The sequence below is a fragment of the Anolis sagrei genome, chromosome 1, assembly GCF_037176765.1.
Source record: "Anolis sagrei isolate rAnoSag1 chromosome 1, rAnoSag1.mat, whole genome shotgun sequence".
In the NCBI taxonomy this organism is placed as follows: Eukaryota; Metazoa; Chordata; class Lepidosauria; order Squamata; family Dactyloidae; genus Anolis; species Anolis sagrei.
In genome coordinates, this window is record NC_090021.1 from 157465025 (window position 1) to 157537113 (window position 72089).

Sequence of the window (72089 nt, forward strand, 5' to 3'; positions counted from 1 at the left end):
ACTTATTTCATCATTTCTACATGCTGCCAGAGTAAGGATGGAACTGGTGAATGATTTCAGTTTAATTCAAATAGCAAAAATTAGTTCTAGCTACATACATTTCCTAAGAAGATTATTATGGATTAAACCTGGCGCCATTCCATTTTATTAGCACTTTTTGTTTGAGAAAAACAATGCTTTCCTTGAATACTGTATATTGTCTTATATAAGACAACTGGGCGTATAAGACGACCCCAACTTTTCCTGTTAAAATATATAGTTTGGGATATACCCGCCGTATAAGACTACCCCTCTTCCAACGCACACCAAATAAAATTTTTAAAAGCATCAGATTTGATTTTAATATGGTAATTTTCCAATTACTGTACCTCCTTCTCTGCCTCTCAGATCTCGCACATGTGCACTTGCACCACTTCACTGCAGTCTTCAGGAGCGAGATCTGAGAGGCAGAGGAAGAGGTATGGTAATAGGATACAAGGGCGGCCAGACAGGTAAAAGAGGTGTGTTTTTCTGGACCCAGAGCCACTCTATCTCTTTTTTCCATACCCTGGATGCCCTGGATGCATGCAGCTTGCTCCGCCCTTCACTTACACCTTCCTTGTGAGGCGCCTGTGCTGGTACGGCTGTACCAGGAGCTCCAACTTTATTTTCTTTCTGTTATCTGTTTTGCAGTCATAGGACAGGCCTCCTGTCCATCATAATTAAGCTTTGGTTCCGCCCCTTGTTCTGGGCTCTGGGAGGGAAAGGAGCCATTTTTGGGCAGTCTCATACAAGGTAGCTAAGCTATAGAACATAGACCAGCTCGTCCCATAGAAAAGCTTCCTTTCTCAATAACCATCCAGGGAAAAGGAACATCCGGGGAAGCAGAAGCAGAAATTCCAGGAGAAAGGTCCCAAAAGCTCTGGTTGAGAGCTCACAGCCTCACAGCATCAGAGGGAACAGCCCTGAATTTTCTAAGAATTCTCGAAGGGAGAACAGCATTACAGATGCATGGAACTCCAGCTGAAATATCTTCAAGCCTTGGCTGATAGGTCTACTCGATACCCAGACGCATTTGGAGACGGTAGTAGGTCCCACACCGATGAGGCATAGGTAGAAAGCAGCCTGGGAGAGGTTAAAAAGGGGTTTTTCCTACAGAGAAAGTTTAGTTAATCAATGTCGGGTACCAGTCCATTGAGGACTAGACTAAGAAAGCCTTGAAGTGTTGTTTAAACCATTGAAGATTTGTTGTTTGTTCCATAATAAAGACTTTGTTGCATCATTAAAGACTCTAAAGACCATCACTTCAGAAAAATCCCTGGGAACCTCTCTTTGAGGCGTCCCTGGCTTCCCGCTTTTTGTCCTATAAAAAAGTACAGCTGTTACAGGCCCAGCACGCGACAGAACCCTTCACCTCACCATTGGGACCGCATTAAGTCCACAAATCCTGATGAATGGATTTTCTTCTACTGTACTTGTACAGCATCACCCTTAATGCTTTCATACAGTCGCTGCATATGGCCATTTTTGAGCTTCCCCCACAATATGCAGCAACCACAGATTCTCTAGTCCGGATTGGAAGTTTCAGCAGCCGCTCCTTAAGACGACTCCTGGCATATAAGACTACTCTCGCATATAAGACGACTCCCATGCATAAGACAAGTCCTGTGTATAAGACAAGTCCCGTGTATAAGACAGCTCCCACATATAAGACTACTCCCACGTATAAGACTACCCTTGACTTTTGAGAAGATTTTCTTGGCTTAAAAAGTAGTCTTATACACCAGAATATATGTTATAACTGCTGTCTTTACCTCAATCTTCCACAGGGTTTTGATCTCTAGCCGAGTGTCTTGTTCTCTTTTTTAAATGAACAGCAGTAATGAAAGAATATGGCTGTGCTTTGTAAAAGATGATATGATTTGGTGTTTGGTTTTACCAGTTTAATCCATAATTTCAGGATTACAATTCTTTATTATTTCTTCTATATAACTTACATCCACACATTTGTACATTGAGTTTTCCCTTAATATAGGCTGGCCATGTCCTGTTCCCAAGGCATTAGGGAAGAATTGATAATCAGATAATAATGAACTTTGTTGTTGTTCATTCATTCACGGTCATTTCCAACTCTTCGTGACCTCATGGACCAGCCCACACCAGAGCTTCCTGTTGGCCGTCACCACCCCCAGCTCCTTCAAGAGTTTTATTGAACTAATATTGAAGTAGATGGACAATATCTTTTTCCTGGAATAAGACAAATGTATTAGGGCTGGGGAGCTACTGCATTAGTCCATAATGCTGCCAATAAAGGATGGATTTCATTTGTAAAATCACAGCAGGAATTCAGGAAAGCCACTTCTCTGATAAATTTGTAGAAGAAAAGAACACCTTCTTTAGACATTACAGCAAATTGGACTTCAAAGAAACTCTGCTGAGGATGCAGCCTAATATAAAAATAGCTGCGCTTTAAGCTTTCCATCAATTTTTATTGGTGTGGATTATATTAATATCAGACTCTACATTTTCACAGAACATTATTGCTAGAGAAGTCACTGGAGATTGTAATTATCTGGTTTGAGTTATAAAATTGATGAAATGGGTAATGCTTTGATATATTTCAACTTCAGTGTCATCCTTCCCCTGCCTGTCACTTCTTCTTCCGTTCTGAATATAAAATAAGGTTCTGCACTTATGCATTAGCATTCAGTTGTTGTTTTGTAGGTCTCTGTTCAAAGACTGCTTGTCCTCAAATATTTGTTGATCACTGCAGGATTATATAGTAAAAGATAAAAGACAGTTTCTTTAGAAGAACAGGAAGTCAACATTCTTTAATATTAATATCTTTTCTGAATGAAACTCTTGTGGCTTGCTGTGGACTGTACAACTAGAGCAAGCCAGGCTTTCATTCAGTAGGTCTTGCTCTCGCTTTCTCTCTCACACACATGCAACATTTATTCCTCTGCAAGAAAAAAAAAGTGATTTTGTCCCAGGTGGCCACTGTCATAGCTTATCTTACTCTGTATCCTGCTTTCATCAGAGCAGGATACAGAGTTGAGACTGCTACAGTCACCTTAGTGGATGATCTCCACTAAGGACTCAACTCCTTCAGGGGAAGTGTGTCCCTGTTGGTGCTTCTAGACCTCTCAGCCATTTTCAGTCCCATTGACCTGAAGGAATGCCTGAAGGGCTAGGAATTAGAAGCACTGTGTTGCAGTGGTTCCAGTCATAGCTCTGAGGCAGATTCCAGATGCTTGGGAATAGTGGCTCCTTAAAAAAAAATAGTTCAGTTGAAACTTTTTTGGACATCCATTCTTGGTTTTGTTTTTTTTTAGACTTCTCTTAATTTTTTCTCCCTGTTGGCATTGTTTGCATTTGTACCTTCAATGATCAAAAGGTCGCAGGTTCGAATCCGGGGAGTGGCGTGAGGCCCAGCTTGTGCCAACCTAGCAGTTCGAAAACATGCAAAATGTGAGTAGATCAATAGGTACTGCTCCAGTGGGAAGGTAACAGCACTCCATGCAGTCATGCCAGCCACATAACCTAGGATGTGTCTATGGACAATGACAGCTCTTTGGCTTAGAAATGGAGATGAGCACCAACCTGCAGAGTCAGACACGACTGGACTGAATGTCAGGAGAAAGCCTTTACCTTTACCTACCTTCATCATCTCACTTTTAAGAAACTCACATCCATTATTAACTCAGTTCCCTTTTAGCATTCCTTTCCAGGGGATCGCACCATGGGATAAGCACCATAGTAGCAACTGAAGATCATGCTAGGCCCTGACATTTCTAGGCAGAGTTTAGGAAGTTTCTGTGGATCCATTTATTTATTTATTTATTCATTTTATTTGACTTGTATACCGCCACTCCCAATTTGACTCGGAGCAGTTTACAGCAGTAGATTAAAACAATACAACCAACTTTAAAATACAATAAAAACGAGAACAGACATAATCCCGAGTTATTCACCCATCGAAAGCTTGTCGGAAGAGAAAGGTTTTACAGGCTTTCCGAAAAGCAAGTAGCTCTCGGATGGATCGGGTTTCAACTGGCAAGGCATTCCATAAATAAGGGGCCATAATCGAGAAGGCTCTCTGCCTAGTAGAGGACAGATAAAAAGTCCAGATGTTGGGGACTTCAAGCAAATTTTGGTTTTCGGACCAAAGTAATCTCTGGGGTTGGTAGGGGGATAAGCGGGCCCTCAGGTACGCCGGCCCCAGACCATATAAGGCCTTAAAGGTTAGTACCAGCACCTTGAAAGTAATCCGGTACTCAATCAGAAGCCAGTGCAGCTGTTGTAGAATTGGGGTGATACGACACCTCGCCGGCACCTCGGCGAGAAGACGAGCCGCCGCATTTTGCACCAGCTTCAGTTTCCAGATCACTGACAAAGGAAGGCCAATGCAGAGGGCGTTACAGTAGTCAAGCCTCGAGATGACCATCACCTGGATCACCGTAGCCAGGTTGTTCCTAGATAGGAAGGGAGCCAGTCGCCTAGCCTGACGTAGGTGGAAAAACGCAGATCTGCTCACAGCAGAGACCTGGGCCTCCATTGTGAGCAGAGGGTCCAATAAGACACCAAGGCTTTTTACAGAAGGTGATGGACGTAGTGTCTCGCCATCCAGGGTAGGCAGCTGGACCTCCCACCCGGACGGCCCAGCCAAAGGATCTCCGTCTTTGCTGGATTCACCCTCAATCTGCTGGCACACAACCATCCAGTAACGGCCTCAAGGCACTGATGGAAATTTTTGGATACAGAGTCCAGCCGGCCCTCCATCCTCAGATGAGCTGAGTGTCATCAGTGTACTGGTGGTACTCAAGCCCAAAGCTCCGCACCAGTCAGGCAAGCAGTCGCATATAATGTTAAATAATAGAGGAGAGAGAATAGCTCCCTGTGGGACCCTGCAAGTTAGCGGAGATCTCTCAGAAACCATCCCCTCACCACATGCTGTCCCTGATTCTGGAGGAAGGAGGACACCCATTTAAGGGGTATCCCCCTAACCCCAGTCATGGCTAGGCAGTGGGTCAATAGACTGTGATAGACCGTATCAAATGCTGCTGTGAGGTCCAATAACACAATCCTTAGCCAGTCATTAAAGACTTTTATTAAAACTTGGCACTGGACTTAATGTGCACCAAGTTCTTCTCTCACTGCTTGGGTCATAATGCTTTTGTCTGTTCCAAGAATTTTCCTTAGGAAACAGCTCTGTGTCTGTTCCAGAAGGGGAACTTTTATTTGGCCCCACAGTTTTGCCCCATAAGATAATATAGGCATGATTTTGGCTTCGTATACTTTTGGAATAGAAGATATGCTGGTACAGTGGTTGTAACTTATCACTTATAGAGTACACTGGAATTGGCTATAGCTCTTGTGTTTCTACTGAGGTGGTTTGACCATGTCCCTGTATTTGAGAAAAGATATAAGTAGGAATTAACTTACTCAATTCGGACTCCATCCAAGTACCAATTATATTGTTTGTACCTTTTCCCGAATACTACCACCTTGGACTTCTCCTTGTTAATGACTAGTGGGTTAAAGTAACTAGATTCTGTAAAGTCAAGAACAATAGAAGAAATGACCACAAACTTTGCCACTCTGTCATCAAGAGCAGGGGCAAGTCTGGTGGGAAATTTGGAATTATCTTCCAGCACAACCTTAGAGTAGACCATATGGATCCCCAGGAAGGTCTGGTTGACTCTCACAGATGCTTGATATTTATTAGTTATTTTATAGCTCTTGCAACTTCTGCTCACAACGCATTCCTGGGGTCTACTGCCAATTGCCAGCAAGCATATTTCCACACAAGCATCTGCCAAGTGTCTCTGAGTCTTTATGGAAGTAAACACTCATTTAAACCCCATTAATAATACATTTCTTTACCCTTTCCTACAAGAATTTCCCATGGGCAAGGAGAGCATATCTTGACTTTGCTAAACTCAGTAGGAGAAGTTTGAGGCAAGAATCTGATTAAAGCTCTCAGAGCACCAGCAACAAAACACTAGACTCTACTCCAGTTCCCTTGATAAAGTTTTATTTACATATAGCTTCTCAGCCTTAGACTGTCATAGTGACATGCCAAAAGGTTAACAATATAAATAGAAACCTGGTTAAATATAATTACAAAACTAGCAAATTGTGAGCCTTAAAAATACATGGCATATAATGTGTGTGTTTTAGTTGAAAATACAAAAAAAAACCCTAAAGTTATCTAAAATTATAATTATAGACATATTGAGCTATCATCTGAGCACTGATGCTGAACTCTCAATGTCACATCTCTTCTGAGGGCAAAACTACATGCTTCATTAAATGTTTGGGGTTTTTTTTAACTGATTATTCCAGCGAAACCCAATGAGAGAGTGTTCTGGTACAGCCGTACCAAGAGCTCCAATTTTATTTGCTTTGTATTAAATGTTTGTTTGCAGTCCTATGTTTCAGGGACTCTGCAGGAAGGTGGCTTCCTTTGGTTGCAGTCATAGGGCAAGTCACCTGTCCATCATCGTTAAGTTTTGGTCCCACCCCTTGCTCAGGGCAATTGGGAAGGGAAGGGAGCCATTTTTAGTTAGTCTCAGCAAGGAAAGCTAATGTACAGGATGTGTGCAAGCTTCCCCTGTTCAAAAGCTTCAACCCTTAAGACTTTCCGGGGAGAAACAGTCTTAAGAGCATCTAAGACTTTCCGGGGGGGAAACAGTCTTAAGAGTCTCCAAAGATTTCCAGGAAAACAGCTCTAAAGACCGAAGAACTCCAGCTGGAGAGTCTACTGCCTTACTGGTAGGTCCACTCGGCGTTCGAGACGCAGTTCGACCCGGTAGCGGAGCCCACATCAGTAAGGGTTAGATTACAGTCAGCCTGGGAGAAGTTAAAAGGGGTTTTTTCATTTAAAGTAAAGAAGAAGTTATTGAAGACAGTTGCCTGTCCTTCGTGGGCAACATTAGGAATTCACCAGTTGCCTAAAAGCCTGGAATCATTTGTTTAACTTTACTGAAGACAAGAGAAGTTTCTGTTTGATTGTTCATTAATAAAGAGCTTTGTTATACTTCACAAGCCATCTAAAGATCATTTGTGGTGGAAAACCTCTAAGAACTTCTCTTAGGGCCCCCTGGCTTCCCGCTGGGCAAAGGTTGCATGTCCTGTTCTAAAGGAAATCTTTTACAGGCCCAGCACGCGACAGAACAGAGAGTTGTATTGTCGAAGGCTTTCATGGCCGGAATCACTGGGTTGTTGTAGGTTTTTTGGGCTATATGGCCATGGTCTAGAGGCATTCTCTCCTGACGTTTCGCCTGCAGCTGTGACAAGCATCCTCAGAGGTAGTGAGGTCTGTTGGAACTAGGAAAAGGGGTTTATATATCTGTGGAATGACCAGGGTGAGACAAAGGGCTCTTGACTGCTGGAGCTAGATGTGAATGTTTCAACTGACCACCTTGGTTAGCATTTGACTGCCTGACTGTGCCTAGAGCAAACTTTTGTTGAGAGGTGATTAGATGTCCTTGTTTGTTTCCTCTCTGTTGTTGTGCTGTTGTAATTTTAGAGGTTTTTTTTTAATACTGGTAGATTTTGTTCATTTTCATGGTCTCCTCCTTTCTGTTGAAATTGTCCACATGCTTGTGGATTTCAATGGCTTCTCTGTGTAGTCCGACATGGTGGTTGTGAGAGTGGTCCAGCATTTCTGTGTTCTCAAATAAAATGCTGTGTCCAGATTGGTTCATCAGGTGCTCTGCTATTTGAGAGCTATTTGGAATAGAAAATTGATGGTGTTGGCTACATTTTCTCTATCTCGATTGTATTACCGTCACAACTGCTTTTCCATTCTGAGGTTCCAGCTTTCCAAAACATTATGCTTTTCCATATTACGGCCTGACAATGGCCTTCCAATTGTATGTTACATATCAGGACAACCAAATGTTATATTATACCCAATTTGTTTAGAGTAAACCATAATTTCTAATGATTCCAATGAAAGGCTTAGCTATCATCATCTACAAATCGCATTTTGTATTTCTTCTAAAGTTATTTAATGCATTATATTTTCCCATTTCTATTTGCGAGATGATTCCTACTAGTGTCCTTTCTTTTTTGTGAACTCAATTTAGAAAACTGGCATTTCTTAGAATCATAGAATCATAGAGCTGGAAGAGAACTCATGGGCCATCCAGTCCAACGCCATGCCAAGAAGCAGGAAAATTGCATTCAAAGCATTCCCGACAGATGGCCATCCAGCCTCTATTTAAAAGTTTTCAAAGAAGGAGTTTTCACCACACTCCGGGGCAGAGAGTTCCAGTGATGAACAGCTCTCACAGCGAGGAAGTTCTTTCTAATGTTCAGATAGAATCTTTCTTGTAGTTTGAAGCCATTGCTCCACATCCTAGTCTCCAGGGCAGCAGAAAACAAGCTTGTTCCTTCCTCCCTATGAGTTCCTCTCACATATTTATACATGGCTATAGTTGCCTGAAATAGATGTCTGCAATGAACAAACTGTCCATTATTATCACTATGTTCTGTTTTCATTTGTGTTCATTTTCATCCTGCACTCCAGCACAGACCATTTATGAATATAAACTTGGATTGTGATGTTTTCTTGAATGGCTTATAAATATCATTCAGTTTGGTTTGGTATAATAGCTTCTGACTGATTTTGCTGTATCTCATCTTTCTATTAATGTCACCTCACTTCTTAGATTTCCATGTGATTGAAAATGTCCCATTCTTGTTTAGCACGCTTGCACCAAGCACTGCTTATATTTCTTGTTTTATGATTTCCAGCTACCCCTGATTCATGCTCATCACATTTCATATTTCTTTTTATGAGTTGTGTAGCTTCAGACTTTTCTTTCACATTTGAGCATACCTGAGCTGAATGAGCTTTTGGCTAGAGTCCAGCAGTGTCATCAACTGGATCAATATCCATGCTTCTTGGTATCTACTGTTCCCTGAAGCCAGTTGATTGTCTTTGGTCCTATGGGTCTTATCCATGCTTCAATATCCATGCTTCTTGGTATCTACTGTTCCCTGAAGCCAGTTGATTTGTCTTTGGTCCTATGGGTCTTATCCATGCTTCAATATCCATGCTTCTTGGTATCTACTGTTCCCTGAAGCCAGTTGATTGTCTTTGGTTCTATGGGTCTTATCTTCCGGCACTATCCTTTATATCATATTGGATTGTCTAACAGAATTTTGTGGTTGAGGAGTGTCCTTTTGTGAAATACTAGCAACGATTAGTTAAAATGGCACTGTTATTGTCTCAAAAAAAAAATCATTTGCTAGTGTTAACCCAACACTACTGCTGCTGCCCAGTAGCTATTTAACTCATTTGGGCTGGCTCCTCAGCAAAAGCCTGTTTGATGTGGAAGACCTTACCAACAGTAGCGTTACCGGGTTGTTGTAAGTTTCTTCGGGCTATATGGCCATGTTCTAGAGGCATTTCTCTTGACATTTCGCCTGCATCTATGGCAAGCATCCTCAGAGGTAGTGAGGTCTGTTGGAACTAGGAAAAAGGGTTTATATATCTGTGGAATTACCAGGGTGGGACAAAAAAACTCTTGTCTGCTGGAGCTAGGTGTGAATGTTTCAACATACCACCTTGATTAGCATTTGATTGCCTTGCAGTGCCTGGAGCAATCTTTTGTTGAGAGGTGATTAGATGTGCTTGTTTGTTTCCTCTCTGTTGTTGTGCTGTTCTAATTTTAGAGTTTTTAGGCAGGCCCCAACATTGGAGTCTTTAGAAGGAGCTTGAAAACGTGGCTGTTCCAGTGTGCCTTCCCAGAATAAGGAATCCTAAGCAATATGTCCTTAATGCACTTTATGAGAGATTTAGAATTGTCTGCACATCCACCTATTCCAAAACATTCCTCCTATCCCCCTTTGAACTTCCCAGCTATTAATTTTTAAATCTTCACATTAGGCCCTGCTCATGTTTTTAAAATGTGTCGTGTTGTTATTGTATTGTTTTGCTTTTTTGAGTTATTTATTGTTTTGCTGTTGTTGTTTCATGATGTATTGGGCTTGGCCTCTTATAAGCCGCACCGAGTCCTGCGGGAGATGGTAGCGGGGTATAGGAACAATAAATAAATAAATACTGGTAGCCAGATTTTGTTCATTTTCATGGTTGAAAATGAACAAAATCTGGCAACCAGTATTAAAAAGTTCTAAAATTAGAACAGCATGAAAACCATGAAAATGAACAAAATCTGGCTACCAGTATTACAAAACTCTAAAATTAGAACAGCACAACAACAGAGAGGAAACAAACAAGGACATCTAATCACCTTTCAACAAAAGATCGTTCCAGGCACTGCCAGGCAATCAAATGCTAATCAAGGTAGTCTGTTGAAACAGTCACATCTAGCTCCAGCAGACAAGAGTCCTTTGTCTCACCCTGGTCATTCCACAGATATATAAACCCTTTTTCCTAGTTCCAACAGACCTCACTACCTCTGAGGATGCTTGCCATAGATACAGGTGAAACACCAGGAGAAATGCCTCTAGAACATGGCCATATAGCCCGAAAAAAACCTACAACAACCCAGTGATTCCGGCCATGAAAGCCTTCGACAATACATAGTAACGTTACCATCATCATGGCATCTGGGAGCAAGCAGTTGCCACTGTGGAAAAGTAGTACCAAGGTGTGTCCAGATAAATGGAATAAGTCTGGAATAAGATGCATGTACAGGGAAGGCGTAAGAGAAATCTTATATTCTCCCCTTTGGAAATCCTTTTGCTGGATTTCACAGTGACACACTTACTACTCATTGAAGTCTGAACCACACAGCTTGATCTGTGTGAAGGTGGACTAAATGTCTTGCAGCTGATGCAGCTAGAAACTGAACTACACATCAGAAAGTCTTTAGTTTGAACCTCAGTTCATCTGGGAACTTACTTGGGGGTCTTGTACAAATCTCAGTCTCTCTCTACCTAATAACCCTCTTCTCTTCCTCTGTCTGTGTCAGCTTTAGTGCACTCATAAAAATGAGGTAATAGTAATGGTCATTTCTTTTACAGGATTGTGGTAAGTATTATGGCATAGGAGGCATTTTGAACCCTTGAGAAGTACCCTCTGTGTGTGTGTGTGTGTGTGTGTGTGTTGTTACATCTGTCTTATTTGTTTCAGATCATAATCAAATGTAGAAACTATGTATCTGTTACTTAATCACATTGATTACTTGAAGGGACAAGAATATTTTGTTTTGTTGCCTTTCTAACCAATAGTCTCAACCTAGTAGTCAGCTCAAGTACATTCTCCGATTTACCCCAGCCAGCATAGCCATCTGAAGTTCAAAAAGTCATTGCTCTGTGTTGCAAACATTATTTTTGAGCTCTAAAACATCAAATGCTCCTAGCTGTCAGTCAACAGTCTTGTTTGCTTCCATTAATAAAATTGATTTCTGTATTATTATTATTATTATTATTATTATTATTATTATTATTACAAATTCCCTTTGGAAAATAGTGTAGGCTTTGAATTTCATTGCTGGATTCTGCACTTCCATAAGCTTCTATAATTGTACATTGTAACATTAGTAAGTAAAAAAGAGTAACAGCACTGCTCTTAGTCTTTTTAAAAAATTAGACATCTTCATTCTTGCATTCTAATCTACACAATTAATCCATCCAATTAATGCATTTGGAATTATTCTGATAGTTACGCCAGTTTTTGTAAAGGGCTGCCTAAAGTGCAAAATTTATACACATTATAAGCTTTAGTGGCATATTAAGTATGAAAAGCTTCACAGATGGATCTGTTTTTTAAAAGTCTAAGAAGCCATTAGTAGATTCTAAAATGTAATCACAGTCTGTACTTCTATATCAAAAGCACCAGGTATCAAAAGGCCCAAGAAGTCAGATAACTTAAGCAAAAACCTTCTCCTGATTAAATATAATAATAGAAACAGAGAGTTGGAAGAGCCTTTTCTGGGTTGTTTTCTTCCTTCCTTCCTTCCTTCCTTCCTTCCTTCCTTCCTTCCTTCCTTCCTTCCTTCCTTCCTTCCTTCCTCTAAAAAGATTTATTAGTAACTAGCTGTACCGGCCACGAGTTGCTGTGGCCAACCTTCCCTCCCTCTTTCTCTCCTTCCTTCCCTCTTTCCTTCCTTTCCTCTTTTTCTTTCCCTGACTCTCTTCTTTCTTTCATCTCTACCTGTTTCTTTTCTCCCTTTCTTTGCTCTTTGGTTACATACTTCCTTCCTTCCCAATCTTTTGTTCCTTCTCTCCTTCCTTTCCTCTCTTTTTCCTTTTACTTTTTTATTTCCTTCTCTCCTTCCTTGCTTCTCTATCTTTCCTTCTTTCCCTCCCTGCTTCTCTCCTTCCTTCCTTCCCTCTTTCCCTCCTTCTCTCATTACTTCTTGACTGTCCCTTCCATTTAATATTGTATTTGTATCTTACATAGAAAGAATGAAAGGAAGAAGAAAGGAAGGAGGGACAGGAAGGAAGGAAAAGAAAAAAAGGAGGGACAGGGAGGGAGGAGAAGGAAGGAAGGAGGGAGGAAGGAGGGAAAGAAAGGAGGGAGGGAAGGAAATGAAGGGGAAGGAAATGAAAGGGAAAGAAGAAGGAAAGGGAGGGAGGGAGGAAAAGAAGGAAAGAGGGACAGGAAGGAAGGGAAGGAGGGAAAGAAGGAAAGGAAGGAGAAGGAAAGAAGAAAAGGAAAGGAAAGGAAAGGAAAGGAAAGGAAGGGAAGGGAAGGGAAGGGAAGGGAAGGGAAGGGAAGGGAAGGGAAGGGAAGGGAAGGGAAAGGAGAGAAGGAAGGTCCTTCATTCAAGCACCCTGGATCTTCCTTGCTGCATCCTCCTTTTCAAAGCTTCTCTCACTGTTTTGGTTATGTCTGCCATGTCAGCAGTGATTTTCTCCATCTCTTCCTGGAGAGGTGTTTTCTTTTTGGCAAGGTCAGCTTGCAATTTAAGTTTTTAATTGTTTTATATAGTCCACTATCTGTGTCCTGCCATGCATTGCTGTGGCCCAGTCTGGTGATCTGGAAAATAATATATGTAATGCAGGGGTCCTCAAACTAAGGCCCGGGGGCCGGATGTGGCCCTCCAAGGTCATTTACCCGGCCCTCGCTCAGGGTCAACCTAAGTCTGAAACGACTTCAAAGCACACAACAACAACAACAATCTTATCTCATCAGTCAAAAGCAGACCCACACTTCTCATTGAAATACTAATAGATTTATATTTGTTAATTCTTTTCTTCATTTTAATTATTATATTGTTTTAAGTGTCTTTTGCACTACAAATAAGACATGTGCAGTGTGCATAGGAATTCATTTATGTTTTTTTTTTCAAATTATAATCTGGCCCTCCAACAGTTTAAGTGACTGTGACCTGGCCATCTGTTTAAAAGGTTTGAAGACCCCTGATGTAATGTCTTTATGCTTGTGGGTAAACAGTATTTCTTGCTGTTTCTTTGTCAGTGTTGGTGTGGAGTTTGTCTGGTTTGCCCACTCTGGAACATGCAACATATCATTGACCTTCTTTAGGGGGTTCCTTTCAAATCTATGATACTATATCTGTGTATGTGAGAATCATATATTTCTATCTATATCTATGGCGAGATGGCTCTTTGTCAGGAGGGCTTTGATTGCATTTTCTTGTCCTCATGAAGGGAGTTGGATGGCCTTAAGTATTTTCTGTTGGTCATGAGGGTTCTGTGTGGAAAGTTTGCCCCAATTCTATCGTTCGAGGGGTTCAGCATGCTCTTTTATTGTAGGTGAAGTATAAATCCCAGTAACTACAACCCCCAAATGTCAAGGTCTATTTCCCCCAAACTCCATTTGTGTTAATATTTAGGCATATGGAATATTCGTGCCAAGTTTGGTCCAGTTCCATCATAGTTTGGGTCCACAGTGCTCTCTGGATGTAGGTGAACTACAACTCCCAAACTCAAGGTCAATGCCCACCAAACCCTTCTAGTGTTTTCTGTTGATCATGGGAGTCCTATGTGTCACGTTTGGTTCAGTTCCATCTTTGGTGGAGTTCAGAATGCTCTTTGATTGTAGGTTAACTATAAATCCCAGCAACTACAACTCCCAAATGACAAAACCAATTTTTTGAGTGATGGTCACTCGTTGGGTTAATAGGTGTGTTGTGTCCAAATTTGGTGTCAATTCATCCAGTGGTTTTTGAGTTATGTTAATCCCACAAACAAACATTACATTTTTATTTATATAGATTATTCCCAAGTTTCTCTCATCCTTAGTTTTGTCATCTCTCATTATCCTTCCACCTGGCATGCCTTGACATCATCATTTCTTTTTTCACTATCATCAGTGAAGTTGCTTTCATCCTCCATTTATGCTTGCCCCTCCCCGCAGCACCAACTGCCACTCTGGACCAGAGTGAAGGTGGGGAGGCAGGGGACAGTTCCATCTTGTCTCCTGCATATATTGTCAGTTGGGCAGTTGGGGACCCCTCCCCCCAGCACCAACTGTCACTCTGGGGAGGAGTGAAGGGGGGAGGGTCAGAGGACAGTTCCACTTTGTCTCCTGTGCTATGTTTAATATAATATAATATAATATAATATAATATAATAATAATATAATGTATATACATATAATATTAATAATATTATAATGTAATAAAGAACTGTTTTTTACAACCCCATTTCTTTATGAGCTCTCCTTCACAAATAATCTGCTCCTCTTTTATCTCGCCCTGAGTTTTAGCATTTTATCTTGCACATGCGGCCGCTCATTCTCATTGTGATTGTGGATATTGTATTTTTATATTGCTTATTGTATTCATATGTTTTATGTATTTCACTGTGTTGTCGTTTGTGTCTTTGGTTTTTATTTTATTGTAATTTTTTGTTTGGGCTTGGCCTCATGTAAGCCGCCCTGAGTTCCCATTGGGGAAGATGGTGGCGGGGTATAAATAATAATAATAATAATAATTATTATTATTATTATATAATACTACTAATTTTTTTTTTGTCGTGTCAGGAGCAACCGCTCCTGTTGTGAAAGAATTGGCTGTCTGCAAGGACGTTGCCCAGGGGACGCCTGGATGATTTTTGATGTTTTATCATCCTTGTGGGAGGCTTCTCTCATGTCCCCGCATGAGGAGCTGGAGCTAATAGAGGGAAGCTCATCCGCCTCTCCCCGGATTCGAACCTGCGACCTGTCGGTCTTCAGTCCTGTCGGCACAGTGCTTTAACCCACTGCGCCACCGGGGGCTCCATTAACTAATAATATGATATTATAATTATATATTTATACTAGCTGTCCCCTGCTACGCTTGCTGTAGCCCAGTCTGTTAATCTGGAAAATAAAGTAATGAGAAAGTGTTGGTTTCTAATATATGTAATTTCTTTATGCTTCTGGGTAAACAGTATTTCTTGCTGTTTCTTTGTCAGTGTTGATGTGGAGAGTGTCTGGTTTGCCCACCCTGGAACATGCAACATATCATTGCCCTTCTTTGAGGATCCCTTTCAAATGTATGATACTATATCTCTGTGTGTGTGAATCATATCTACCTACCGATCTATCTATCTATCTATCTATCTATCTATCTATCTATCTATCTATCTATATCTATGGCTGGATGGCTCTTTGTCAGGAGGGCTTTGATTATGTTTTCTTGCCCTGGTGAAAGAAGTTGAACTGGGTGGCCTTAAGTATTTTCTGTTGGTCATGGGGGTTCAGTGTGGGAAGTTTGCCCCGATTCTGTTGTTCGTGGGGTTCAGAATGCTCTTTGATTGTAGGTGAACTGTGAATCTTAGTGAGTACAACTCCCAAATGTCAAGGTCTATTTTTCCAAAACTCCATCTGTGTTCATATTTGGGTGTATTGAGTGCTTGTGCCAAGTACGGTCCAGAGCCATCATTGTTTGAGTCCAGAGTGCTCTCTGGATGTAGGTGAACTACAACTCCCAAACTCAAGGCCAATGCCCACCAAACCCTTCTAGTGTTTTCTGTTGATCATGGGAGTCCTATGTGTCATGTTTGGTTCAATTCCATCTTTGGTGGAGTTCAGAATGCTCTTTGATTGTAGGTTAACTATAAATCCCAGCAACTACAACTCCCAAATGACAAAACCATTTTTTTGGGTGATGGTCACTCGTTGGGTTAATAGGTGTGTTGTGTCCAAATTTGGTGTCAATTCATCCAGTGGTTTTTGAGTTATGTTAATCCCACAAACAAACATTACATTTTTATTTATATAGATTATTCCCAAGTTTCTCTCATCCTTAGTTTTGTCATCTCATGTTTTTCTTCCACCTGGCATGCCTTGACTTCTTCATTTCTTTTTTCACTATCTTCAGTGAAGTTGCTTTCATCCTCCATTTATGCTTACCCCTCCCCGCAGCACCAACTGCCACTCTGGACCAGAGTGAAGGTGGGGAGGCAGGAGACAGTTCCATCTTGTCTCCTGCATATATTGTCAGTTGGGCAGTAGGGGACCCCTCCCCCCAGCACCAACTGTCACTCTGGGGAGGAGTGAAGGGGGGAGGGTCAGAGGACAGTTCCACTTTGTCTCCTGTGCTATGTTTAATATAATATAATATAATATAATATAATAATAATATAATGTATATACATATAATATTAATAATATTATAATGTAATAAAGAACTGTTTTTTACAACCCCATTTCTTTATGAGCTCTCCTTCACAAATAATCTGCTCCTCTTTTATCTCGCCCTGAGTTTTAGCATTTTATCTTGCACATGCGGCCGCTCATTCTCATTGTGATTGTGGATATTGTATTTTTATATTGCTTATTGTATTCATATGTTTTATGTATTTCACTGTGTTGTCGTTTGTGTCTTTGGTTTTTATTTTATTGTAATTTTTTGTTTGGGCTTGGCCTCATGTAAGCCGCCCTGAGTTCCCATTGGGGAAGATGGTGGCGGGGTATAAATAATAATAATAATTATTATTATTATATAATACTACTAATTTTTTTTTTGTCGTGTCAGGAGCAACCGCTCCTGTTCTGAAAGAATTGGCTGTCTGCAAGGACGTTGCCCAGGGGACACCTGGATGATTTTTGATGTTTTATCATCCTTGTGGGAAGCTTCTCTCATGTCCCCGCATGAGGAGCTGGAGCTAATAGAGGGAGCTCATCCGCCTCTCCCCGGATTCGAACCTGCGACCTGTCGGTCTTCAGTCCTGTCGGCACAGTGCTTTAACCCACTACACCACCGGGGGCTCCATTAACTAATAATATGATATTATAATTATATATTTATACTAGCTGTCCCCTGCTACGCGTTACTGTGGCCCAGTCTGTTGATCTGGAAAATAAAATAATGAGAAAGTGTTGGTTTTTAATATATGTAATTTCTTTATGCTTCTGGGTAAACACTATTTCTTGCTGTTTCTTAGTTAGTGTTGATGTGGAGAGTGTCTGGTTTGCCCACCCTGGAACATGCAACATATCATTGCCCTCCTTTAAGGATCCCTTTCAAATCTATGATACTATATCTCTGTGTGTGTGAATCATATCTATCTATCTATCCACCCATCCATCCATCCATCCATCCATCCATCCATCCATCCATCCATCCATCTATCTATCTATCTATCTATCTATCTATATCTATGACTGGATGGCTCTTTGTCAGAGGAGGGCTTTGATCATGTTTTCTTGTCCTGGTGAAGGGAGTTGGACTGGATGGCCTTATGTATTTTCTGTTGGTCATGGGGGTTCAGTGTGGGAAGTTTGCCCCAATTCTGTCATCCGTGGGGTTCAGAACGCTCTTTGATTGTAGGTGAACTGTGAATCTTAGTGAGTACAATTCAAGGTCTATTTTCCCCAAACTCCATCTGTGTTCATATTTGGGCATATTGAGTGCTTGTGCCAAGTTTGGGCCAGATGCATCATTGTTTGAGTCCACAGTGCTCTCTGGATGTAGGTGAACTATAACTCCAAAACTTAATGCCCGCCAAACCCTTCCAGTATTTTCAGTTGATCATGGGAGTCCTGTGTGCCAAGTTTGGTTCAATTCCATCGTTGATGGAGTTGAGAATGCTCTTTGATTGTAGGTGAACTATAAATCTCAGCATCTACAACTCCCAAATGACAAAATCAAATTTTTTTGAGTGATGGTCACTTCTTGTGTTGTGAGATGTTTTGTTGCCAAATTTGGTGTGATTTCGTTTATTGGTTCTTTTGTTTTTAAGGTACTCATTATGTACAGAGCATATATATATATATATAGAGAGAGAGAGAGAGAGAGAGAGAGAGAGAGAGATTACGTGTAATATTAATAATAATATTAAAATATAATGGTATAATATAATACTGATATTGTACTATGCTAATAATATAATATATTGTATGTATATATATCTTGTAAGCCACTCTGAGTCCCCTTCGGGGTGAGAAAGGTGGCGTATAAATGTCGCAAATAAATAAATAAATCGTGCAAATTCTAAAAGCTATAACAGTACTCAGGCTTTTCTTTATTTGGTATTTAAATTTTATTTTAAAGTTATATAGGATTTTGATTCGGGGGGGCGGGTCTGAGTGAGAGAGGATCTACCCTAGCAAACCTTTTGTATTGTTACCCCAAAACCCCCATGCATATAGGATATATTGAGTATGGTGATCAGATCATGATATGAATAAACATAACAGTTTAAATAATGGGAGCCCCCGGTGGCGTAGTGGGTTAAAGCACCGATCTGCTGAGCTTGTTGATTGAAAGGTTGCAGGTTCGATTCTGGGGAGCGGCGTGAGCTTCCGCTGTCAGCCCTAGCTTCTGCCAACCTAGCAGTTTGAAAACATGCAAATGTGAGTAGATCAATAGGTACCGCTCCGGCGGGAAGGTAATGGCACTCCATGCAGTCATGCCGGCCACATGACCTTGGAGGTGTCTACGGACAACACTGGCTCTTCGGCTTAGAAATGGAGATGAGCACCACACCCCAGAGTCAGACATGACTGGACTTAATGTCAGGGGACTACCTTTACCTTTACCTTTAAGGCCTTCTCACGGACCACCATGAGAATTTCGGAGGGGCTGAAGCTCCTCAAGCCCCCCCCCCCCCCCCCGGCTACATGCCTGCTGTGGTGGTTTCTGAAGTAAGGCTCTTTGAGGTCTTTGACTGTGTCTTTTACCCTGACTGGAGGGGGTTGGACTAGATGCCCCTTTGGTCTCTATTCCAATGCAATGGAGTTTCCTTCTCTGGAGGTTTTTGAACTGAGGCTGGAAGGCTGCCTGTGGGGAGGGCATTGACTGTGTCTTTCTGCAGACTGAAGGAGGTTGGACTAGATGCCCTTTTGGTCTCTCTTCCAGTGGAGTTTCCTTCCTAGAGGTTTTTGAACTGAAGCTAGAGGGCTATCTGTGGAGGAGGGCATTGACTGGTTGTCTTTTTGCCTCACTGAAGGGGGCAAGGCTAGATTTCCTTTGGGATTCTCTTCCAGTAGAGTCTCTTTCAGTGGAGGTTTTTGAAATAAGGCGGGATGGCTGTCTGTCGGAGGACTTCAAGTACATTTCCTGCCTGACTGGAGGTGGTTGGACTAGATGTCCTTTGAGTGTTTATGGGGGTAAAACACACTTGTAGTCTACAGGCTACATACTTTAAAAAAAATATTTTATTGAAAAAGAGTTTGACAACATAGACAAATCAACAGACAAGACAGACAAACCTACATACAAGTTAAAAGAGCTGCTACCATTGTTGGCTGAATACTTCCCTCTGCATATACTACATTCCTACATACTTATCCATATCTAATTTCGCAAATCGTATCTGCCCATATCTACATACCTACCTACCTACCTAACCCAAGCTCGAAGGCAAAATGTTGCCTCTGCCTCCCTCCCCCCCCCCCCACCCTGTGACGCATTACAATACATATACATATATATACATATAAATTCCCCTTAACTTCCCGGATCTTCAAGCGAACATATGTTTAATTTCGTTCCCAACTTATCTTAATTTAACGGTTGGTCTGTAACCTATTTTGTCATCACTTTTGGGATTCTTCTTTCCTTCCTGTTTTAACAATACTTAAAATTATTTTTCTTTAAAAAATTAATGAACTTGTTCCAATTGGTGCTATCTGCTATTGTTCTATTTTTCCTTATTTTCTGTGTTAACAAGTCCATATTCATAATACCCATAGCCTTGTTGATCCACAAATTGAAGGTTGCTGTATCCTTGGTTTTCCATACACGGGCAATACTTATCCTCGCTGCTGTAGTCAGATAAAAAAAGATCTTGTCATCGTTTTTATTCTGCTTAAGGTTGGTCATTCCTAGCAGGAAATAGTCTGGTCTAAATTCAAAATTGAGTTGGAAAATCTCTCCCATTTTTCTATACACCTCCAACCAGAACTTTTTAACGACTCCATAATAAATACTTGTGTATCCTGATACACCTTTTGCAAAGCCTTGCTCTAATCCAAAAGGGATCCATTCTAGGAGCCCCTAAAAAACATGATGCTCAAGTCTGTTCGAAAGCAGACACATATCATCTATGATCTCCTTAAAAATTAAGGGTCTGACATAGCATACTTCACTAAAACCTGGCTGGGCATGATTGTAGTTCAACCTGGGCCCAGGCCCTCCCAGTTGGCTCCTGTGTAAGTGAGCAGGTGAGGGAAAGTGGACAGAGGATGAGATAGAGGTTGCCTATAAGGAGCATCTTAACCTGATCTGATGATCTTCTAGAGAGTTGAAGGACATGTAGTGTGTGTACCTTTGTCTGGAAGTCACGGAAATACTGAGTTTTATTCTGTGAGTGTACCAGCCACCCCGCTGCCTCACAGACTCCTCACAGGTCTCAGAGGGATTGTTGGTGACTTCAACATGCCACAGTTTGTCAGATGTCGCTCGAGAGGAAGTTTGTGATATCCATGACAAATATGGACCTATCCCAATTGGTTTCTGGACCGACACACTCAGCACTGATCATCCAGAGGCATGGGGTGGGGTGCTATCAGTATGCTGATGATACCAAATATATTTCTCCATGCATTCAAAAACAGCCTCTACTAAAGATAGCGTGTCTCTTCAAAATGAGGACCTGGAGGAGGTATTGGGCTGGACGAAGAAAAACAAGTTGAAACTGAATTGTGACAAAACAAAAGTGCTGGCCATTAAGGGTCCTAATCTGGGGTTGCAGTGATCATAGTGATATCTATTGATGTATGAATAGTGGATCAAGCTGGATCCAGCCTGTCCCAGGTGTCGACAGCTCCAAAACATGAAGATTTCTCTAGGTCTTCCAGAAAGCTCTGAAATAAATTCCATTTTCTCTTGAGCTGGATTAATGGCTAGATGCAGTGCTTCTGCTGCAAATCCAAATGTACATGTTGTGGACTCTCCATAGCATTTGAAAGGCTTTGTAGACATGATCATACTGGGGGAAACTGGTAACATAGACTCCTTTTGTATATCAAGTATGCTTAGTATTGCGTTCTGTAAAGAAATGTCCAATTAAAGTGTAAGTTTTTAATATATTTATTAATATTAGCTGAGAGATGGCCAGAAGTCCCAGGCGTTGCCATAGCAACATAGCCTCCAGGCAGAAGAAAAGGGGCGGAGCCAACTGTCACTGGGGCGGAGCCAACTGTCACTGGGGCGGAGCCAACTGTCACCAAAGAAGGTTGGTTTAAAAAAGGGAGAGTTGGTCGCTGGATGAGTTTAAGGCCCGTCGCAAACTAGGTTTCTGCTGGAGAAATCCTTGCTAGCAAGTCCCTGACGTCATGAGCCTGCGCCTCTCTCCCCGCCCCTTTCTCCGCCCCTTTCTCTTTGCGAGCGTGGTTTTTCCTTTGCTAGGGCAGCATTGCCCGCATTTTCTCTCAGTTGAATTCAGCCAACTGAGAGAAAATGCGGGCAATGCTGCCCTAGCAAAGGAAAAACCACGCTCGCATGGAGAAAGGGGCAGAGAAAGGGGCGGGGAGAGAGGCGGAGTCTCGTGACGTCAGGGACTTGCTAGCAAGGATTTCTCCAGCAGAAACCTAGTTTGCGACGGGCCTAAGGATGTTAGAGATCTGTTTTCGTTTCGCCATCCCAAGTAAATGTACATTTAACCCACTTGGCCCACAGATTCCATAGAATAATATCTCCAAAAGAACATCTTGAATTTGCCGCTTTGTATAAGGGGACACTATTTAACTATGACATTTTATATAATGGGACTTGAGCATCCATGGATGTTGGTATCCACAAGGAATCCTATAACCAAACTCACTGGATACTGAGAGCCAACTGTATCACTTGTCAATTGTTCCTAATAATCATTGCCTACTGAGAAATTATGGCTTTGAATGAATTAAGAATATGTCTTCCATATTTTGATGCATGGAAAGAATTATAAAACCATTCATTATTTCCTTGGCATCTAAATGGAGGTTTTGGCAAGTGTAAATGTAATTAAATGTAATTGATTTATTAGTTACATGATGGATGATTAAGTAAAGTAATTTAACAGGACTGCTGGGTGTCTTCCATTAAGCTACAAGAAGTTTGAGGCATATTCTGACTATTCCAGGCAACCTAATGCCATTTCTGGTGGGAAAATGAAACAGAAGTGGAATTGGGTTGTTGTAGGTTTTTTTGGGCTATATGGCCATGTTCTAGAGGCATTTCTCCTGACGTTTCGCCTGCATCTATGGCAAGCATCCTCAGAAATAGTGAGGTCTGTTGGAACTAGGAAAAAGGGTTTATATATCTGTGGAATGACCAGGGTGAGACAAAGGACTCTTGTCTGCTGGAGCTAGGTGTGAATGTTTCAACTGACCACCTTGATTAGCATTTGATTGCCTGGCAGTGCCTGGGGGAATCTTTTGTTGAGAGGTGATTAGATGTCCTTGTTTGTTTCCTCTCTGTTGTTGTGCTGTTCTAATTTTAGAGTTTTTTAATACTGGTAGCCAGATTTTGTTCATTTTCATGGTTTTGTCCTTTCTGTTGAAATTGTCTATTTTCTTCCCTATCCTAACTGCTACCTCGGGACTGTCCCTTCTTTCTTTTTGACCATATGACATTATCAAAAAATCAGTCATACAGAGATTTTCAGCCTCTGTATGTCTCTATTTGAAATGGGGAAAGTCCGCCTTTTTAACTACGCTCATCATGCTACAGGTCCTCTGAAATTATAGTTCAACCATTTATGAAAAGCCCCACTGTTTTGAGCCAAACCTTTCTCCATTTGAAGTATCCGGCATCTACTGATGTCTGGTAGAAAGATTCCTATCCTGTTACAAAGTCACAGAAGGTGCTAGAAGTGACACAAAGAGTACAGAATGCTAAAATGGAGAAATGTTGAGTGTAACTGAGCAATTATGGCTGCATGAGATCCACATCTGGGAGGAAGCACATGTATTGATCTAAACTTAATAATTTGTTGTTGGGTTTTTTTTTTTTGTCATGTCAGGAGCGACTTGAGAAACTGCAAGTCGCTTCTGGTGTGAGAGAATTGGCTGTCTGCAAGGACGTTGCCCAGGGGATGCCTGGATGTTTTGATGTTTTATCATCCTTGTGGGAGGCTTCTCTCATGTCCTCCGCATGAGGAGCTGGAGCTGATAGAGGGAGCCCATCCGCGCTCTCCCCGGATTCGTTGTTCCAGTGTGCCTTCCCAGAATAATGATCCCATAGCACTTTTTCGTCCATGTCCCAGCATTACTTCCAATTTTAATTTTACATTTGGCCTCCCCACTGATTTTTATTGTGTGTTGTCTTATTAATAATGTTATATATTTAATTGTTTATGTTTTCTTTTCTTTTATTTGCTTGTACTGTTGTTGTTATTATTGCTTGTATTGTGCACCCACTGGGATTGTGGGTGCACCGGGATGGTGGCGCAGCTGCATTAAGATCACTCTGACCAAAAAGGCATGAGTTCGAAGCCAGCCCGGGTTGGAGTGGGTTTCCAACCAATTGTGTGTAGCCTGTTGTCGACCTTTGCAACCCAAAAGACAGTTGCATCTGTCAAGTAGGAAAATTAGGTACCACCTTAAAAAAGTGTGGGGAGGCTAAATTAACTGATTTATGAGGACATAAAGAAGACTCCAGCAAAGCATTCCAGCGGGGAAGCAGGCGGGGAATGCGGAAGTGCTTCATCTGTGTCGCAGATGGACGATGAAAGCAACAGCTCCCCTGGCGGCCAGAAAAAGTTAAATAGCCTCTGTGTATGTCTGTATATGTTTATATGTCAAAAATTGGCATTGAATGTTTGCCATATATGTGTACACTGTAATCCGCCCTGAGTCCCCTGCGGGGTGAGAAGGGCGGAATATAAAAGCTGTAAATAAATAAATAAATAAATAAATAAATAAATTGTTGTATTTGGGCTCGGCCTCATGTAAGCCGCACCGAGTCCCCTGGGGAGATGGTAGCAGGATATAAATAAAGTGTTGTTATTATTATTATTATTATTATTATTCGAACCTGTGACCTGTCGGTCTTCAGTCTTGCTGGCACAGGGGTTTAACCCACTGTCCCACCGCAGTGATATAGGGTAGTCCAGTCTTTGTTGTAAAGTATGACCCCCTTTATCCGTAGATTTGATAACCACAGTTTCATTTACCCATTCTCCAAAAAAGATTCCCTCTTGGAAATGTGTGTGGGCCTCTCTGCTTCCTACAGTGTTATTCTATGGCATGATTCTGATTCAAGTACAGTCAAAATATAGTTTATTATTATCCACAGTTTCGGATATCTTGGAAGATTTTTTTCCAGCTTATCTGTCCCACAATCTTTAAGGGAAAGCTCAATCGGTATCCAGATCCTGCTTCTCTAAATGCTCTTGTCATTGGCTTCCACTCCATTTTCTTCTTCAAGTTCTGACAGTTTGGTTCAATCTTTAACAAAGCTCTTGGTAGATGAGGAGCTAAATGGCTTTACAACTCTTCCATCTGTACCAGTGTCGTCCTGTGATAATGAGATGTCCAGACTTACTTTGTCATTTTGTAGACACTGCCTTTCTAGTAGGAAAGAAATCTCATGTTTAGCCAATAACTTTGCTCATTGGACCTGAGTAAATACAGTATGATCATATAGTATTACTAAAAGAATCCTATGTAACCTAAGTAGCTACTTTACATAGTATCATTGTATCATAGAATCAAAGAGTTGGAAGAGACCTCATGGGCCATCCAGTCCAACCCCCTGCCAAGAAGCAGGAATAATCCATTCAAATCACCCCTGACAGACGGGCATCCAGCCTCTGTTTAAAAGCTTCCAAAGAAGCAGCCTCCACCACACTCCGGGGCAGAGAGTTCCACTGCTGAACGGCTCTCACAGTCAGGAAGTTCTTCCTCATGTTCAGATGGAATCTCCTTTCTTGTAGTTTGAAACCATTGTTTCCCATCCTAGTCTCCAGGGAAGCAGAAAACAAGCTTGCTCCCTCCTCCCTGTGGCTTCTTCTCACATATTTATACATGACTTCAGACTAGCTATACCCTGCCATGTGTTGCTGTGGCCCAGTCTCATGATCTGGAAAATAAAGTAATGAGAAAGTGTTGGTTTCTAATATATGTAATTTCTTTCTGCTTGTGGGTAAGCAGTATTTCTTTCTGTTTCTTTGTCAGTGTTGATGTGGAGAGTGTCTGGTTTGCCTCCTCTGGAATATGCAACATATCATTGTCCTTCTTTAAGGGTCCCTTTCAAATCTATGATACTATATCTATGTGTGTGTGAATCATATCAGTCTATCTATCTCTATGGCTGGCTGGATGGCTCTTTGTCAGGAAGGCTTTGATTACCTTTTCTTGCCCTGGTGAAGGGAGTTGGACTGGATGGCCTTAAGTATTTTCTGTTGGTCATGGGGGTTCTGTGTGGGAAGCTTGCCCTGATTCTGTCGTTCGTGGGGTTCAGAATGCTCTTTGATTGTAGGTGAACTATAAATCCCAGTGACTACAACTCCCAAATGTCAAGGTCTATTTCCCCCAAACTCCATCTGTGTTCATATTTGGGCATATTGAGTGCTTGTGCCAACTTTGGTCCAGGTCCATCATTGTTTGAATCCACAGTGCTTTCTGGATGTAGGTGAACTACAACTCCCAAATTCAAAGTCAATGCCCACCAAACCCTTCCAGTATTTTCTGTTGGTCATGGGAGTCCTGTGTGCCAAGTTTGGTTCAATTCCATCGTTGGTGGAGTTCAGAATGCTCTTTGACTGTACGTGAACTATACATCCCAGTAACTACATCTCCCAAATGACAAAAATCAAAAATTTTTGAGTGAAGAACATACATTGGGTTGTTAGGTGTATCATGTCCAAATTTGATGTCAATTGGCCCACTGTTTTTTAAGTTAATCCCACAAATGAACATTACATTTTTATTTATATAGAGTAGCCATCCCCTGCCACACGTTGCTGTGGCCCAGTCTGTATATATGTGTTTTGTGTGTGTATATGTGGCTTTGCACATGAGTTGTAATGTAAATTTTGGGGTTTTTTTTGTTTTTTAAGTGTCTTCTGTTGTGTTTTTCAGTGTTTTATGAGTGATAATCACTCGTTGGCTTGACAGGTATATTGTGTCCAAATTTCGTGTCAATTCATCCAGTGGTTTTTGAGTTCTGTTAATCCCACAAACGAACATTACATTTTTATTTATATAGACTAGCCGTCCCCTGCCACACATTGCTGTGGCCCAGTCTGTGTATATATGTGTTTTGTGTGTGTATATGTGGCTTTGCACATGAGTTGTAAATTTTGGGGTTTTTTTTTGGTTTTTTAAGTGTTTTCTGCTGTGTTTTTCAGTGTTTTATGAGTGATAATCACTTGTTGGCTTGACAGGTATATTGTGTCCAAATTTCGTGTCGATTCATCCAGTGGTTTTTGAGTTCTGTTAATCCCACAAACGAACATTACATTTTTATTTATATAGACTAGCCGTCCCCTGCCACACGTTGCTGTGGCTTTGCACATGAGTTGTAATGTAAATTTTGGGGGCTTTTTTTGGTTTTTTAAGTGTTTTCTGCTGTGTTTTTCAGTGTTTTATGAGTGATAATCACTCGTTGGCCTGACAGATATATTGTGTCCAATTTTAGTGTCACTTCATCCAGTTCAGAATGCTCTTTGATTGTAGGTGAACTATAAATCCCAGCAACTACATCTCCCAAGTGACAAAATCAATGTTTTTTGAGCGAAGGACATACATTGGGTTGTTAGGTGTCTTGTGTCCAAATTTGGTGTCAATTCGTCCAGTGGTTTTTGAGTTCTGTGAATACCACAAACGAACATTACATTTTTATTTATATAGATTTAATACTGAAGTCACAATAAAACAACTGGGAATCCCCGTCTTCTCGCACCCCGGCTAGATTTTACTTCATACTTTTACTTCATACGAAATTCCTAATTTATATGTAAGTTTTAGATATGTTTATCAATAATGGGATATAAGTGTTGGCTAGCTAATGGGTGCAGGGCGTTGCCATGGCAACATAGCCTCCAGGCAGAAGAGAAAGGGGCGGAGCCAACTGCCACTGAAAGAAGGAACACCGTTTGAAAAGTTGTCAGTTGGTGGCTGGATGAACCCAAAGGATGGTTGGTCCTAGATCGGTGGAGCTAGACCAAGTAGTTTAAGCCTCTGACAAGTAGTCAGAAGCGTGCTTGCTCCATCCATGTTCAACATTTACACAATTGACCAGCCACTGCCAGAAGGGACAGAGAGTTTCATCTATGCTGATGATCGTGCCATCACCGCTCAAGCAGGGAGCTTTGAGATGGTTGAACAGAAGCTCTCCGAAGCTCTAGGTGCCCTTACTGCCTATTACAGGGAAAACCAACTGATCCCTAATCCATCCAAAACACAGACATGCGCCTTTCACCTTAAGAACAGACAAGCATCCCGAGCTTTGAGGATTACCTGGGAAGGAATCCCACTGGAGCATTGCAGCACACCTAAATACTTGGGAGTCACTCTGGACCATGCTCTGACCTACAAGAAGCACTGCCTGAACATCAAGCAAAAAGTGGGCGCTAGAAACAATATCATACGAAAGCTGACTGGAACAACCTGGGGATCACAACCAGACACTGTGAAGACATCTGCCCTTGCGCTATGCTACTCTGCTGCTGAGTACACATACCCAGTGTGGAACACATCTCACCACACTAAAACAGTGGATGTGGCTCTTAATGAGACATGCCACATTATCACAGGGTGTCTGTGCCCTACACAACTGGAGAAATTATTATTATTATTTATTTATTATTTCAAAGTTTTGTATACCGACCTTCTCACCTCTTTGAGGGACTTAGCCCGGTTTCCAACCATAAAAACACATACAATCAGTAAAATATCATAGTTCACAATTACAGTAACGCATTTAAAATAACAAATATATTTAAAACTACGGTTGTCAGTCGTCGTATTAAAATCAAATATACATCATCTTCCATCCAAAATCCTAGGGTGTTGTCTCATTCATCGAAAGCCTGTCTCCACAACCACGTCTTCACGCATTTCCTGAATGTCAGGATAGATGGGGCGGTTCTGACCTCCGGTGGGAGAGAGTTCCAGAGTCGCGGGGCCACCACCGAGAAGGCCCTGTCCCTTGTCCCCACAAATTACACTGCTTAGCCGGTACTGAACCACCTGACATCCACTGGGAAGTAGCAGCCAATAGTGAAAGGACCAAGGCAGAGACATAGAATCATAGAATCAAAGAGTTGGAAGAGACCTCATGGGCCATCCAGTCCAACCCCCTGCCAAGAAGCAGGAATATTGCATTCAAAGCACCCCTGACAGATGGCCATTCAGCCTCTGTTTAGAAGCTTCCTAAGAAGGAGCCTCCACCACACTCCAGGGCAGAGAGTTCCACTGCTGAACGGCTCTCACAGTCAGGAAGTTCTTCCTTATGTTCAGATGGAATCTCCTCTCTTGTAGTTTAAAGCCATTGTTTCGCATCCTCGTCTCCAGGGAAGCAGAAAACAAGCTTGCGCCCTCCTCCCTGTGGTTTCCTCTCACATATTTATACATGGCTATCATATCTCCTCTCAGCCTTCTCTTCTTCAGGCTAAACATTCCCAGCTCCTTCAGCTGCTCCTCATAGGGCTTGTTCTCCAGACCCTTGATCATTTTAATCGCCCTCCTCTGGACACATTCCAGCTTGTCAACATCTCTCTTCAATTGTGGTGCCCAGAATTGGACACAATATTCCAGGTGTCGTCTAACCAAAGCGGAATAGAGCATGGGGAGCATGACTTCCTTGGACCTAGACACTATGCTCCTATTGATGCAGGCCAAAATCCCATTGGTTTTTTTTTTTTTGCCGCCACATCACATTCCTGGCTCATGTTTAACCTGTTGTCCATGAGGACTCCAAGATCTTTTTCACACGTACTGCTCTCGAACCAGGCATTGTCCCCCATTCTGTATCTTTGCATATATACACACAAAGTGGGGGGGGGGGGGGGCAGGACACAAACCCTTTGATTGCATCCCTGTATGCTTGTTTGTCATTATTGCTATGGCCATGCAATAAATAGTTTTTTGCAGTTTAAAAGGTTCAACTTTCGTGGTGTCCATCCTTGCCCTCCCCATTAGAAAGGGGGCTTCTGCCTTTTTGGGAAATATTTTGGTTTCTTTGCCCCTACAAGAGAAGATAACCTGATGCAGGCATGTAGCCGAGGGGGGGGGGGAGTTGAGGTGCTTCAGACCCCCCCCCCCCAATTCTCATGGTGGTCTGTGAGAAGACCTTACTGGTAAATTATTTAAACTGTTATGTTTATTCATATCATGATCTGATCACCATGCTCAATATATTGGGGTAATGATACAAAAGGTTTGCTAGGGTCGACCCTCTTTCATTCAGACTCTCAACCCCCCCCCCCCCCAAATCAAACTCAGCTTCAGCCCTCCCCCCCCCCCCCGAAATTCTCATGGTGGTTTGCAAAAAGGCCTTACTGGTGCATTATTTAAACTGTTATGTTTATTCATATCATGATCTGACCACCATGCTCAATATATCCCATATGCATGGGGGTATTGGGGTAATGATACAAAAGGTTTGCTAGGGTAGACCCTCTTTCATTCAGACTCTCAGCCCCCCCCCCCCCCAAATCAAACTCAGCTCTCCCCGAATCAAAATCACGGCTACGGGCCTGGCCTGATGTTAAAGGTTTTAATAGCAACAGTCATGTTTAAGAAGAACCAAGAGACCTACAACAACCCAGAACCAAGAGAGTTAAGTATAGCGATCGTGAGAAGATAATATGTAACCCACAAGCAGGCATGTAGCCGGGGGGGGGGGGGGGGGAGCAAGGGGCTTCAGACACCCCCCCCCCCAAAAAAAATTCTCATGGTGGTTCGCGAAAAGGCCTTACTGGTGCATTATTTAAACTGTTATGTTTATTCATATCATGATCTGACCACCATGCTCAATATATCCCATATGCATGGGGGTATTGGGGTAATGATACAAAAGGTTGGCTTAGGGTAGACACTCTTTCACTCAGACTCAGCCCCCCCCCCGAACCAAACTCAGCCCCCCCCCCCGAATCGAAATCCTGGCTATGGGCCTGCCCCCAAGCAGGCATGTAGCTGGGGGGGGGGGGGGCTTGAGGGGCTTGAGCCCCACCCCCCGAAATTCTCATGGTGGTTCGCGAAAAGGCCTTACTGGTGCATTATTTAAACTGTTATGTTTATTCATATCATGATCTGATCACCATACTCAATATATCCCATATGCATGGGGGTACTGGGGTAATGATACAAAAGGTTTGCTAGGCTAGACCCTCTTTCACTCAGACTCAACCCCCCCCCCCGAAACTCACCCCCCCGAAACCCCCCCTGAAAAAAATTCAGCCCCCCCCCCCCCCCGAATCGAAATCCTGGCTATGGGCCTACCCCCAAGCATATGTGAACTTGAGAAATCTCCAAATAAACGTTTCTGTTCAGTTTAAATACTGAGTGGTTATGGCTACTTATTAAAAGGAAGATTTTCTATATGAAAGAGAAGAAGCTGAAGATCTAGTGGAGCCGAAGACAGATTTGTGGTAATGAGAAACACAAATTAAAGTGACACAAACAGGAGTTTTGAGTGCTCTACGTATTAATTGGTGGCAGCAGTGGGATAGAAAAATAAGATCCCTCCTGCTATGCAACAGATTTGAGTGTGTTTCAGCTTCCATTTTCTTTTTCAATGGGAAAGGAACCAAATCCTGGTAGATCTCAAAAGCTTTCCCCCCTGTGAGTCTGGTTTTGATTTTTAGCCAAAATTCGGTGGATTTGTATTTTCACTGAGAATCTTGCAAATCTTAAAATTCAGTCTTTTACAGAGTTCTTGGGAAATCAGGAGGTGCAACCTTTCCATTTCTCCCAATGTTGTCCTGTGATATTGAGATGTCCGGACATATTTCACTGCACCAGGACACAATGGCTTCTAAGGGGTTGTTCCCGGTTTTCCTCCTCTACCCCAGAGCTTGAACTTCAATATTAGCTGGTCTTCCAGCTTGTATTTTAGTTGTTGACTGACATCCTGCATATTTTGAACTTTTCCTCATTCCTTGGACTTACTTCCAAAGCTTCTCCCACTGTGATGGTGTGTGAGATGGTGGCAGTCCTGCGACGGTCCTTCGAAAGCGAATAAAAGGCAGCCATCCCATTTTAATGTCATTTCACAGACACTGCCATTCATGCACTCATTCCTCCTGGCTCCGTGTCCCTGCTCTGTTTTGCCGGCTTCACCTGACCAATTGTCGCCCACTAACTGACGTCTCCTCCTTCTGATGGGCTGCCAATCACCCTCCCATCTGACCTCCTGACCAAGGAATCTCATGCATGAAAGAGCACAAGTTCCCATCTGGAACCCATGACGTCATGTATGGCAAGAAGGAAACATGACGTCATGTATGGCAAGTGAGGATCCTGCTCTGTCATCTGGGTGGAGGCCAAAAGGGAGCCGAGACCAATAGAAAATACTGGAGGGATTTGGGAGGAATTGGGTTAGGGTTAGGGGAGATGTATTTCACTTACATCCAGAGAGTACTGTGAACCCAAACAATGATGGATCTGGTCCAAATTTGGCAAAAATATCTGATACGCTGAAATTTGAATACTGGTGGGATTGGGGGGGGGGGGTTGATTTTGTAATTTGGGAGTTGTAGTTGCTGGGATTTATAGTTAACATACAAATGCCTGCTCTCCCCTCTGACTTCCTGCATATTATTGATCTTTTCCTCATGCCTTGGACTTATTTCCAAAGTTTTTCCCACTGTGATGGAGTCTCAGAAATGGCTCTCCCCTTGATTGAGAGTCCAGCTGAGAGGCCAGCCAATCACAGCAGGACAGGGGTTTTGGTGGGAGTATTTGCCATCTTTTTCCAAAAAGGAAGAGAAGGACAGGTGGAGAGATCTTTGGCCTTTTCTGCCAAAGGGGTTCCTAAGAAATAAGTGTTTTCTGATGCTCTTTGACAATCCCTCTGAAACCCTCTCGTCAGGCATGTAGCCGGGTGGGGTGGGGTGGGGGGGGGGGCTTGAGGAGCTTCACACCCCCCCCCCCCGAAATTCTCATGGTGGTCCATGAGAAGGCCTTACTGGTGCATTATTTAGACTGTTATGTTTATTCATATCATGATCTGATTACCATACTCAATATATCCTATATGCATGGGGGTTTTGGGGTAACAATACAAAAGGTTTGCTAGGGTAGATCCTCTCTCACTCAGACCCCCTCCCCCCGAATCAAACTAAGCTCCCCCCCCCCCCCCGAATCAAAATCCTATATAACTTTAAAATAAAATTTAAATACCAAATAAAGAAAAGCCTGAGTACTGTTATAGCTTTTATAATTTGTACTATTTATTTATTTATTTGCGACATTTATACGCCACCTTTCTCACCCCGAAGGGGACTCAGAGTGGCTTACAAGATATATATATACATACAATATATTATATTATATTATTAGCATAGTACAATATCAGTATTATATTATACCATTATATATTAATATTATTATTAATATTACACGTAATCTATCTATCTATCTGTCTATCTATATCTATATCTATATCTATCTATCTATTTATCTATCTATGCTCTGTGCATAATGAGTACCTTAAAAACAAAAGAACCAATAAACGAAATCACACCAAATTTGGCAACAAAACATCTCACAACACAAGAAGTGACCATCACTCAAAAAATTATGATTTTGTCATTTGGGAGTTGTAGTTGCTGAGATTTATAGTTCACCTACAAACAAAGAGCATTCCGAACTCCATCAATGATTGAACTGAACCAAACTTGGCACACAGTTCTCCCATGACCAACAGAAAATACAAAAGGTTTGCTAGGGTATATCCTCTTTCACTCAGACTCATCCCCCCCCGAACCAAACACAGCCCCCCCCCCGAATCCTGGCTATGGGCCTGCCTCTCGTCAACTCCCCCAGGGGTCCCAACCCCCAGGTTGAGAAACGCTGTTCTATAAATCCTTGAACCACCTGGCACACATTCAATAAAACAAAAGGCAGGAGCATTATACTACTTTAAAATATTTTTATTTTAAAAATAAATAAATAATAGAACTTACACAAAACTTCTCTTCTGGCTGCCTCTGCTACCCAGTCCCGTTGCCCAGTCCTTTCTTCTTTTTTCTTTCCTAGAAAGAAGACAAGTCCCCATATTAGGTAATTCAAGTTTCTTTTCCCCCCACAAGTTCTCAGCAGCATCTTTTGAGTTAAGCCTGTTAGGATATAAACATTTACATATAAACCCAGTGACTTGGGTAAGGAACGTAAGTAAAAGGCCAGAGAATTATAAGGAGTGAGGGCCCCATTCCAGAGGAGTCCTATGAATCCTGGGTGGAGTGATGGAGCCAGCTGTCCCAGGGGTTCTTCATTCCAGATCTTCGATCTTGATATCTGTTGTTGAGCTAAGAGAAACAAAAATACATGTAAGAACATAAAACCCAAATACTCCTCCAGCTCAACAAGGATCCAACCCCCACCCAAACAGTTACTTCTCTCCCTGGGGCAGCTGGCTCCATAGTATGTCCATGCTCCCTTCTGCTGATGAGTAATTAAAGGTACTGTTTGCTTACCATTACGGATGACCTAGGGCCACCTCTGCTGATAGGTTATTAAAGATGCACTGTGAAAGAAAGAGAAGATCAAAGTGGCTATTGCGAGACTTTCTCTGAAAGCTTGGCTGTGGCCTTCAACTCAGCAACGGAATGGGCAGCGGTGGTCTGGTTCGGAACTGCATTCTTATGGCAATGGAGTAACACTAAGCTCTAGGGAAGCCATGGCTCCTTTCCGAATCCATACAAAATCAAGGTACTGTTTGCTTACCATTTCAGAGGAACTAGGGCCGCCTCTGCTGATGGGTTATTAAAGGTGCACTGTGAAAAAAAGAGAAGATCGAAGTAACTATTCGGAGACTTTATCTGACAGATTGGCTTCCCCTTCCCCTTGCCAGAAAGACAGTACTCCTGCCTTTCACTCCTTACCCAGGATTCATAGGACTCCACTCGAAGGGGGTCCTCACGCCTTGCATCCGGGCACGGCTGTGGTGCTGGAGTCATATACAGGGCGTCTGTTCTTTCTTGGGAGCTTCACCCCAAACCTCCCTTCTGATGGGCCGTTCCATCCCATCCTTTCACTCCTTACCCAGGATTCATAGGACTCCACTCGAAGGGGGTCCTCACGCCTTGCATCCGGGTGTGGCTACGGTGCTGATGCTCCCGTCATCCGATAGATTGGTAATGGTGACCTGTGAAAGAAAGAGAAGATCAAAGTGATTATTCGGAGACTTTCACTGAAAGCTTGGCCTCCCCTTCCCCTTGGCAGAAAGACAGTACTCCTGCCTCTCACTCCTTACCCAGGACTCAAAGGACTCCACTCGAAGGGGGTCCTCACGCCTTGCATCCGGGTGTGGCTACGGTGCTGATGCTCCCGTCATCCGATAGATTGGTAATGGTGACCTGTGAAAGAAAGAGAAGATCAAAGTGATTATTCGGAGACTTTCACTGAAAGCTTGGCCTCCCCTTCCCCTTGGCAGAAAGACAGTACTCCTGCCTCTCACTCCTTACCCAGGACTCAAAGGACTCCACTCGAAGGGGGTCCTCACGCCTTGCATCCGGGTGTGGCTACGGTGTTGATACCATCCAGAAATGCTGTAAAGAAAGAAAAGAGACTTCATTCCAATGCTGATCTCTTCGCAGAAGTACAATGCTCCTGCCTTCCCCTCCTTACCGAAGTCTCCAAAGAGATATCCATGAAGGAGGATTCTTTCGATTCTTCCGGAGCACTAGAGAGGGAGAGAAAACAGCAAAATGTCTGCACTGGATCACGGGTCCTTTCTAAAACACCAGTGAATTAAATTAAAAGAAGCAGAAGAAAAAAGGATCTTCGATCTTGATATCTGTTGTTGATCTAAAAGAAACAAAAATACATGTAAGAACATAAAACCCAAATGCTCCTCCAGTTCAACAAGGATCCCATCCTCACCCATGCAGTTAATTCTCTCCCTGGGACAGCTGGCTCCATAGTATGTCCATGCTCCCTTCTTCTGATGGGTTATCAGTGGTGACCTGTGAAAGAAAGAGAAGATCAAAGTGACTATTCAGAGAATTTCTCTGAAAGCTTGGCCTCCCCTTCCCCTTTTAGTAATAACTAGAATTAGATACAGGATTTAAAACCAATAATTTGATAATAATGATGATGAAGATGAACTTCCAATGGGCCAGAGCTGGGGGAGGAGACTGGAAGATGGTGAAATAATACTTAAAGAAGATAGGTCTGTTGGACTTAACATTTGGTGACAATATTGGTCTTCTCTTTGATATAGTGGATACCTGGTGTCTTGGGTATTTTAGATCATTCTTGTAATTACAATTGATATGAAGAAATAGATGTATTAATAATGACTTTGTATACTGATAATTGGCTCTTCTTCTCTCTAAAATTCACTCCATTCATTTTTGTGACATATTTATTTATTTATTTCCAATATTTCTATCCCACCCTTTTCCACCCCCGAGGGGGGGGACGGGACTCAAGGTGGCTTACAAACTGGCAACAATTCGAAGCCTCAATATAATGCAAAATAAACACAAATAGCAACAGTTTAAAACAGTAACTAAAACATTAAGTTAAAAACACATTAAAAACATTGTAATCAACCATATTAATATATATTTGTAACGATTTAGCATACTAACAATAACTCCACCTCCCTTTTTTATTGTAATTTTTTTCTTTCTTTCCTGATTTCTCTTCCCCACTCCTGCCCCACGCGTGCCAAAGGGCCAACGCTTACTTTAAGGAGTCTTCTAAAAGACATCTTTTCTGATATCAATCAAGACTCAAACTGAAAAGCAGCTGTGGCCTTCAACTCAGCAACAGAAAAAAGACGATAAAACGTAGTATCAGTTTGATAACAAATTAAAGAGCAATCAAAAGAAATATGACTCCATAATTTTATATATTGCCTGTAAAAACAAGTCCAAAGATCTCTTGGGAGAAAAAAGTCTCTATCCATTTTTGATAAAACATTAGAGGGATGCTTGGATCCCCTGTCTGGGACGGGATTTCCAGAGCTGGAACAGCCACTGGGAAGGCCCTTTCCCATGTTCCCACCAAATGGGCCCATCAGTTCCAAGCACATATTTACTTATATCCTGCAAAAGTGAATGGAATGGTTTAATCTACCGTTGTCTCTGTCGGGCAGACTCACCGTTATTCAAGGCCACCTTTTACCTATATTTGGGTTCCTGTTTCAGGCCATTCCAGAATCAATCCCGCCCCAGAGGAGTCCTATGAATCCTGGGTGGAGCGATGGACACACTATGGAGCCAGCAGTCCCAGGGTCTTCCTTAGTCTTCTAAATCTTTGATCTTGATATCTGTTGTTGAGCTAAGAGAAACAAAAATACATGTAAGAACATAAAACCCAAAATACTCCTCCAGCTCAACAAGGATCCAACCCCCACCCAAACAGTTTCTTCTCTCCCTGGGACAGCTGGCTCCATAGTCTGTCCATGCTCCCGTCTTATGATAGATTATCAATGGTGACCTGTGAAAGAAAGAGAAGATCAAAGTGATTATTCGGAGAGTTTCTCTGAAAGCTTGCCCCCCCCCCCTTCCCCTTGGCAGAAAGACAGTACTCCTGCCTCTCACTCCTTACCCAGGACTCAAAGGACTCCACGCGAAGGGGGTCCTCAGGCCTGTCATCCAGGCATGGCTGCGGCGCTGATACCATACAGAAATGCTGTAAAGAAAAAAGAAGAGACATCATTCAAATCCCGATCCCCTCCTCTTCGCAGAAGTACAATCCTCCTGCCTTCCCCTCCTTACCCAAGTCTCCAAATCCAGATCATCGGAGGAGGACTCCTCAATTTCTTCTGGGGGGCTAGAGAAGGAGAGAAAACAGCACAATGTTAGCAACAGATCAAGGGTGCCACTAAAACACCCGTGAATTAAATTATAACAAGCAGAAGAAAATAAGGAGGTTGATACCTGATGGGATACACCTTGATGGATCTCCTCCTCCTACAACATGAAAACACGTCTTGGCAGACCTTCCTGATGTTCTGCAAAGGAGAGAGGAGGACAAGGTCAGAGGGAAGAGGACAGAGTTGGTTTTGGAAAGCAGCTGTTTTAGGGCCATTGCTCTTCCCATAGTACCTTCATTTTTGTGACACCGTTATTCAAGGCCACCTTTTACCTATATTTGTGTTCCTGTTTCAGGCCATTCCAGAATCAATCCCGTCCCAGAGGAGTCCTATGAATCCTGGGTGGAGCGATGGACACACTATGGAGCCAGCAGTCCCAGGGTCTTCCTTAGTCTTCTAAATCTTCGATCTTGATATCTGTTGTTGGTCTAAGAGAAACAAAAATACATGTAAGAACATAAAACCCAAATACTCCTCCAGCTCAACAAGGATCCAACCCCCACCCAAACAGTTTCCTGTCGTAGTCACTGCGAATCATACATTTGGTAATCTCTGCGCCTGCATCGCAGCATTCGGAACCCTTTAAAAGCAAAAAAAAAAAAAAATGACAGTTAGCCCTTGGCCACGCCCCTCTCCCCCAGTATAAATAGCCCATGTGCGGGGCCAGCCGGCAGTTCTCTTCATCCACGCTGACAAGCAGCTGGAGAACCCTCTATCTCGTGCGAGCTAGCTGTGAAGTAAATTATTTCTATCTTTTGTTGGCCTCTTGCTTAGTCAGGATGGCAACTAATTCATTTAAGAAATGCATAAAGTGCCCTAATGTACTACCCGACAATGATGGGCACGATCTTTGCCTTGCCTGTTTGAGTGAGGCACATCTCTTTCAATCCTGTTCGGTCTGCCAAGCCTTCACTCCGCAGACCAGGAAAAATAGAATTTTACGATTGAAGGCGGCCCTATATGAGAGAACCCTTCTCTCCCTGGGACAGCTGGCTCCATGGTCTGTCCATGCTCCCGTCTTCCGATAGATTATCAATGGTGACCTGAGAAAGAAAGAGAAGATCAAAGTGATTATTCGGAGAGTTTCTCTGAAAGCTTGGCCTCCCCTTCCCCTTGCCAGAAAGACAGTACTCCTGCCTCTCACTCCTTACCCAGGATTCATAGGACTCCACGCGAAGGGGGTCCTCAGGCCTGTCATCCGGGCGTGGCTGCGGCACTGATACCATACAGAAATGCTGTAAAGAAAAAAGAAGAGACATCATTCAAATCCCGATCCCCTCCTCTTCGCAGAAGTACAATCCTCCTGCCTTCCCCTCCTTACCCAAGTCTCCAAATCGAGATCTTCGGAGGAGGATTCCTCAATTTCTTCTGGGGCACTAGAGAAGGAGAGAAAACAGCATAATGTCAGCAACGGATCAAACACCAGTGAATTAAACACCAGTGAATTAAATTAAAACAAGCAGAAGAAGAGAAGGAAGGGGGATACCTGATGGGGTAGACCTTGATGGATGTCCTCCTCCTACAACATGAAAACACGTCTTGGCAGACCTTCCTGATGTTCTGCAAAGGAGAGAGGAGGACAAGGTCAGAGGGAAGAGGACGGAGTTGCTTTGGGAAAGCAGCTGTTTTAGGGCCATTGCTCTTCCCATAGTAGCTTCATTTTTGTGACATACATGATATTTGAAACAATTTAGTTTACTAAAAGTTTTAAAGTATTTTATAACTCTATTTATATATTTGTAATTATACATATCCTCCAGGTGGCTTACAAGTAGGCTAGCATATGGTTTGTCAAGTTTTCTGGGTTTAATCCATCTTTGCCCCATGTTAGGTAAAGTCAAGATATTTCAGAGCTTTCCTGATTCTCTCTTGATTTCCCTTCTCCACTCCTGCCCCACGCGTGCCAAGGGGCCAACACTTACTTTAAGGAGTCTTCTAAAAGACATCTTTTCTGATATCAATCAAGGCTCAAACTGAAAAACAGCTGTAGCCTTCAACTCAGCAACAGAAAAAAAGACGATAAAACGTATTTTTTCTCTTTCCTGCTTTCCCTTCCCCCCTCCTGCCCGACCTGTGCCAAAGGGCCAAACACATTAAACAGTCTTCGGAAAGACATCTTTTCCAATCACAGGTTACACAGAAAGAGAAAACCTGCCTGTGGCCTTCAACTGAGCAACAGAATGGGCAGCACGGGTCTGATTTGGAACTGCATTCTTCTTTAGCCTTCTAAATCTTCGATCTTGATATCTGTTGTTGAGCTAAGAGAAACAAAAAGACATGTAAGAAGATAAAACCCAAATACTCCTCCAGCTCAACAAGGATCCAACCCCCACCCAAACAGTTACTTCTCTCCCTGGGCCAGCTGGCTCCATGGTCGGTCCATGCTCCCGTCATCCGGTAGATTGGTAATGGTGACCTGTGAAAGAAAGAGAAGATCAAAGTGATTATTCGGAGACTTTCACTGAAAGCTTGGCCTCCCCTTCCCCTTGGCAGAAAGACAGTACTCCTGCCTCTCACTCCTTACCCAGGACTCAAAGGACTCCACGCGAAGGGGGTCCTCAGGCCTGTCATCCGGGCGTGGCTGCGGTGCTGATACCATCCAGAAATGCTGTAAAAAAAAGAGAAGAGACTTCATTCAAATTCCGATCTTCTCCTCTTCGCAGAAGTACAATCCTCCTGCCTTCCCCTCCTTACCCAAGTCTCTAAATCGAGATCTTCGGAGGAGGATTCCTTAATTTCTTCTGGGGTGCTAGTGAAGGAGAGAAAACAGCATAATGTCAGCAACAGATCAAGGGTGCTCACTAAAACACCCATGAATTAAATTATAACAAGCAGAAGAAAAGAAGGAAGGGGGATACCTGATGGGATACACCTTGATGGATGTTGTAATAGATCTACCTTTTAGTCGGCTAGGCCGAAGCCTGCATAGCAGTGTCTGGCATCTTGGTATTCAAGAGAGCAGGAGGAGGAGTCAGGCTGACTCCTGATTGGGTGTAGCAATTGGGGGTGGAGTCAGCTTAGAGAGGGAAAGCAGCTGTCTTGTTTGACAGAAAGTGAGAAGGGATTTTAACAGTGAAGAGGGTAGATGGATTTTTAGGCTGGAGAGCTGAGGAGAATTTAGACAGAAGAAAGTGAGCTTTTGGGAGTGAGTCTTTTAGTCAGAGAGAATAAGATAGTGACAAAAGGCTTGAAGTTTACTGTACAGAGTGTCAGTAAAGAAGACTTGTTCGCTTGATGCTTATTGCTCTGAGGAGAGTATTAGTTGAGGACTAATTACTCTGTGAGACAGGAGAGTCTGTGCTCAGCGATATACTGTTTCAGAAGGAAGTTGAACAGTATAGTTAAAAGAGACTCACAGTAACCCAAAGCTACATTCTTAGGGAAACTGTCTAAACAGCTAAGCCTTTGTAACTGAATTACGCTTTATGTACCACTCAATTCCAACGAGTTGTTGTTAATATCAAGTTTAAAATAAACTTTATTAGTTTACTTTTAACTGGTGTTTGCCTCAATCCATTCGTTTCCCTCAGAACTCATTCTCTCAATACATTTCTAAAGTCCAGTCAGCCATAGAAGTCCAAGAGCTCAAATATCCTTTTACCTAAAATACATTCACACCCTTTTGGTTCCTCAGGCCAGCAATTCTGAGGTGGTGGCGGCTATTACTACCAAGTACTTCGGTCACTTGCATTTTCAACATAGGGTCAGCCTTTGTTCTACGCTAGCTCTAATTTCGCTATATTGGTGGCAGCGGTGGGATTTGTTTGACCACCCTGCCTAGATATACCTTAACTTTACTATAGATGTCCTCCTCCAACAACACAAAAAGAATTCTTCACAGACCTTCCTGATGTTCTGCAAAGGAGAGAGGAGGACAAGGTCAGAGGGAAGAGGACGGAGATGCTTTGGGAAAGCAGCTGTTTTAGGGCCATTGCTCTTCCCATAGTACCTTCATTTTTGTGACATACATGATATTTGAAACAATTTAGTTTACTAAAAGTTTTAAAGTATTTTATAACTCTATTTATATATTTGTAATTATACATATCCTCCAGGTGGCTTACAAGTAGGCAACCATATGGTTTGTAAAGTCTCTTTCTTGTGAGCTTGAACCCCAAAGGTCCTCAAACCTCTCTTCTGATGGGCCGTTCCATCCCACCCTTTCACTCCTTACCCAGGATTCATAGGACTCCACTCGAAGGGGGTCCTCACGCCTTGCATCCGGGTGTGGCTACGGTGCTGATACCATCCAGAAATGCTGTAAAGAAAGAAAAGAGACTTCATTCCAATGGTGATCTCTTCGCAGAAGTACAATGCTCCTGCCTTCCCCTCCTTACCGAAGTCTCCAAAGAAATATCCATGAAGGAGGATTCTTTTGATTCTTCCGGAGCACTAGAGAGGGAGAGAAAACAGCAAAATGTCTGCACTGGATCACGGGTCCTTTCTAAAACACCAGTGAATTAAATTAAAAGAAGCAGAAGAAAAAAGGAAGGGTGATTCCTGATAGGAAACACTTTAATGGATCTCCTCCTCCGGCAACACGAAAAGGTGTCTTGACAGACTTCCAGAGGAGTCCTGTGAATCCTGGGTGGAGCGATGGACACGCTATGGAGCCAGCTGTCCCAGGGGCTTCTTCATTCTAAATCTTCGATCTTGATATCTGTTGTTGATCTGAAAGAAACAAAAATACATGTAAGAACATAAAACCCAAATGCTCCTCCAGTTCAACAAGGATCCCATCCTCACCCATGCAGTTAATTCTCTCCCTGGGACAGCTGGCTCCATAGTATGTCCATGCTCCCTTCTTCTGATGGGTTATCAGTGGTGACCTGTGAAAGAAAGAGAAGATCAAAGTGACTATTCGGATAATTTCTCTGAAAGCTTGGCCTCCCCTTCCCCTTTTAGTAATAACTAAAATTAGATACAGGATTTAAAACCAATAATTTGATAATAATGATGATGAAGATGAACTTCCAATGGGCCAGAGCTGGGGGAGGAGACTGGAAGATGGTGAAATAATACTTAAAGAAGATAGGTCTGTTGGACTTAACATTTGGTGACAATATTGGTCTTCTCTTTGATATAGTGGATACCTGGTGTCTTGGGTATTTTAGATCATTCTTGTAATTACAATTGATATGGAGAAATAGATGTATTAATAATGACTTTGTACACTGATAATTGGCTGTTCTTCTCTCTAAAATTCACTTCATTCATTTTTGTGACATATTTATTTATTTATTTCCAATATTTCTATCCCAACCTTTTCCACCCCCGAAGGGGGGGGGGGACTCAAGGTGGCTTACAAACTGGCCACAATTCGAAGCCTCAATATAATGCAAATATAAACACAAATAGCAACAGTTTAAAACAGTAACTAAAACATTAAGTTAAAAACACATTAAAAACATTGTAATCAACCATATAGCTAATATATGATATTTGTAACGATTTAGCATACTAACAATAACTCCACCTCCCTTTTTTATTGTTATTTTTTTCTTTCTTTCCTAATTTCTCTTCCCCACTCCTGCCCCACGCGTGCTAAAGGGCCAACACTTACTTTAAGGAGTCTTCTAAAAGACATCTTTTCTGATATCAATCAAGACTCAAACTGAAAAGCAGCTGTGGCCTTCAACTCAGCAACAGAAAAAAGACGATAAAACGTAGTATCAGTTTGATAACAAATTAAAGAGCAATCAAAAGAAATAAGACTCCATAATTTTATATATTGCCTGCAAAAACAAGTCCAAAGATCTCTTGGGAGAAAAAAGTCTCTATCCATTTTTGAAAAAACATTAGAGGGATGCTTGGATCCCCTGTCTGGGACGGGATTTCCAGAGCTGGAACAGCCACTGGGAAGGCCCTTTCCCATGTTCCCACCAAATGGGCCCATCAGTTCCAAGCACATATTTAGTTATATCCTGCAAAAGTGAATGGAATGGATTAATCTACCGTTGTCTCTGTCGGGCAGACTCACCGTTATTCAAGGCCACCTTTTACCTATATTTGTGTTCCTGTTTCAGGCCATTCCAGAATCAATCCCGTCCCAGAGGAGTCCTATGAATCCTGGGTGGAGCGATGGACACACTATGGAGCCAGCAGTCCCAGGGTCTTCTTCATTCTTCTAAACCTTCGATCTTGATATCAGTTGTTGAGCTAAGAGAAACAAAAATACATGTAAGAACATAAAACCCAAATACCCCTCCAGCTCAACAAGGATCCAACCCCCACCCAATTACTTCTCTCCCTGGGACAGCTGGCTCCATAGTCTGTCCATGCTCCCGTCTTCCGATAGATTATCAATGGTGACCTGTGAAAGAAAGAGAAGATCAAAGTGATTATTCGGAGAGTTTCTCTGAAAGCTTGGCCTCCCCTTTCCCTTGCCAGAAAGTCAGTACTCCTGCCTCTCACTCCTTACCCAGGACTCAAAGGACTCCACGCGAAGGGGGTCCTCATGCCTTGCATCCGGGCGTGGCTGCGGTGCTGATACCATACAGAAATGCTGTAAAGAAAAAAGAAGAGACTTCATTCAAATCCCGATCCCCTCCTCTTTGCAGAAGTACAATCCTCCTGCCTTCCCCTCCTTACCCAAGTCTCCAAATCCGGATCATCGGAGGAGGACTCCTCAATTTCTTCTGGGGGGCTAGAGAAGGAGAGAAAACAGCATAAAGTTAGCAACAGATCAAGGGTGCTCACTAAAACACCCGTGAATTAAATTATAACAAGCAGAAAGAAATAAGGAAGGGGGATACCTGAGGGGATAAACCTTGATCGATGTCCTCCTCCTACAACAAGAAAAAATGTCTCGGCAGACGTTCCTGATGTTCTGCAAAGGAGAGAGGAGGACAAGGTCAGAGGGAAGAGGACGGAGTTGCTTTGGGAGAGCGGCTGTTTTAGGGCCATTGCTCTTCCCATAGCAGCTTCATTTTTGTGAAATGCATGATATTTGAAACAATTTTTACTAAAAACAACAATAATAAAACAATAAACTTTATACCCCACCACCATCTCCCCAAGGGGCAAACATGAAGCCAGGCCCAAAATTACAACAAATCATATACAAATACAGCAAATACAATACAAGGAAACAAAATACAGTCAAAATAAATACATAACATTACAAAATAACATAAACCGATCCAAAAAGACATGGAAAGAAATAAGACACAGACCGCGGGCCAGATGTGTTAGAAGTAAAATTGGCAAAAATTGGTAAAACCCTGGATGAGATACGTGGAATATGTTTCCGAGGGAGATATAGTGGATACATTGTGTTTTGGGTATTTTAGATCATCTCTGCCACAAAAATGACATTCTTGTAATTTTAATTGATATGAAGAAATAGATGTATTAATAATAACTTTGTACACTGATCATCGTCTTTTCTTCCTCTCTAAAATTCACTCCCTCATTTTGTGACATACATAATATTTGAAACAATTTAGCTTACTAACAGCAACAATAATAAAATAATAAAGTTTATCTATACCCCACCACCATCTCCCCAAGGGAGACTCAGGGCGGCTAACATGAGGCCAGGCCCAAAATTACAACCAATCAAATACAAATGCAGCAGATAAAATACAATGAAGCAAAATGCAGTCAAAATAAATACATAACATTACAAAATAACATAAACTGATCCAAAAAGACATGGAAAGATATAAGAACAGAGGGCGGGCCAGATGTGTTAGAAGTAAAATTGGTAAAATTTGGTAATGTCTGGATGAGATAGGTGGAATATATTTCTGAGGGAGTTGTTTTTCTAAGGGGGGGGGGGGCTTGAAATGACCAAAAACCCCCCATTTAGGTTAAACCTTCAATAACTCTCCCCTCCCCCTTTTTTGCAATTTTGCTAATTATTTTTTCTCTTTCCTGCTTTCCCATCCCCCCTCCTGCCCGACCTGTGCCAAAGGGCCAAACACATTAATGAGTCTTCGGAAAGACATCTTTTCCAATCACAGGTTACACAGAAAGAGAAAACCTGCCTGTGGCCTTCAACTCAGCAACAGAATGGGCAGCACGGGTCTGGTTTGGAACTGCCTGTGACCTTCAACTCGGCAACAGAATGGGCAGCGCGGGTCTTATTCTGGAAGTGCCTGTGTGCCCTTCAACTCAGCAACAGAATGGGCAGTACGGGTCTGGTTTGGAAACTTCTTCCTTAGTCTTCTAAATCTTCGATCTTGATATCTGTTGTTGAGCTAAGAGAAACAAAAATACATGTAAGAACATAAAACCCAAATACTCCTCCAGCTCAACAAGGATCCAACCCCCACCCAAACAGTTACTTCTCTCCCTGGGGCAGCGGACTCCATAGTCTGTCCATGCTCCCGTCATCCGATAGATAGTCAATGGTGACCTGTGAAAGAAGGAGAAGATCAAAGTGATTATTCGGAGACTTTCTCTGAAAGCTTGGCCTCCCCTTCCCCTTGCCAGAAAGACAGTACTCCTGCCTCTCACTCCTTACCCAGGACTCAAAGGACTCCACGCGAAGGGGGTCCTCACGCCTTGCATCCGGGCGTGGCTGCGATGCTGATACCATACAGAAATGCTGTAAAGAAAAAAGAAGAGACATCATTCAAATCCCGATCCCCTCCTCTTCGCAGAAGTACAATCCTCCTGCCTTCCCCTCCTTACCCAAGTCTCCAAATCCAGATCATCGGAGGAGGACTCCTCAATTTCTTCTGGGGTGCTAGAGAAGGAGAGAAAACAGCATAAAGTTAGCAACAGATCAAGGGTGCTCACTAAAACACCCGTGAATTAAATTATAACAAGCAGAAGAAAAGAAGGAAGGGGGATACCTGATGGGATACACCTTGATCGATGTCCTCCTCCTACAACATGAAAATATGTCTTGGCAGACGTTCCTGATGTTCTGCAAAGGAGAGAGGAGAACAAGGTCAGAGGGAAGAGGACGGAGATGCTATGGGAGAGCGGCTGTTTTAGGGCCATTGCTCTTCCCATAGTACCTTCATTTTTGTGACATACATGATATCTGAAACAATTTAGTTTACTAAAAACAACATTAATAAAATAATAAACTTTATACCCCACCACCATCTCCCCAAGGGGCAAACATGAAGCCAGGCCCAAAATTACAACAAATCATATACAAATACAGCAAATACAATACAAGGAAACAAAATACAGTCAAAATAAATACATAATATTACAAAATAACAACATTACGAAATAACATAAACTGATCCAAAAAGACATGGAAAGATATAAGAACAGAGGGCGGGCCAGATGTGTTAGAAGTAAAATTGGTAAAATTTGGTAATGTCCAGATGAGATAGGTGGAATATATTTCTGAGGGAGTTGTGTTTCTAAGGGGGGGGGGCTCGAAATGACCAAAAACCCCCCATTTAGGTTAAACTTTCAATAACTCTCCCCTCCCCCTTTTTTGCAATTTTGCTAATTATTTTTTCTCTTTCCTGCTTTCCCTTCCCCCCTCCTGCCCGACCCGTGCCAAAGGGCCAAACACATTAATGAGTCTTCGGAAAGACATCTTTTCCAATCACAGGTTACACAGAAATAGAAAACCTGCCTGTGGCCTTCAACTCAGCAACAGAATGGGCAGCATGGGTCTGGTTTGGAACTGCCTGTGGCCTTCAACTCAGCAATAGAATGGGCAGCACGGGTCTGGTTTGGAACTTCTTCCTTAGTCTTCTAAATTTTGGATCTTGATATCTGTTGTTGAGCTAAGAGAAACAAAAATACATGTAAGAACATAAAACCCAAATACTCCTCCAGCTCAAAAAGGATCCAACCCCCACCCAAACAGTTACTTCTCTCCCTGGGGCAGCGGGCTCCATGGTCTGTCCATGCTCCCGTCATCCGATAGATTGGTAATGGTGACCTGTGAAAGAAAGAGAAGATCAAAGTGATTATTCGGAGACTTTCTCTGAAAGCTTGGCCCCTCTTCCCCTTGGCAGAAAGACAGTACTCCTGCCTCTCTGTATGTCCTTACCCAGGACTCAAAGGACTCCACGCGAAGGGGATCCTCAGGCCTGTCATCCGGGCGTGGCTGCGGTGCTGATACCATACAGAAATGCTATAAAGAAAAAAGAAGAGACTTCATTCAAATCCCGATCCCATCCTCTTCGCAGAAGTACAATCCTTCTGCCTTCCCCTCCTTACCCAAGTCTCCAAAGACAGATCATCGGAGGAGGATTCCTTCATCTCTTCTGGGGCGCTAGAGAAGGAGAAAAAACAGCATAATGTCAGCAACGGATCAAGGGTGCTCACTAAAACACCCATGAATTAAATTAAAACAAGCAGAAGAAAAGAAGGAAGGGGGATACCTGATGGGATACACCTTGATGGATGTCCTCCTCCTTCAACACAAAAAGAAGTCTTCACAGACGTTCCTGATGTTCTGCAAAGGAGAGAGAAGGACAAGGTCAGAGGGAAGAGGACGGAGATGCTTTGGGAGAGCAGCTGTTTTAGGGCCATTGTTCTTCCCATAGTACCTTCATTTTTGTGACATACATGATATTTGAAACAATTTCGTTTACTAAAAGTTTTAAAGTATTTTATAACTCTATTTATATATTTGTAATTATACATATCCTCCAGGTGGCTTACAAGTAGGCAACCATATGGTTTGTCAAGTTTTCCGGGTTTAATCCATCTTTGCCCCATGTTAGGTAAAGTCAAGATATTTCAGAGTTTTCCTGATTCTCTCCTGATTTCCCTTCTCCACTCCTGCCCCATGAGTGCCAAAGGGCCCACACTTACTTTAAGGAGTCTTCTAAAAGACATCTTTTCTGATATCAATCAAGACTCAAACTGAAACACAGCTGTGGCCTTCAACTCAGCAACAGAAAAAAAGACGATAAAACGTAGTATCAGTTTGATAACAAATTAAAGAACAATTAAAAGAAATACAACTCCATAATTTTATATATTGCCTGCAAAATCAAGGTCCAAAAATGGATTAATCTACCGTTGTCTCTGCTGTGCAGACTCACTGTTATTCAAGGCCACCTTTTACCTATATTTGTGTTCCTGTTTCAGGCCATTCCAGAATCAATCCCGTCCCAGAGGAGTACTATGAATCCTGGCTGGAGCGATGGACACACTATGGAGCCAGCAGTCCCAGGGTCTTCCTTAGTCTTCTAAATCTTCGATCTTGATATCTGTTGTCGAGCTAATAGAAACAAAAATACATGTAAGAACATAAAACCCAAATACTCCTCCAGGTCAACAAGGATCCAACCCCCACCCAAACAGTTACTTCTCTCCCTGGGACAGCTGGCTCCATAGCCTGTCCATGCTCCCGTCTTCCGATAGATTATCAATGGTGACCTGTGAAAGAAAGAGAAGATCAAAGTGATTATTCAGAGAGTTTCTCTGAAAGCTTGGCCTCCCCTTCCCCTTGGCAGAAAGATAGTACTCCTGCCTCTCACTCCTTACCCAAGATTCATAGGACTCCACGCGAAGGGGGTCCTCATGCCTTGCATCCGGGTGTGGCTGCGATGCTGATACCATACAGAAATGCTGTAAAGAAAAAAGAAGAGACTTCATTCAAATCCCGATCCTCTCCTCTTCGCAGAAGTACAATCCTCCTGCCTTCCCCTCCTTACCCAAGTCTCCAAATCGAGATCATCGGAGGAGGATTCCTTCATCTCTTCTGGGGCGCTAGAGAAGGAGAAAAAACAGTATAATGTCAGCAATAGATCAAGGGTGCCGACTAAAACACCAGTGAATTAAATTAAAACAAGCAGAAGAAAAGAAGGAAGGGGGATACCTGATGGGATACACCTTGATGGATGTCCTCCTCCGACAACACAAAAAGTCTTGGCAGACATTCCTAATGTTCTGCAAAGGAGAGAGGAGAACAAGGTCAGAGGGAAGAGGACAGAGATGCTTTGGGAGAGCAGCTGTTTTAGGGCCATTGCTCTTCCCATAGTACCTTCATTTTTGTGACATACATGATATCTGAAACAATTTAGTTTACTAAAAACAACAATAATAAAACAATAAATTTTATACCCCGCCACCATCTCCCCAAGGGGCAAATATGAAGCCAGGCCCAAAATTACAACAAATCATATACAAATACAGCAAATACAATACAAGGAAAAATAAATACATAACATTACGAAATAACATAAACCGATCCAAAAAGACATGGAAAGAAATAAGACACAGACGGCAGGCCAGATGTGTTAGAAGTAAAATTGGAAAAAATTGATAAAACCCTGGATGAGATATGTGGAACATGTTTCTGAGGGAGATGTGTTTCTAAGGGGAGGGGGCCTCTAAAGGACCAAAAAAACCAATTCAAGTTAAACCTTCAATAACTCGCGCCTCTCTCTTTTTTGTTATTTTGTTAATTATTTTCTCTCTTTCCTGCTTTCCCTTCCCCCCTCCTGCCCCACCAGTGCCAAAGGGCCAAACACTTACTTTTAGAAATCTTCGGAAAGACATGTTGCTGTGTACTGTTGGGAGAAAAAAAAGGGAAAGCAGTCTCCGGCCTCGATCTCAGCCACGGAATGGCCAGCCCGGGTCTGGTTCGGAACTGCATTCTTATGGCAACGGTGGAACACGAAGCTCCAGGGAAGCCATGGCCCCTTTCCATTGTCATAGATCTTTCTAAAATAAGACGTGATCCACTTTGGAGCAGGTATTGATGGTGGGACTGGTGTTTCTTTGGGCTTGGGTTCCAGCTCTTGTTGCTGCTTTGATGTTGTAGGTGGAGCCGGCTGGACACCTGAAGAATGGATGTCCTCCTGTGATGTTGTACGATTGGTGGAGCCGGTGTTTCTTTGGGCTTGCTTTCTGGCTCTTGAGGCAGCTTTGATGTTTTAGGTTGGTCATAGATGTTTCTAAAATAAGACGTGATCCACTTTGGAGCAGGTATTAATGGTGGGACCGGTGTTTCTTTGAGCTTGCTTTCTGGCTCTTGAGGCAGCTTTGATGTTGTAGGTTTGTCATCGATGTTTCTAAAATAAGACGTGATCCACTTTGGAGCAGGTATTGAGGGTGGGACCGGTGTTTCTTTCATTCCTTACCCAGGATTCATAGGACTCCACTCGAAGGGGTTCCTCATGCCTTGCATCCGGGCCCGGCTGCGGTGTTGATACCATCCAGAAATGCTGTAAAGAAAAGAGAAGAGACTTCATTCAAATCCCGACCCCCTCATCTTCACAGAAGTAAAATGCTCTTGCCTTCCCCTCCTTACCCAAGTGTCCAAAGACAGATCATCGGAGGAGGATTCCTTTGATTCTTCTGGAGCGCTATAGTAGGAGAGAAAACAGCAAAATGTCAGTAATAGATCAAGGGTGCCCACTAAAACACAAGTGAATTAAATTTAAACAAGGAGAAGACCTTACACTCATCCCAAACCCCCTATCCTAAACAAAATAAACCCTCATCCCCACTCCCGTGCACCCTTCATCATGACTTCCCACACCAAAACACTATGAAGCCTTTAAGGAATGGGATATCTGATAGGAAACACTTTAATGGATCTCCTCCTCCGGCAACACGAAAAGGTGTCTTGACAGACTTTCCTGATGTCCTGCAAAAGAGAGAGGAGGACAAAGTCAGAGGGAAGAGGACGGAGTTGCTTTGGGAGAGCAGCTGTTTTAGGGCCATTGCTTTTCCCATGGAAGCTTGAACCCCAAAGGTCCTCAAACCTCTCTTCTGATGGGCCGTTCCACCCCACCCAATATCTCATTGAAAAAGGGGGAAGAACAGCACCCCTAACTTCCCCTCCTGGTGATCTAGAGCAGGGCTTCCCAAACTACTTCCACCTGCTTTCCTTCCAAGACAATTTTACATTAACTTACTAATAGATTAAATTACATATTTAGATTGATCATGTAATAACTAAAATTAGATACAGGATTTAAAACAAATAATTGCATCATCATAATAATAATAATGAAGATGAACTTTTAATGGGCCAGAGCTGGGGGAGGAGACTGGAAGGCCATGAGATAATATTTAAAGAAGATTGGACTGTTGCACTTAACATTTGGTGACAATATTACCCCTCTCTTTGATATAGTGGATACATTGTGTTTTGGGTATTTTAGATCATTCCCCCCTCCTGCCCGACCCGTGCCAAAGGGCCAAACACATTAATGAGTCTTCGGAAAGACATCTTTTCCAATCACAGGTTACACAGAAAGAGAAAACCTGCCTGTGGCCTTCAACTCAGCAACAGAATGGGCAGCACGGGTCTGGTTTGGAAACTTCTTCCTTAGTCTTCTAAATCTTCGATCTTGATATCTGTTGTTGAGCTAAGAGAAACAAAAATACATGTAAGAACATAAAACCCAAATACTCCTCCAGCTCAACAAGGATCCAACCCCCACCCAAACAGTTACTTCTCTCCCTGGGGCAGCGGACTCCATGGTCTGTCCATGCTCCCGTCTTCCGATAGATTATCAATGGTGACCTGTGAAAGAAAGAGAAGATCAAAGTAATTATTCGGAGACTTTCTCTAAAAGCTTGGCCTCCCCTTCCCCTTGGCAGAAAGACAGTACTCCTGCCTTTCACTCCTTACCCAGGACTCAAAGGACTACACGCGAAGCGGGTCCTCAGGCCTGTCATCCGGGCGTGGCTGCGGCGCTGATACTATACAGAAATGCTATAAAGAATAAAGAAGAGACTTCATTCAAATCCCGATCCCCTCCTCTTCGCAGAAGTACAATCCTCCTGCCTTCCCCTCCTTACCCAAGTCTCCAAAGACAGATCATCGGAGGAGGATTCCTTGATCTCTTCTGGGTCGCTAGAGAAGGAGAGAAAACAGCATAATGTCAGCAACGAATCAAGGGTGCCCACTAAAACTCCAGTGAATTAAATTAAAACAAGCAGAAGAAAATAAGGAAGGGGGATACCTGATGGGATACACCGTGATGGATGTCCTCCTCCGACAACACAAAAAGAAGTCTTCACAGACGTTCCTGATGTTCTGCAAAGGAGAGAGGAGGACAAGGTCAGAGGGAAGAGGACGGAGGTGCTTTGGGAGAGCAGCTGTTTTAGGGCCATTGCTCTTCCCATAGTACCTTCATTTGTGTGACATACATGATATTTGAAACAATTTAGTTTACTAAAAGTTTTAAAGTATTTTATAACTCTATTTATATATTTGTAATTATACATATCCTCCAGGTGGCTTACAAGTAGGCAACCATATGGTTTGTCAAGTTTTCTGGGTTTAATCCATCTTTGCCCCATGTTAGGTAAAGTCAAGATATTTCAGAGCTTTCCTGATTCTCTCCTGATTTCCCTTCTCCACTCCTGCCCCACGAGTGCCAAAGGGCCAACACTTACTTTAAGGAGTCTTCTAAAAGACATCTTTTCTGATATCAATCAAGACTCAAACTGAAACACAGCTGTGGCCTTCAACTCAGCAACAGAAAAAAAGACGATAAAACGTAGTATCAGTTTGATAACAAATTAAAGAACAATTAAAAGAAATACGATTCCATAATTTTATATATTGCCTGCAAAATCAAGGTCCAAAAATGGATTAATCTACCGTTGTCTCTGCTGGGCAGACTCACCGTTATTCAAGGCCACCTTTTACCTATATTTGTGTTCCTGTTTCAGGCCATTCCAGAATCAATCCCGTCCCAGAGGAGTACTATGAATCCTGGGTGGAGCGATGGACACACTATGGAGCCAGCAGTCCCAGGGTCTTCCTTAGTCTTCTAAATCTTCGATCTTGATATCTGTTGTTGAGCTAATAGAAACAAAAATACATGTAAGAACATAAAACCCAAATACTCCTCCAGGTCAACAAGGATCCAACCCCCACCCAAACAGTTACTTCTCTCCCTGGGACAGCTGGCTCCATAGCCTGTCCATGCTCCCGTCTTCCGATAGATTATCAATGGTGACCTGTGAAAGAAAGAGAAGATCAAAGTGATTATTCAGAGAGTTTCTCTGAAAGCTTGGCCTCCCCTTCCCCTTGGCAGAAAGACAGTACTCCTGCCTCTCACTCCTTACCCAAGATTCATAGGACTCCACGCGAAGGGGGTCCTCATGCCTTGCATCCGGGCGTGGCTGCGATGCTGATACCATACAGAAATGCTGTAAAGAAAAAAGAAGAGACTTCATTCAAATCCCGATCCTCTCCTCTTCGCAGAAGTACAATCCTCCTGCCTTCCCCTCCTTACCCAAGTCTCCAAATCGAGATCATCGGAGGAGGATTCCTTCATCTCTTCTGGGGCGCTAGAGAAGGAGAAAAAACAGTATAATGTCAGCAATAGATCAAGGGTGCCGACTAAAACACCAGTGAATTAAATTAAAACAAGCAGAAGAAAAGAAGGAAGGGGGATACCTGATGGGATACACCTTGATGGATGTCCTCCTCCTTCAACACAAAAAGAAGTCTTCACAATGTTCTGCAAAGGAGAGAGAAGGACAAGGTCAGAGGGAAGAGGACAGAGATGCTTTGGGAGAGCAGCTGTTTTAGGGCCATTGTTCTTCCCATAGTACCTTCATTTTTGTGACATACATGATATTTGAAACAATTTAGTTTACTAAAAGTTTTAAAGTATTTTATAACTCTATTTATATATTTGTAATTATACATATCCTCCAGGTGGCTTACAAGTAGGCAACCATATGGTTTGTCAAGTTTTCTGGGTTTAATCCATCTTTGCCCCATGTTAGGTAAAGTCAAGATATTTCAGAGCTTTCCTGATTCTCTCTTGATCTCCCTTCTCCACTCCTGCCCCACGAGTGCCAAAGGGACAACACTTACTTTAAGGAGTCTTCTAAAAGACATCTTTTCTGATATCAATCAAGGCTCAAACTGAAACACAGCTGTAGCCTTCAACTCAGCAACAGAAAAAAAGACGATAAAACGTAGTATCAGTTTGATAACAAATTAAAGAATAATTAAAAGAAATACGACTCCATAATTTTATATATTGCCTGCAAAAACAAGGTCCAAAAATGGATTAATCTACCGTTGTCACTGTCGGGCAGACTCACCGTTATTCAAGGCCACCTTTTACCTATATTTGTGTTCCTGTTTCAGGCCATTCCAGTATCAAACTCGTTCCAGAGGAGTACTATGAATCCTGGGTGGAGCGATGGACACACTATGGAGCCAGCAGTCCCAGGGTCTTCCTTAGTCTTCTAAATCTTCGATCTTGATATCTGTTGTGGAGCTAAGAGAAACAAAAATACATGTAAGAACATAAAACCCAAATACTCCTTCAGCTCAACAAGGATCCAACCCGCACCCAAACATTTACTTCTCTCCCTGGGACAGCTGGCTCCATAGTCTGTCCATGCTCCCGTCTTCCGATAGATTATCAATGGTGACCTGTGAAAGAAAGAGAAGATCAAAGTGATTATTCGGAGAGTTTCTCTGAAAGCTTGGCCTCCCCTTCCCCTTGCCAGAAAGACAGTACTCCTGCCTCTCACTCCTTACCCAGGATTCAAAGGACTCCATGCGAAGGGGGCCTCACGCCTGGCATCCGGGCATGGCTGCAGCGCTGATACCATACAGAAATGCTGTAAAGAAAAAAGAAGAGACTTCATTCAAATCCCGATCCCCTCCTCTTCGCAGAAGTACAATCCTCCTGCCTTCCCCTCCTTACCCAAGTCTCCAAATCGAGATCATCGGAGGAGGATTCCTTCAACAACTCTTCTGGGGCGCTAGAGAAGGAGAGAAAACAGCATAATGTCAGCAACGGATCAAGGGTGCCTACTAAAACACCCGTGAATTAAATTAAAACAAGCAGAAGAAAAGAAGGAAGGGGGATACCTGATGGGGAATACTTTGATGGATGTCCTCCTCCTACAACACGAAAATACGTCTCGGCAGACGTTCCTGATGTTCTGCAAAGGAGAGAGGAGGACAAGGTCAGAGGGAAGAGGACGAAGTTGCTTTGGGAGAACAGCTGTTTTAGGGCCATTGCTCTTCCCGTAGTAGCTTCATTTTTGTGACATACATGATATTTGAAACTGTTTAGTTTACTAAAAACAATAATAATAAAATAATAAACCTTATACCCCACCACCATCTCTGCAAGGGGCAAACATGAAGCCAAGCCCAAAATTACAACAAATCATATACAAATACAGCAAATACAATACAAGGAAACAAAACACAGTCAAAATAAATACATAACATTATGAAATAACATAAACCGATCCAAAAAGACATGGAAAGAAATAAGACACAGACAGCAGGCCAGATGTGTTAGAAGTAAAATTGGAAAAAATGGGTAAAACCCTGGATGAGATACGTGGAACATGTTTCTGAGGGAGATGTGTTTCTAAGGGGAGGGGGCCTCTAAAGGACCAAAAAACCCAATTCAAGTTAAACCTTCAATAACTCACCTCCTCCCTCTTTTTTATTATTTTGTTAATTATTTTCTCTCTTTCCTGCTTTCCCTTCCCCCCTCCTGCCCCACCAGTGCCAAAGGGCCAAATACTTACTTTTAAAAGTCTCCTGAAAGACATGTTGCCGTTTACACAAAAAGACACAAAAAGCAAAGCAGCCTGCGGCCTCAAAGTCAACAACGGAATGGGCAGCCTGGGTCTGGTTCGGAACTGCATTCTTATGGCAACGGTGGAACACGAAGCTTCAGGGAAGCCATGGCCCCTTTCCATTGTCATAGATGTTTCTAAAATTAGACGTGATCCACTTTGGAGCAGGTATTGATGGTGGGACTGGTGTTTCTTTGGAGGCTGTTTCTTCTGGCATGCTTTCTGGCTCTGGAAGCTGCTCTTTCTCGCTCTGGAGTCTGCTTTGATGTTGTAGGTAGAGCCAGCTGGACACCCGAAGAAAGGGCATCCTGTGATGTTGTACGATTGGTGGAGCCGGTTTTTCTTTGGGCTTGCTTTCTGGCTCTTGAGGCAGCTTTGATGTTGTAGGTTTGTTATAGGTGTTTCTAAAATAAAACGTGATCCACTTTGGAGCAGGTATTGATGGTGGGACCGGTGTTTCTTTGGGCTTGCTTTGTGGCTCTTGAGGCCAAACACAGTCTTGGGAAAGGCATCTTTTCCAATCACAGGTTACACAGAAAGAGAAAACCTGTCTGTGGCCTTCAAACAGTTACTTCTCTCCCTGGGACAGCTGGCTCCATGGTCTGTCCATGCTCCCTTCTTCTGATAGATTATCAATGGTGACCTGTGAAAGAAAGAGAAGATCAAAGTGATTATTCGGAGACTTTCTCTGAAAGCTTGGCCTCCCCTTTCCCTTGGCAGAAAGACAGTACTCCTGCCTCTCACTCCTTACCCAGGACTCAAAGGACTCCACGCGAAGGGGGTCCTCAGGCCTGTCATCCGGGCGTGGCTGTGGTGCTGATGCCATACAGAAATGCTATAAAGAAAAAAGAAGAGACTTCATTCAAATCCCGATCCTCTCCTCTTCGCAGAAGTACAATCCTCCTGCCTTCCCCTCCTTACCCAAGTCTCCAAATCGAGATCTTCGGAGGAGGATTCCTTAATTTCTTCTGGGGCGCTAGAGAAGGAGAGAAAACAGCATAATGTCAGCAACAGATCAAGGGTGCCCACTAAAACACCAGTGAATTAAATTAAAACAAGCAGAAGAAAAGAAGGAAGGGGGATACCTGATGGGATACACCTTGATGGATGTCCTCCTCCTACAACATGAAAATACGTCTTGGCAGACGTTCCTGATGTTCTGCAAAGGAGAGAGGAGGACAAGGTCAGAGGGAAGAGGACAGAGATGCTTTGGGAGAGCAGCTGTTTTAGGGCCATTGCTCTTCCCATAGTAGCTTCATTTTTGTGACATACATGATATTTGAAACAATTTAGTTTACTAAAAGTTTTAAAGTATTTTATAACTCTATTTATATATTTGTAATTATACATATCCTCCAGGTGGCTTACAAGTAGGCAACCATATGGTTTGTCAAGTTTTCTGGGTTTAATCCATCTTTGCCCCATGTTAGGTAAAGTCAAGATATTTCAGAGCTTTCCTGATTCTCTCTTGATTTCCCTTCTCCACTCCTGCCCCACGCGTGCCAAAGGGCCAACACTTACTTTAAGGAGTCTTCTAAAAGACATCTTTTCTGATATCAATCAAGGCTCAAACTGAAAAACAGCTGTAGCCTTCAACTCAGCAACAGAAAAAAAAAGACGATAAAACGTATTTTTTCTCTTTCCTGCTTTCCCTTCCCCCCTCCTGCCCGACCTGTGCCAAAGGGCCAAACACATTAAACAGTCTTCGGAAAGACATCTTTTCCAATCACAGGTTACACAGAAAGAGAAAACCTGCCTGTGGCCTTCAACTGAGCAACAGAATGGGCAGCACGGGTCTGATTTGGAACTGCATTCTTCTTTAGCCTTCTAAATCTTCGATCTTGATATCTGTTGTTGAGCTAAGAGAAACAAAAATACATGTAAGAACATAAAACCCAAATACTCCTCCAGCTCAACAAGGATCCAACCCCCACCCAAACAGTTACTTCTCTCCCTGGGCCAGCTGGCTCCATGGTCTGTCCATGCTCCCGTCATCCGATAGATTGGTAATGGTGACCTGTGAAAGAAAGAGAAGATCACAGTGATTATTCGGAGACTTTCATTGAAAGCTTGGCCTCCCCTTCCCCTTGCAAGAAAGACAGTACTCCTCCCTCTCACTCCTTACCCAGGACTCAAAGGACTCCACGCGAAGGGGGTCCTCAGGCCTGTCATCCGGGCGTGGCTGCGGCGCCGATACCATACAGAAATGCTGTAAAAAAAAGAGAAGAGACTTCATTCAAATTCCGATCTTCTCCTCTTCGCAGAAGTACAATCCTCCTGCCTTCCCCTCCTTACCCAAGTCTCTAAATCGAGATCTTCGGAGGAGGATTCCTTAATTTCTTCTGGGGTGCTAGAGAAGGAGAGAAAACAGCATAATGTCAGCAACAGATGAAGGGTGCTCACTAAAACACCCATGAATTAAATTATAACAAGCAGGAGAAAAGAAGGAAGGGGGATACCTGATGGGATACACCTTGATGGATGTTGTAATAGATCTACATTTTAGTCGGCTAGGCCGAAGCCTGCATAGCAGTGTCTGGCATCTTGATATTCAAGAGAGCAGGAGGAGGAGTCAGGCTGACTCCTGATTGGGTGTAGCAATTGGGGGTGGAGTCAGCTTAGAGAGGGAAAGCAGCTGTCTTGTTTGACAGAAAGTGAGAAGGGATTTTAACAGTGAAGAGGGTAGATGGATTTTTAGGCTGGAGAGCTGAGGAGAATTTAGACAGAAGAAAGTGAGCTTTTGGGAGTGAGTCTTTTAATCAGAGAGAATAAGATAGTGACAAAAGGCTTGAAGTTTACTGTACAGAGTGTCAGTAAAGAAGACTTGTTCGCTTGATGCTTATTGCTCTGAGGAGAGTATTAGTTGAGGACTAATTACTCTGTGAGACAGGAGAGTCTGTGCTCAGCGATATACTGTTTCAGAAGGAAGTTGAACAGTATAGTTAAAAGAGACTCACAGTAACCCAAAGCTACATTCTTAGGGAAACTGTCTAAACAGCTAAGCCTTTGTAACTGAATTACGCTTTATGTACCACTCAATTCCAACGAGTTGTTGTTAATATCAAGTTTAAAATAAACTTTATTAGTTTACTTTTAACTGGTGTTTGCCTCAATCCATTCGTTTCCCTCAGAACTCATTCTCTCAATACATTTCTAAAGTCCAGTCAGCCATAGAAGTCCAAGAGCTCAAATATCCTTTTACCTAAAATACATTCACACCCTTTTGGTTCTTCAGGCCAGCAATTCTGAGGTGGTGGCAGCTATTACTACCAAGTACTTCGGTCACTTGCATTTTCAACATAGGGTCAGCCTTTGTTCTACGCTAGCTCTAATTTCGCTATATTGGTGGCAGCGGTGGGATTTGTTTGACCACCCTGCCTAGATATACCTTAACTTTACTATAGATGTCCTCCTCCGACAACACAAAAAGAATTCTTCACAGACCTTCCTGATGTTCTGCAAAGGAGAGAGGAGGACAAGGTCAGAGGGAAGAGGACGGAGATGCTTTGGGAAAGCAGCTGTTTTAGGGCCATTGCTCTTCCCATAGTACCTTCATTTTTGTGACATACATGATATTTGAAACAATTTAGTTTACTAAAAGTTTTAAAGTATTTTATAACTCTATTTATATATTTGTAATTATACATATCCTCCAGGTGGCTTACAAGTAGGCAACCATATGGTTTGTCAAGTATTCTGGGTTTAATCCATCTTTGCCCCATGTTAGGTAAAGTCAAGATATTTCAGAGCTTTCCTGATTCTTTCCAGATCTCCCTTCTCCACTCCTGCCCCACGAGTGCCAAAGGGCCAACACTTACTTTAAGGAGTCTTCTAAAAGACATCTTTTTTGATATCAATCAAGACTCAAACTGAAAAACAGCTGTAGCCTTCAACTCAGCAACAGAAAAAAAGACGATAAAACGTAGTATCAGTTTCATAACAAATTAAAGAGCAATTAAAAGAAATATGACTCCATAATTTTATATATTGCCTGCAAAATTAAGGTCCAAAAATCTCTTGGGAGAAAAAAGTCTCTATCCATTTCTTGAAAAAACCCCACCACCATCTCCCCTGTCATCCGGGCGTGGCTGCGGCGCTGATAACATACAGAAATGCTGTAAAGAAAAAAGAAGAGACATCATTCAAATCCCGATCCCCTCCTCTTCGCAGAGTACAATCCTCCTGCCTTCCCCTCCTTACCCAAGTCTCCAAAGACAGATCATCGGAGGAGGATTCCTTCAACGACTCTTCTGGGGTGCTAGAGAAGGAGAGAAAACAGCATAATGTTAGCAACGGATCAAGGGTGCCCACTAAAACACCCGTGAATTAAATTAAAACAAGCAGAAGAAAATAAGGAGGGGGATACCTGATGGGATAGACCTGATGGATCTCCTCCTCCTACAACACAAAAAGAAGTCTTCACAGACGTTCCTGATGTTCTGCAAAGGAGAGAGGAGGACAAGGTCAGAGGGAAGAGGACGGAGATGCTTTGGGAGAGCGGCTGTTTTAGGGCCATTGCTCTTCTCATAGTAGCTTCATTTTTGTGACATACATGATATTTGAAATATTTAGTTTACTAAAAACAATAATAATAAAATAATAAACTTTATACCCCACCACCATCTCCCCAAGGGGCAAACATGAAGCCAGGCCCAAAATTACAACAAATCATATACAAATACAGCAAAAAAAAAAAAAAGACGATAAAACGTATTTTTTCTCTTTCCTGCTTTCCCTTCCCCCCTCCTGCCCGACCTGTGCCAAAGGGCCAAACACATTAAACAGTCTTCGGAAAGACATCTTTTCCAATCACAGGTTACACAGAAAGAGAAAACCTGCCTGTGGCCTTCAACTGAGCAACAGAATGGGCAGCACGGGTCTGATTTGGAACTGCATTCTTCTTTAGCCTTCTAAATCTTCGATCTTGATATCTGTTGTTGAGCTAAGAGAAACAAAAAGACATGTAAGAACATAAAACCCAAATACTCCTCCAGCTCAACAAGGATCCAACCCCCACCCAAACAGTTACTTCTCTCCCTGGGCCAGCTGGCTCCATGGTCTGTCCATGCTCCCGTCATCCGATAGATTGGTAATGGTGACCTGTGAAAGAAAGAGAAGATCACAGTGATTATTCGGAGACTTTCATTGAAAGCTTGGCCTCCCCTTCCCCTTGCAAGAAAGACAGTACTCCTCCCTCTCACTCCTTACCCAGGACTCAAAGGACTCCACGCGAAGGGGGTCCTCAGGCCTGTCATCCGGGCGTGGCTGCGGCGCCGATACCATACAGAAATGCTGTAAAAAAAAGAGAAGAGACTTCATTCAAATTCCGATCTTCTCCTCTTCGCAGAAGTACAATCCTCCTGCCTTCCCCTCCTTACCCAAGTCTCTAAATCGAGATCTTCGGAGGAGGATTCCTTAATTTCTTCTGGGGTGCTAGAGAAGGAGAGAAAACAGCATAATGTCAGCAACAGATGAAGGGTGCTCACTAAAACACCCATGAATTAAATTATAACAAGCAGAAGAAAAGAAGGAAGGGGGATACCTGATGGGATACACCTTGATGGATGTTGTAATAGATCTACCTTTTAGTCGGCTAGGCCGAAGCCTGCATAGCAGTGTCTGGCATCTTGATATTCAAGAGAGCAGGAGGAGGAGTCAGGCTGACTCCTGATTGGGTGTAGCAATTGGGGGTGGAGTCAGCTTAGAGAGGGAAAGCAGCTGTCTTGTTTGACAGAAAGTGAGAAGGGATTTTAACAGTGAAGAGGGTAGATGGATTTTTAGGCTGGAGAGCTGAGGAGAATTTAGACAGAAGAAAGTGAGCTTTTGGGAGTGAGTCTTTTAGTCAGAGAGAATAAGATAGTGACAAAAGGCTTGAAGTTTACTGTACAGAGTGTCAGTAAAGAAGACTTGTTCGCTTGATGCTTATTGCTCTGAGGAGAGTATTAGTTGAGGACTAATTACTCTGTGAGACAGGAGAGTCTGTGCTCAGCGATATACTGTTTCAGAAGGAAGTTGAACAGTATAGTTAAAAGAGACTCACAGTAACCCAAAGCTACATTCTTAGGGAAACTGTCTAAACAGCTAAGCCTTTGTAACTGAATTACGCTTTATGTACCACTCAATTCCAACGAGTTGTTGTTAATATCAAGTTTAAAATAAACTTTATTAGTTTACTTTTAACTGGTGTTTGCCTCAATCCATTCGTTTCCCTCAGAACTCATTCTCTCAATACATTTCTAAAGTCCAGTCAGCCATAGAAGTCCAAGAGCTCAAATATCCTTTTACCTAAAATACATTCACACCCTTTTGGTTCTTCAGGCCAGCAATTCTGAGGTGGTGGCGGCTATTACTACCAAGTACTTCGGTCACTTGCATTTTCAACATAGGGTCAGCCTTTGTTCTACGCTAGCTCTAATTTCGCTATATTGGTGGCAGCGGTGGGATTTGTTTGACCACCCTGCCTAGATATACCTTAACTTTACTATAGATGTCCTCCTCCGACAACACAAAAAGAATTCTTCACAGACCTTCCTGATGTTCTGCAAAGGAGAGAGGAGGACAAGGTCAGAGGGAAGAGGACGGAGATGCTTTGGGAAAGCAGCTGTTTTAGGGCCATTGCTCTTCCCATAGTACCTTCATTTTTGTGACATACATGATATTTGAAACAATTTAGTTTACTAAAAGTTTTAAAGTATTTTATAACTCTATTTATATATTTGTAATTATACATATCCTCCAGGTGGCTTACAAGTAGGCAACCATATGGTTTGTCAAGTATTCTGGGTTTAATCCATCTTTGCCCCATGTTAGGTAAAGTCAAGATATTTCAGAGCTTTCCTGATTCTTTCCAGATCTCCCTTCTCCACTCCTGCCCCACGAGTGCCAAAGGGCCAACACTTACTTTAAGGAGTCTTCTAAAAGACATCTTTTTTGATATCAATCAAGACTCAAACTGAAAAACAGCTGTAGCCTTCAACTCAGCAACAGAAAAAAAGACGATAAAACGTAGTATCAGTTTCATAACAAATTAAAGAGCAATTAAAAGAAATATGACTCCATAATTTTATATATTGCCTGCAAAATCAAGGTCCAAAAATCTCTTGGGAGAAAAAAGTCTCTATCCATTTCTTGAAAAAACCCCACCACCATCTCCCCTGTCATCCGGGCGTGGCTGCGGCGCTGATAACATACAGAAATGCTGTAAAGAAAAAAGAAGAGACATCATTCAAATCCCGATCCCCTTCTCTTCGCAGAGTACAATCCTCCTGCCTTCCCCTCCTTACCCAAGTCTCCAAAGACAGATCATCGGAGGAGGATTCCTTCAACGACTCTTCTGGGGTGCTAGAGAAGGAGAGAAAACAGCATAATGTTAGCAACGGATCAAGGGTGCCCACTAAAACACCCGTGAATTAAATTAAAACAAGCAGAAGAAAATAAGGAGGGGGATACCTGATGGGATACACCTTGATGGATCTCCTCCTCCTACAACACAAAAAGAAGTCTTCACAGACGTTCCTGATGTTCTGCAAAGGAGAGAGGAGGACAAGGTCAGAGGGAAGAGGACGGAGATGCTTTGGGAGAGCGGCTGTTTTAGGGCCATTGCTCTTCTCATAGTAGCTTCATTTTTGTGACATACATGATATTTGAAATATTTAGTTTACTAAAAACAATAATAATAAAATAATAAACTTTATACCCCGCCACCATCTCCCCAAGGGGCAAACATGAAGCCAGGCCCAAAATTACAACAAATCATATACAAATACAGCAAATACAATACAAGGAAACAAAACACAGTCAAAATAAATACATAACATTACTAAATAACATAAACCGATCCAAAAAGACATGGAAAGAAATAAGACACAGACAGCAGGCCAGATGTGTTAGAAGTAAAATTGGAAAAAATTGGTAAAACCCTGGATGAGATACATAGAACATGTTTCTGAGGGAGATGTGTTTCTAAGGGGAGGGGGCTGGTGGGACTGGTGTTTCTTTGGAGGCTGTTTCTTCTGGCATGCTTTCTGGCTCTGGAAGCTGCTCTTTCTGGCTCTGGAGCCTGCTTTGATGTTGTAGGTGGAGCCGGCTGGACACCCGAAGAAAGGGCGTCCTGTGACGTTGTATGATTGGTGGAGCCGGTGTTTCTTTGGGCTTGCTTTGTGGCTCTTGAGGCCAAACACATTAAACAGTCTTCGGAAAGACATATTTTCCAATCACAGGTTACACAGAAAGAGAAAACCTGTCTGTGGCCTTCAACTCAGCAACAGAATGGGCAGCACGGGTCTGGTTTGGAACTGCATTCTTATGGCAACGGTGGAACACTAAGCTCCAGGGAAGCCATGGGCCCTTTCCATGGAATCCATACCAAGAGGGCAGTTGCCCAACAAGATTTGAAATTAGTAGTATTTATTTCCTGCATTTATATACTGCCTTTCTCACCCCTGGGAGGACTCTAAGCGGTGTACATCAAGTATTTGCAAGATTCAATGCCAACAAAACCAAGTACAATAACTAAAACGATAAATAAATAAATAAACTAAGACGATAACATATGACTATAAATTAAACCAGTTCAAATCATATTAAACATAGAACATAAACAAACATTTAGACGATTAAAACATAGTATCAGTCTGATAACAAATTAAAAAACAATGAAAAGAAATAGGACTCCATAATTTTATATATTGCCTGCAAAATCAAGGTCCAAAGATCTCTTGGGAGAAAAAAAGTCTCCACCCATTTTTTGAAAAACATTAAAGGGAACAGCCACTGTGAAGTCCCTTTCCCATGTTCACACCAAATGGGCCCATCAGTTACAAGCACATATTTACTTATATTCTGCAAAAGTGAATGGAATGGACTAATCTACCATTGCCTCTGTCGGGTAGACTCACCATTGTTCAAGGCCATCTTTCACCTATATTTGTGTTCCTGTTTCAGGCCATTCCAGTATCAATCCCGTTCCAGAGGAGTTCTATGAATCCTGGGTGGAGAGATGGACACACTATGGAGCCAGCAGTCCCAGGGTCTTCCTTAGTCTTCTAAATCTTCGATCTTGATATCAGTTGTTGATACAGATACAGTTGAGAAGTACAAACAAAATGATCTGAAATTTCTGAAAATGATCTGAAAACGAATGATCTACTGGACTTCAACTCAGTGACGGAATGGTTGGGAACTGCATTCTTATGGCAACGGTGGAACACGAAACTCCAGGGAAGCCATGGGCCCTTTCCATGGGATCCATACCAAGAGGGCAGTTGCCCAACAAGATTTGAAATGAGTAGTATTTATTTCCTGCATTTACATACTGCCTTTCTCACCCCTGGGAGGAATCAAAGTGGTGTACATCAAGTAATGGCAAGATTCAATGCCAACATATATACAAAACCAAGCATAATAACTAAAATGATAACATATGATTATAAATTAAACCAGTTCAAATCATATTAAACATATAACATAAACAAATATTTAGACAATTAAAACATAGAATCCACAAATTAAAGAACAATTAAAAGAAATAAGACACCAATACATTATATACTGCCTGCAAAATCGAGATTCAAAGATTTCTTGGAAGAAAAAAAGTCTCCTCCCATTTGTGGAAAAACATTAAAGAGATCCCTGGGTCCCTGTCTGGGAAGGGATTTTCAGAGCCTGGAACAGCCACTAGGAAGGCCCTCTCCCATGTTCCCACTAAATGGGCCTTTTTACTTACTTACTTACTTAGGTGATACCTTGTTGTCGAAGTATGATTGTCCTTCAAGATCGGTGTGCTGCCGTCCTGAGTCCCCCTTCGGGGTAGATGGGGTAGAAACAGAGGCGGCCCTAGGTACTTTTAAATGGTAAGCAAACAGTACTTTGGTGCCCCCCCCCCCCACCATTTTTTTATTTCTGTTGCTTCTACCCCACCCTTCTCACCCTGGGGGGGACTCAGCGCAGCTTTACATTACACATTCATTTTTGAAGAAGGAGACAAAACATGGAAAAATAAAACAGACTAGCATTGCAAACTAACACACATATTAACATTTCAATAATTCAAACAAACACACATATTAACATTTAAATAATTCAAACAAGCACACATATTAACACTTCTGAAGACTATATAAAATATGTAACACTATGTTTTTCAAAGACTCTTTTTTGTCTTTTAAAATAAATCCTTAGCCTCTTTATAAGTTAAAGCAGAAAATATAATCAACATAGGTCAACGTATCGCCCCTTAAATAAGCTTCAATGCTTCGGGCAATGATTTTTTTCCATCGCCAATCTTAATAATATGCTTTCTACAAACTTGGCAATGGTATCTCTCTCCTCTGTCTCTCTTTCTTTCTTCTCTGTCTTGTTCTCTTGTTCTCTGTCTTGTGGCACTGTGGCATGAAGTTCAACTCTCTCTTCTGCCTTACATGGTATTCCTTTCTGTTTTGGGATGCTGATTCTTTTCATGTCTCTGGTAATTCCTTCTCTTACTAGGAGACAACTCTGTCATAGATGTTTCTAAAATAAGACGTGATCCACTTTGGAGCAGGTATTGATGGTGGGACCGGTGTTTCTTTGGGCTTGGGTTCCAGCTCTGGAGGCTGCTTTGATGTTGTAGGTGAAGCCGGCTGGACACCCGAAGAATGGGTGTCCTGTGATATTGTACGATTGGTGGAGCTGGTGTTTCTTTGGGCTTGCTTTCTGGCTCTTGAGGCAGCTTTGATGTTGTAGATTTGTCATAGATGTTTCTAAAATAAGATGTGATCCAGTTTGGAGCAGGTATTGATGGTGGGACCGGTGTTTCTTTGGGCTTGCTTTCTGGCTCTTGAGGCAGCTTTGATGTTTTAGGTTTGTCATAGATGTTTCTAAAATAAGACGTGATCCACTTTGGAGCAGGTATTGATGGTGGGAACGGTGTTTCTTTGGGCTTGCTTTCTGGCTCTTGAGACAGCTTTGATGTTTTTGGTTTGTCATAGATGTTTCTAAAATAAGATGTGATCCACTTTGGAGCAGATATTGATGGTAGGACTGGTGTTTCTTTGGGCTTGGGTTCCGGCTCTGGAGGCTGCTTTGATGTTGTAAGTGGAGCCGGCTGGACACTCGAAGAAAGGGCGTCCTGTGATGTTGTACGATTGGTGGAGCCGGTGTTTCTTTGGGCTTGCTTTCTGGCTCTTGAGGCAGCTTTGATGTTTTAGGTTGGTCATAGATGTTTCTAAAATAAGACGTGATCCATTTTGGAGCAGGTATTGATGGTGGGAACGGTGTTTCTTTGGGCTTGCTTTCTGGCTCTTGAGGCAGCTTTGATGTTTTTGGTTTGTCATAGATGTTTCTAAAATAAGATGTGATCCACTTTGGAGCAGATATTGATGGTAGGACTGGTGTTTCTTTGGGCTTGGGTTCCGGCTCTGGAGGCTGCTTTGATGTTGTATGTGGAGCCGGCTGGACACTCGAAGAAAGGGCGTCCTGTGATGTTGTACGATTGGTGGAGCCGGTGTTTCTTTGGGCTTGCTTTCTGGCTCTTGAGGCAGCTTTGATGTTTTAGGTTGGTCATAGATGTTTCGATACGGAACATTTATCCTGTTTGATGCAGGAATGGGCTTGCAGTCACTGATATATATTTTCTGTTCGTCATGGAAGTTCTGTGTGCCATATTTGGTTCAATTCCATCATTCAAAATGCTCTTTGATTTTAGGTGAACTATACATCCCAGTAACTAAAACTCGCATATGTCAAGGACTATTTTCCCCCAAGAGTGCCTCAAGATCGCCCCTGGGCAAAATCAACTATACTGCAAATGCTTACTTTGCATAATGCTTGAGCCGCCCCTCGGTAGAAATACCAGAAATAAATAAATAATAAATACTGGTGGTGGGTATGTAGATGATTGTGGAGCCCTATTCTTGATCTGCAAATGGGCCCATCAGTTACAAGTACATATTTAGTTATATCATGCAAAAGTGAATGGAATGGTCTAATCTTCGGTTTTCTCTGTTGGGCAGACTAGCCATTGTCCAAGGTCACTTTTCACGTACATTTGTGTTCTTGTTTCAGGCCATTCCTGTATCAATTCTGGAGTCAAAATTGGCAAAATGACAAAAACTCACAGAAAGGTTGGTAAAAGCTTCATAAATTGTACAAAGTATAGTCAAACCTCACGGGGAAGTTAAATTCTACCCAATTTAAAATAATATTAGAATATCTTTGAATTTCTCCCCAGAGTTTAATTCTTAAAGCCAAAAAACCATCCAGAGAAGAAAGTTCCAAAGCCTTCATACCACTACCATCACCCCTTTGCTATTTCTTAGGAATAACTTCTGTTAAACCAAAAAGTGAACATGATCAATTTTGGGGATGGGGAAAGAATGGAAAAGTCAAGATAAAGGTTCTGCTACTTTAAATAGTGCCCCACTAACTTGGTTTTTGAGAGATGACATAAAGTGTACATCTCTCTATGCCAGGGGTCCCCAAACTACGGCCCGCGGGCCGAATGCGGCCCGCCGAGGGCATTTCTCTGCCCGCGCGGCCTGGCCTGGCCACGTCCAACCGGCGCCACTCCGCCCATTGTGGACACCCTCTGCTTCGGCCGCTCTGCCTGTGTGCAGGGGCTTGTTCTCCTGGCGCAGCTGGTAGTGGAGCAGGAGGCGCCCCGTGGATGCGGAGAGCAGAGCGGCCAGAGTAGAGGGTGTCTGAGATGGGTGGAGCAGCACCATGTGGGCGTGGCCAGGGAACGCTGGCATTCCCTGGCCATGCCCACCCAGCGCCGCTCCACCCATTGCGGACACCCTCTGCTCTGGCCGCTCGGCTCTGCAGAAGACCCACCTGGGAGGCTTCTCCCTCCCACACAGGCAGAGCGGCCGAAGCAGAGGGTGTCCGCAATGGGCGGAGCGGTGCCGGGTGGGCGTGGCCAGGGAATGCCGGCGTTCCCTGGCCACGCCCACCCGCCGCTGCTCTGCCCATTTTGGACACCGTCTGCTCCGGCCGCTCGGCTCTCCGAGGCCACGAGGCGCCTCCTACTCCACTACCAGCTGCGCCGGGAGAACAAGCCCCTGCAGCGCCGCTGTGAAAAGGTTTGGAATATCAGTGCCAAGTTTGCAGGTGAACTATAAATCCCAGCAAATACAACCCCCAAACGCCACCAGTGTTCACATATTGAGTGTCAGTGCCAAGTATGGTCCAGATCTATCATTGAGTCCACAGTGATTTATGGAGGCAGGTGAACTACAACTCCAAAACTCAAGGTCAATGCCCACTAAACCCAGTATTTTCTGTTGTTCATGGGAGTTCTGTGTACCAAGACTGGTTCAATTCCATCATTGGTGGAGTTTAGAATGCTCTTTGATTTCAGGTGAACTATAAATCCCAGCAAATACAACCCCCAAACGCCACCAGTGTTCACATTTGGGCATATTGAGTATCAGTGCCAAGTTTGGTCCAGATCCATCATTGTTTGAGTCCACAGTGATCTCTGGATGTAGGTGAACTACAACTCTAAAACCAAAGGACACTGCCCACCAAACCCTTCCAGTATTTTCTGTTGGTCATGGGAGAACTCTGTGTCAAGTTTGGTTCAATTCCATCGTTGATGGGGTTCAGAATGTTCTTTGATTATAGGTAAACTATAAATCCCAGCAACTACAACTCCCAAATGACAAAATCAATTTTTTTTTTAGTGAAGGACATACATTGGGTTGTTAGGTGTCCAGTGCTTTTTGAGTTCTGTTAATCCCACAAATGAACATTACATTTTTTATATAGATTTACTTCCTATATTTATACCCTGCCCTTCTCCCCCCCACAAGGGGACACATGCTTACATATTCCAAAAACCACTTTCAAAAAGACAGAAAATAGAATGTTTTCCTCATTTTAATTGGAACTATTTTATCTTCAGAAATGCTAAAACCATGCTTTATGTTCAGATTGTAACAATAAAAATACTTGATGCATATCAGATATTTACATTACGATTCATAACAGTAGCAAAATAGGACATGTGCAGTGTGCATAGGAATTTGGTCATCGTTTTTTTAAAAAAACTATAGTCTGGCCCTCCAACGGTCTGGGGGACAGTAATCTGGCCCCCCGTTTAAAAAGTTTGAGGACCCCTGCTCTATGCGATACAGACACTTTTGCTACAGACCAAATGAGAAATAGAAAGATATGGAATTGATGTGCACTGACTAACTGGAACGGCTAGACTACGTTTAATGGATCATGTGATTAATTCTTAATGTATTGTTTTATATGTTTAACTGTTTTAAAGTATTTTATAACTCTATTTATATATTTGTAATTATACATATCCTCCAGGTGGCTTACAAGTAAGCAACCGTATGGTTTGTCAAGTTTTCCGGGTTTAATCCATCTTTGCCCCATGTTAGGTAAAGTCAAGATATTTCAGAGCTTGCAGGGAAACTCTGGAGTATGCAGTAGGGAATTCCCCGCCGCCATTCCAATCATGTAGATGCTCCATTCTGACATTAGGAGACATGATAAGTGATGGCCAGGCACTTGGATGAAGCTGTGTGGCCAGCAGAGAGTGGCAGTGGGAACATGGGTGACAAGGTGACAGCTCAATGGGCCAATGTGGTCCCAGACCATATGGAGATAAACCATATATATGCTAGATTTGGGGCTGCTCCAGGCCAGATTTTCACCTGAATAACCTGCCCTGTGGAAATAAAGTCTTCCACTTGAATCGCATACTCTGCATCTGTGATCAATGCTTTATGTGCAATGCTTAACAGCAACACCAGGAGCTACTTCTTCTAATATGAACCTATTATATTGCAAGTCCTTAAATCTGTAGTATTGGCCCAGAAATCTTGCTATCTAGAATTGTCCTGCATGGCAAACCATTCGTAATGCTGGGATCTGCATTTCACATTTGAAGGGTGGCAATTTGGCAGCTGCTGACCATTTGAAGGGTGGCAACTGATTTTAAAGTGGATATAAGTGATTTTAATGTTTGTGTATATTTATAGTTTTATGTCCTGGCAGTGCCATTCAGCACTTTTAACCCTTGTACCCCAGTGCGCCGGCCGAACCAGTTTTTAATAATGTCCTGATGTACTGCCATTGTTGTTATTTTGCTTATTGTTTTGATTTGCTTAGTATTGCGGTGTTATGTTATTTGCTTATTGTTTGATCTGCCTTGTTGTTGTGATGTTATATTCTCTATTGTATTGTGTTTGAGGCTTCGGCCTGTGTAAGCCGCATCGAGTCCTCTGGGAGATGCTAGCGGGGTACAAATAAAGTTAATAATAATAATAATAATAATAATAATATTTTATTTATCGTGTCATCAGCAACCATACCATTGTATTACATTTCTAACAGAACAAAACAAACAAACAGATTAAAAAAAAAACAGATTTTGCAAACTTGGTAGTTGATTAAATGTCCTTTGACCAGTATCTGGCCACTTAGAGTGCTTCTGGTGTTGCTGCAAGGAGGTCCTCCATTGTACAAGTGGCAGGGCTCAGGATGCTTTGCAGCAGGTGGTCAGTGGTTTGCTCTTCTCCGCACTCGCATGCCGTGGATTCCACCCTGTAGCCCCATTTCTTAAGATTGGCTCTGCATCTCGTGGTGCCAGAGCGCAGTCTGTTCAGCGCCTTCCAGTCTTCTGTGTGCCCAGGGGGGAGTCTCTCATCTGGTATCACCCAAGGATTGAGGTGCTGGGTTTGAGCCTGCCACTTTTGGACTCTCGCTTGCTGAGGTGTTCCAACGAGTGTCTCTGTAGATCTAAAAAAATTATGTCTAGATTTAAGTCGTTGACGTGCTGGCTGATACCCAAACAAGGGAAAAGTTGGAGATGTCTCTACCTTGGTCCTTTCACTATTGGCTGCTACTTCCCGACGGATGTCAGGTGGTGCAATACCGGCTAAGCAGTGTAATTTCTCCATTGGTGTGGGGCGCAGACACCTTGTGATAATGCGGCATGTCTCATTAAGAGCCACATCTACTGTTTTAGTGTGGTGAGATGTGTTCCACACTGGGCATGCATACTCAGCAGCAGAGTAGCATAGAGCAAGGGCAGATGTCTTCACTGTGTCTGGTTGTGATCCCCAGGTTGTGCCAGTGAGCTTTCGTATGATATTGTTTCTAGCACCCACTTTTTGCTTGATGTTCAGGCAGTGCTTCTTGTAGGTAAAAGCACGGTCCAGAGTGACTCCCAGGTATTTGTGTGTGCTGCAATGCTCCAGTGGGATTCCTTCCCAGGTAATCCTCAGAGCTCGGTATGCTTGTCTGTTCTTAAGGTGAAAGGCACATGTCAGTGTTTTAGATGGGTTAGGGATCAGCTGGTTTTCCCTGTAATAGGCAGTGAGAGCACCTAGAGCT

The 72089-nt window shown here is 42.7% G+C and overlaps 1 protein-coding gene and 1 long non-coding RNA gene across 6 annotated transcripts; both read right to left on the minus strand.

Moving 5' to 3' along the window:
* Positions 1-24545: 24545 nt before the first annotated feature.
* On the minus strand, positions 24546-58507 carry LOC132761986 (uncharacterized). Of its 5 annotated transcripts, XM_067469739.1 has the most exons (16): positions 58217-58507; positions 58053-58107; positions 57883-57966; positions 57704-57774; positions 57514-57616; positions 56843-56916; positions 56679-56733; positions 56509-56592; positions 54515-54585; positions 53426-53480; positions 53256-53339; positions 53077-53147; positions 48875-48929; positions 47257-47340; positions 43523-43593; positions 39269-39538 (listed from the first exon to the last, which is right to left on the minus strand). In XM_067469739.1, exons 8-16 carry the CDS (start codon positions 56581-56583, stop codon positions 39499-39501), a joined length of 606 nt encoding a protein of 201 aa, XP_067325840.1. In that variant the 5' UTR covers positions 56584-56592; positions 56679-56733; positions 56843-56916; positions 57514-57616; positions 57704-57774; positions 57883-57966; positions 58053-58107; positions 58217-58507; the 3' UTR covers positions 39269-39498. The 5 variants fall into 5 exon arrangements, 1 of the variants encoding a protein (XP_067325840.1); XR_010910113.1 differs by lacking the exons at positions 39269-39538; positions 43523-43593; positions 47257-47340; ... (11 more) ...; positions 58053-58107; positions 58217-58507 and adding exons at positions 24546-24853; positions 33418-34227; positions 34336-34598; ... (2 more) ...; positions 35081-35260; positions 35336-36707; XR_010910114.1 differs by lacking the exons at positions 39269-39538; positions 43523-43593; positions 47257-47340; ... (11 more) ...; positions 58053-58107; positions 58217-58507 and adding exons at positions 30719-31456; positions 33418-34227; positions 34336-34598; ... (2 more) ...; positions 35081-35135; positions 35336-36707.
* Positions 58508-60522: 2015 nt separating this feature from the next.
* On the minus strand, positions 60523-62063 carry LOC137095924 (uncharacterized). Its single transcript, XR_010909070.1, has 5 exons — positions 61300-62063; positions 61136-61190; positions 60966-61049; positions 60787-60857; positions 60523-60699 (listed from the first exon to the last, which is right to left on the minus strand). It is a non-coding gene; the product is annotated as an uncharacterized lncRNA (long non-coding RNA).
* Between the last annotated feature and the right edge of the window lie 10026 nt (positions 62064-72089).

Bases quoted from the DNA above. Each gene is read 5' to 3' on its own strand.
- LOC132761986 (XM_067469739.1), bottom strand. From the start codon at position 56,583: ATGGCATCAGCACCACAGCCACGCCCGGATGACAGGCCTGAGGACCCC. The intron at 54,586-56,508 runs GTAAGGAGTGAG...TTTCTTTCACAG, and splicing joins TGGAGTCCTTTGAGTCCTGG to GTCACCATTGATAATCTATC. The intron at 43,594-47,256 runs GTAAGGACATAC...TTTCTTTCACAG, and splicing joins TGGAGTCCTTTGAGTCCTGG to GTCACCATTGATAATCTATC.